This window comes from Cynocephalus volans, chromosome 7 (assembly GCF_027409185.1).
Source record: "Cynocephalus volans isolate mCynVol1 chromosome 7, mCynVol1.pri, whole genome shotgun sequence".
NCBI classification, from domain to species: domain Eukaryota; kingdom Metazoa; phylum Chordata; class Mammalia; order Dermoptera; family Cynocephalidae; genus Cynocephalus; species Cynocephalus volans.
The window spans coordinates 149120442-149179510 of NC_084466.1; the positions used below are offsets into that span (position 1 = coordinate 149120442).

The 59069-nt window shown below is 45.7% G+C and overlaps 1 protein-coding gene across 1 annotated transcript; it reads right to left on the reverse strand.

Moving 5' to 3' along the window:
* Positions 1-459: 459 nt before the first annotated feature.
* On the reverse strand, positions 460-43472 carry RGS10 (regulator of G protein signaling 10). Its single transcript, XM_063103433.1, has 5 exons — positions 43423-43472; positions 32656-32774; positions 31430-31516; positions 20024-20167; positions 460-656 (listed from the first exon to the last, which is right to left on the reverse strand). Exons 1-5 carry the CDS (start codon positions 43469-43471, stop codon positions 510-512), a joined length of 546 nt encoding a protein of 181 aa, XP_062959503.1. The 5' UTR covers position 43472; the 3' UTR covers positions 460-509.
* Positions 43473-59069: the final 15597 nt, after the last annotated feature.

Consider the following 59069-nt stretch of genomic DNA (forward strand, 5'->3'; position numbering starts at 1 on the left):
TTTTCCTTTTCCAGCACTGAACTTGCTCTCAAGAAGTATTTAACCCAAAAGGCGACTACAGATAATACACCCAGTAGTCTGAGTTTGTCAGATCAATTCATGCTTGCATTAATGTGCCAAGTCAATCTGTGGACGTGTATGACCCCTCACCAGACAGGCAGGGAAAAGACTTAAAAGATAGAAGGTGGCTATATCTTTCACCTTGTGGCCTGGCATGAAGTTTAATCAAGCTATAAAATGCTCAAAGTGTCCAGGGTTGAAGAAATCTCTGTATGTTTGTTTGTTTGTTTGTTTTGTGAACTGAAACTTCAAAGCTATTTGTTTTTTATGTAAGATTAGCCATCATGCAAAACTTACTGGTCAAGCAGTTAATAAAATACACATATCCCATTGAAGGGTTTTGTATGTTTCAGTCTTTGCAAATAACAAAGCAATTTATAAACCCTGCAACAGTCCTGAGAGTAAGTTCCTTTGCTTCTTAAAGCTGCCAGTCCTGGCTCTTTGGAGGCTCATGTGTTATAAATTCTGGAAGCTCTTTTAGCTGCAGTCTGAGCATCAGGCGGATCGTCTTCCTCTTCCTCGGTACGCTTGTGTTTTAAAAACAAGTCAGACTTTAAGAAGCGGCTGTAGCTGTCATACTTCATGAGATTGAAGATCTAAGGAGGAAAAGCAAAAGAATCTGAAGGCTGAAGCTAATCCAGTCGTGAATCATCCTATCAAATATTTATTAAATACCTACCACATGCCAAAGATTACAAATATGAGTACCCAGAAACACACAAGGAAAGCTGAAGTCGGTCATGTGCTAGACAAGGCAGATCTCCTGGATGTTTTTGGTCCTTATGCAATAATCCCAGTGGAATATATAGCTTAGAGGGTCACACAAACGAATGCATCTTTTCCAAAGAAGTATAGGTTCACACAGCACTGATTCATACCCTCAGATCAAGAGGTCCTTTAAGAATCTCCACTTAATTTGGATAGATTACACAGGGACGTATTTCTCCAACAGCTTGAGATAGCAGTATAGAAACCATTTCTGTGGAAGCAGTGGTGGTAAAAGTCACTGTCATATCAGATGATGCCAATATTGTTAAGAGCCCCCAGTAACTCTGGCATCCAAGATCTCAAACAAACCTGTTATCATGCCAAGAAACAAAACAAGGTTTATTCAGTACAGGGCAGGGGAGTAAAACTACAGTCTCAGCAGGTAGAGGTTTGGAAACAAGTCCCAGTGAAAGAAAACAGCTGTCGGCTGCAGAATGCGAACACCTGAGCAATCAGACAGGCGGGAAGCACGTCTCTAGAAAGCAACTAAGGTGTGCTAAGTGGGTGAGGAAGACCCTGACAGAACCTAAGTCCTCCAGGTTAGAGGTGCTCAAAGGGCTGTCCCCAGGCACAGGAGCCTCTTCTGGATTCCACTGGACCTCTCTTCTGGCCACGGTCCCTATACCCAGCACCCATTCTCCCCAACCCCTGCCCAATCCTAGGCCATCCTTCTTCTTCCCTTGCCCTACAAAAAGGACAGGGGAAGGAGAAGCAAAAAGGAAAGCATTTTCCAGCTGTCGAGGGGTATGATTTCTTTTCGAGAAATCTCTCACCTTTTCTCTCTCTCTCATACCTTTCGACTCAACTCGCTGGACATTCTACAGACTAAAACCCCACGTGGGGCACCCTGGTACCTTCAGTTAAGGCACTAACACAGGCTCAACCAAGTGGAAAGTTCCAGAGGTGTCTAGAATGTTGCTCACTGGCAGGTGGTGTTATCAAGTGGGTGGTAAAACCCTGACATCTTTTAAACTCGCCCTCTCCCAACACACGCATAAACTATTTTGTAAATTAAATGTCTGATGGATTCTAAGGACTCAGAACATCGCTTGGGGGATGAGAGGTGAGGATTGAAACCTTAAGCCTTTACACCTTCGTTTTCCCAAGATGACTTCAACCACAGGAGAACCGCCTAAGTCATTTTGCAATACGCAGAGTCCACAACCCGGGGAAAGATTCAGGACTTTAGGTTTTCTTTAAGCTGTTAAACTAGTGCCTGCCCTCGCCCTGGTGCCTTCTGGTCTTGCCCCAGCTCCCGCCGCTCAGAAAGGCCGAGACTCCTTGAGCGCCCATCCTATCCCTCTCTAGAGCAGTGATTTATTGTGTAGCAATCTTGTAATCCTAGATGGGATGCAATTTGTTAAGGTTTGGGGAAAAAAATCCCAGAAAATACAAAAACGACAGCCAGGGGTGAGGTGGGGGATGAAGAATGTCACTTTCCTTTCGTGGCCTCCACAGATGTGCTAAGCGAGTGTCACCATCCCTCCCCATCTGGGTTATTCAACCCTTCCAGCCACAGGAGCCACCAAAGGGCACTCTCTGATGCCCACCTAATTCCAAGTCTGGAACGGATGCCCCAAGTGTGACTAATGAACCCAGCTGCACCTATCCCTGCACGCCCCCCACCCCCACACACACCAGGTCCACAGCAGATGGGACCCACCACTCTGAGCAGGATGCGGTGCGACCCAGTGTCTCGTCTGAAGGCTTCCCGTGTGGGAGAGGAACATCCTGTTTGCCTGCAGTGGCTCTGAGGCTCAAACTTCAAAGGAGAGAAGAAAAAAGGCCGGGCTGGGGGCACCCAGGCCCAAGCGGAGGGGGCAGGGCAGGCAGCTGCTTCGGCTCGGGAGGAGCCCTCAGGAGTGCAGAGGGACTGGCAGGACTCGCTCTGGGAGACCCCCAGGAGCTGCAGGGTCTTCTCCCCACAGCCCTCCACTGGTGCCAGCAAGCTTGAGGGGAGGGGGCTGTGGCCTATTTAGTAAAGGCATAAGGGCTACTCCCTGCTGGGGACAGGTGCAAAATGCTCCATGGGTGCAGAAGTCCTTCAGGCTGCTGTAGTCACCCAGAGACAGCTGTGGCCATCAGACCCAGAAAGATCTGAGCTCTACAAGGGGTGCACAGGGCAGGCTTCCCACTGCCCCCGGCAAAGGGTCCCCTGGGCACTCAGGAGCACATGGCAACAGGCGCTCCCATTACAGAGCTCCTCATGGAGGGTGCTCAGCAAAGATGACTTGAAGGATAGAGAACACTCACTAAAATCTCTTCCAACAAAGCAGCCAGAGGTAGCGCACCCAGTTACTGACCACAGTCTTATTTATCACAAGGCAATGTCCATGACTGCGGTCCAACGTTTACCAACCGAGTGACTAGAAACCACCCCATGTGCAGCAGCAGCAGGCTGGTGATGTGAACCAGGTAGTTCCCACGCTGCCAAGAGCTCCTCTAAACACGTGCCAGGCTGTGAACATTAATCCCCACTGCAGCCCTGTGAGGATGCTGATTTTACAGAGGAGGAAACAGGAACTTAGAGGCTCCGTGCTTTGCCCCGATGGTGAGTGTATAAGTCAGCTCCGGCTGCTATAACAAGGAGCACAGAAATGTACCTTCTCAGTCCTGGAGGCTGGAAATCCAAGAGCAAGGTGGTGGCAGGGTTGGTTTCTTCTGAAGCCTCTCTCCTTGGATGTAGATGGCCATCTTCTCCCTGTGTCTTCACGTGGTTGTCCCTTCCTTATAATCTCCTCTTTTTATAGGGTACCACTCATGTTGGATTAGTGACCATGACCTCATTTAAAATTAATTCCCCCTTGAAAGACCCTACTTCCAAATATAGTAACATTCTGAGGCATTAGGGGTTAGGAGTTCAACGTATGAATTTGGAAGGGAGGATGATTGAGCCCATAACAGTGACCAAGAGACAGGCGGGATGCAAACCCTCGCAGGCTAGCTCTCCAGCCCACGCCGCCTAACCGCTAGACTACACTGCCACTCGTGTGGCAGAACAATTTGCAGTCCTTAAAAATGAGATCTGCAAAGAAAGTTTAACACAAAAACTGTCCATGAATGTTAAATGATTAACCACTAAGTTTTTAAGGTGCACTAAATTTAAAAACAATGATCCCAAATATGTTCTTTAAGAGTGTGTTTGTGTGTATAAATGGGAAATAAACATCCCTAAAGGTCAGTAGTGGGTTGAATAGTGTCCCCCGCAAAACTTATGTTCACTTGGAACCTCAAAATGCCCCCTTATTTGGAAATAGGGTTGGTTAAGGATCTCAAGATGGAATCATCTTGCATTTAGGGTGGGCCCTAAATCCAAGGACTGGTGTCCTTATTAGAAGAGGAGAGGACACACAGAGAGGCACACAGAGGGAAGAAGTCCATGTGAAGACAGAGGCAGAGATTGGAGTGATACAGCCGCAAGCCAGGGAACACCAAGGAGCACCAGGAACCACCAGCAATCTGGAAGCTGGAAGAGGCAGGGAAGGGTCCTTCCCCCGAGCCTTCAGAAGGAGCCCAGCCCTGCCCCGCCTTGATTTCAGATTTCTAGCCTGCTGAACTATGAGAGAGTACATTTCTGCTGTTGCTTGGGCTGTGGTAATTTGCTACGACAGCTCTAGAAGACTAATAGTTTATTGATTTCACCTCACTGTGCTCAAGCACAGAAAATGAGCTCCCAGATGGTTTTAAAAACCAGGACTCCCTGATGGGGAGAACCAGCCTCACCAGGGCTGGACTGGACCATCACTTCAACAGCATGGTCAGACTCAAGTGTCTGCACAAAGAGAAAGAAGAAAGTGGAGACGCATCTGGCATAAGGCGGCAGCTGGGGTGAGCAGAGGCACCGGAGCACAGCGAAGGCAGATATGAGTCGGAGACGGCAGCAGCCAAGCAGAAAACTCAAGTTGGCAGCTGAGTTGCACTCTGTAGCTCTTTTGTTCTTTTTGGGCCAAGACAGCTGTGGCTTAGCACGGTTTTGGGTTGGGGCATTCCCCACATCTGTGAGCTGCATGGCTGGACTGCAGACCGTCTAGCATCGCTGCCTTGGGATCCAGTCCCTTAGGTTGCTAGAGGAGGACTCAGGACAAAACGAGCAGGGAGGCTTCCTGCAGCCCTGCGGCTCTGTGCCAGGTCCCACAGCACGAGGTCGTTATGCCACCAGTGTGCCACGCCCTCCCACACAGCGTAGCGACTGACCAGGATTTGCCTTTCTGCAAGGCAGAACATCCATGCGGCACCCCAACTTCCGACTGTTCAAAATGTGCTGCTCCGGGAGGGGATGCCCTCACTGAAGCAAACTTATCCATGTAGGGAATGTGCGAGAATGTGAAGCTTAGCCAGCCTTGAAGGCCCCTCCATGAACCTCTTGTCACTGTCTCAAGTTACTACGTTTCAATCCTAACAAGTATTTTAACACTTCCCTGAAGACAAGTACATTAGATGACCTCTTTCCAAACATGCCTCTTTCCAAAGCCTCTGCCATGTTATCTCAACCAGTACAAGAAGCAAAAATAACCCTTTAGTGCAACAGAAAGTTTTCTGAATGGGATTTCATATTTACTTCAAGAACTTGGTTTAGTTTTTACATGAAAACTGCTGAAAGAAGGCAGTAAGTGCTGCCTTCTCTGGATTGCAGTTCTAGAATGTGCTCTCTCCCCACATACCTAGGCTACAGACCCACATGAACAGACAGTGACTGCAAAAGAAGCTCTGTCCCTCCAGCCCTCACAGGAGACGATGACACAATCGGCTGGGCATCACAGAGGGTCCACGGGCAAGGCACAAACAGGGATGTGCCCACCCCCAAGATGAAGACCACCTCTTCCTTCTGAAGCGGGCAGGGATGCACCCAGGAGGTCTAAGAGCAGCCAGCAGAGAGGAGGTGAGAAGACAACACAGATCAAGTCAGCCCTCACCCCAAAGCACCAGGGTGGCCCACACAGAAGGTTTTGTCATCCAGGACAGTGCTCCTGGTTCCTGGACAGGCCAGCCAGAGATGGATGACACGCCAGGGGTGAAATCAGAACTCCAGAAACAGCATGGACATGGTCAGAGCCAGAAAGACCCCCCAGCTTGGGGCAAAGTCCCCTCGCAGGCTCATGGGTCCAGGGCTGCTGTGCATGTGGGGTGATTTGTCCATTTTTTTCCTGGAGTCCATATTGCTTATTTCAAAGCCCAAATGATATGACATGCTTTCTACTTAGAAGACATCTTGTTTTTGCCTTTTGCCATCAGAAGGAGAGTTAAGTTTCCCTCCTCTTCCCCCAGACACCATTTTAAAGTTGTAAAAAAAATCTCAAAGTATTTCCAGTGCTGTCCCTCATACCCCACCCGTCATGAGGCAAACGGCTGTGGTAGAGGCAGGGAACCAACTTTTCTTCCATTTCACTGAAAAACCACGACCCACCCTTTCTGGCTTAGCATTCTGGAAAATACCGACTTCTGGACTGGGTTTGATCCTGGGGAGTGAATGTCAACTGGCACCCTAAGACTGAGACATCCTGAATCCCCGGCTCTGGCACCCCTGCAGCCCAGGAGAGGGGACTGTGGTCATGCAGGAGCTGAGGGCGAAGTCCCATTTGGAGAAATAAGGGGCTGGGGAAGGGAGCAGACCCCCCAAGTGGCCCCTGTAGGCCGGGGAGCCCCTCTCCGCACCCCTGGGTCCTCACCAGCTGGTCCAACCCTTCCTATTTATGTTGAAAAAGGAAGCATTTCTCACCTTTTGGGTTCTGAGAAAATTCAAAGAAACTATACTTCTACAAAGGGGCCCGATTCATGGTTCCTTTCTCGGTCAAGGATGTGGCTGGGAGCACTGACATCTACTCATTTCTTTTTAAAGTCTTTTGAGCATCAGAGGTTCGAGGACTTCCTTTTGAGTGGAGAAGGCCGCCTCTAGTCCACCTTCCCAGACTAGACCTCAGCACCAGCCCCAAAGACCTGTGAGGGCGTCCCGGAAGCCTCAAACATCTGCTTGTAAGGGTAGATATTGGGATCCCTAAAACTTATGGAAGAATGAGCAGCGCACTCCCCCAGACTTGTGACTTTCTCTTACACAGACTGAGAAAGCAATGATCTCAAGTTGCCCTTTTCAATGACCTTGACCATATTATCTTCACAAATGTCACTGCTGCTACAGATCATGCCCTGTTGTGGAATTCATACCAGAGGCTTCACAGCAAAGAAGGTGCATACATCGGTGATGAGAAACTTGTTGGAGCAGAATTTTGTTTTCAATTTTTCACATGGCATAAGTTTGAGGCACAAAGCAGACTTCAAGGTGTTCCATTCTTAAACATTCAGAGTAGGTCTGGAAGGACAGACAGCCTAATGGACTTCCTGCTAAGGAGGGAGGGAGAGAAGGCAAGGCCTGGAGGATTGTAACATCTCACTTCATACGCTCCTGGATGACATGAATTTTCCTTTCTTTATCATAACAGGGAACATGTACTCATTCAATCATCAAAATTAATTTTAAAAATTAATACATCCAGAATCCTGAGCAACACAGTGAGAGGATGACCCAGGCATGTGCCCCTGGCTAGGCTGGCTCAGCTGGCTCCTGTGCTGGCTTCATCCATGGAGATCCTGGACATGTGGGTGAGAGGGACACATGTCCAGCCGCTATGCTGACAGGGGCAGCACAGACTGTCATCGTCATTTCTTTCACAAAGAAAAGTGTGTCAGGCTGCTGCACCTAATTCGATGCCTTGTGTTAGACACTGACCATCAGTGCGTGGGTGGCAGCAGGTGGAAATGCTCGAGACTCGGCCAGGGCTGGAGGTAGAGGACAGCATGGCTGGGCAAGAGAGACGGGTGTGGGCAAGGACAAGAAGGCGACGGTGTAGGTCGTTAACTGGGCGCAGGTCGTTAACTGCCAGAGATGGTGCTGCCCATTCTGGCATCCATGAACGGAACACAGTAGCACAGACTGAAGAAAAAAGTAACTCCAGGTGGGAAAACCGCATTTCCAAGCACCATTGCTTCCCTGGGCAGTGGTGTGGTGGGCAGAGTCCGACCAAACCAGAACCCCAGGCTCAAGCTCTGCTCCCTGCCTCCCAGCCCCGTGACCTTGGGCTCGTCCCGGTGCCTCCTCACCAGTGGACTTTCTCACTTGCACGCCGAGGTGCCAGGTCCCACCTTGCGCAGACGACTTGAGAGTCAAATGCGAGGCACACGCACAAGCATCACGTCGCTTGTGAAGGGGCTGAGTCTGAATGGTTCCCCAGAGCTCGCCGAGGTGTAGGAAACGGACGTGTGCACCCTTTGCTGCTTTTCAGGTGGGGACCTGAGGCTTACCTGAGGGTAAGTCACGTGAACTTGGCCACGATTTTGGAAATCAAAAATGACATTATTTTTGAAAATTTTGGGGAAATCAAAAATAATTAATGAGCCAGGGCTTTTCCACCTCGGCATTACTGACATTTTGGACCAGATAATTCTACGTCGTGGGAGGCTGTCCCGTGCATTGTAGGATGTTTAGCAGTGTCCCTGCCCTCTACCCACTAAGTTCCAGTAGCACCCCTACCCCAGTTGTAACAACAAATAATGCCTCCAGACATGGCCCAATGTTTCCTGGGGGGCAAAATCGCCCCGTTAAGAACCACTGGCAGGGGGTGGGGGAGGTGCGGGGGGCCAGGCCATCCGGGCACAAAGGATGCACCTCGGTCAGGAGGCCATGGGTTCATGGTTGACTTTCTAGTAATGGAGGTGGCCCTGCACTGAGTCATCTGTAGTCCCTTGCCCAGCTGGTTACCACAGCCTCAGGACCTGACCCCTGCCAGTCCCTCTCAACCTGGCTCACAGCACCCCCATCACTTCCTGCACTCCAGCCGCACTGACTTCCCAGCACAGGGCTAACTCCTGCCGCAGGGCGTTTGCACTCACTTCCCCAGAGGGTCCTGCCTCCCAGGCTTTCTCATCCAGCTCCCTCTTGTCATAGAAGGCTCAGTCATCTCTCCAGGGAGCCCTCCTTGACCATTAGACCAAACATGCGCCCCTCCCAGTCACTCCTAGCCCATCACCTCATGTATTTCCTTCTTAGCAGTTATGTTTTTCTGTCCTTGTGGGTAGACAAGCGCTGATTTCCTCTCTGCACACATAGTTCCTAGCCCAGTCCCTGGTACCTAGCAGGACCTCAATTAATATTTGTAGCGTAAAGGAATGAATGAAACAACAAATCCACAAACCAGCAAACCAACCAGAATTGAAACAGATCTCCCAGTACAGTAGTGGATTTTTAAAAGAAAAAAAAAATCCCCAGACACTATAGGGAATTGCAATTAACTGAAGAAACCAACTCTTTGTAAGGTAGCCTCCTTCCTTCCTGCTCCCTGAAACTTAAATTTGCCCTAACAGGAGGCTTTGACTCTAGGCTAAAGTACCAAAGGGATGCCCATGTACCACCTCTCGCCTCTCCCGGCTTTGCCAGCAAGGTGCTGGGCACACAATAGGGCCAAGTTTACAGGACTTAATTAAATCAGAGCATGATCTCTCCCCTTATAGGAATTTTCCAAGGAACAAAGTTTTAAGCCTCCAAGCTTCTCTTAAGATTTTTTAAATGAAATGCTTATTAAAACGAGTAACATGTTCTTCACATAGTAAGCTGACAACAATTTAATTTGCTCAGTGGTTTGGGGTGATTAGGTTCACTAATCATGTCTCCATCCTACAGCAAAGGGATGCCACAGTGTGGTGTGTGGCAACGTGGGCTCCCATGCTCAGTGGCTCCAGATCACTGTGCTGTGGTTTTGCGCTTAGTATCGTTTTGTGTCTCCCCAGCTGTTAGTTATCACTTCTTGCCGCCCATCACTCCACAATCTCTACCAGCACTTCAGACGTGCCGTGACCTGGAAAACCAGACCCGTCAGAACTGTGTGTAAACCAAGAATAAACAGGCCCTGAATGAAAACCCACGAGCTCTCCTTTAAATAGGAGGCGTGGATGTCGGGTCATCTAATCTGAGGCTCAGGGAGCATTTTCCATCCTTCTAGGTCCAGCTGTGCCCCACAAGGTCAATGCTGGCTTGTCGGCAGCCTCCAGAGCAGCAGAGCACTGCCACGCCATGAGGAAGAGCTGAGACTACCTGAAGCCTCCCTGGTGCGGAGATGCCGAAAGCGCAGAACGCAGCCCTGCTCAAAGGGCTCCACCACAACGCCAAGTGGTGCTCGGTGAAGCCACGCCGCTGAGCAGGGCTTTTACAGTTAGGTGAGATCTTGTGGTTCCAAACATGCTTCCCTCAGCTTCAATCTCCTTCATTTAGGAAAACAGGGCTCTCAAGGGCGCCTTTTGGGAGCAAAGAACCACAGTGCATGCTGAGCACACGTTTTGACGGTTACCAGAAAGGCCCCCGAGAGGCAGAGTTTTCCAAAGCGAAACAGAACCCAGAGGCCCTGCACAGGGACTCACTGTGAAATCAGCTCAGATTCCAAATGCCTTGTTTTCACCCGGTTATGCCTTGGAAGGATAGTTAGTGCCTCTTTCTCCCTCTCAGATAAATGATTTTTAAACAACAGGGCATAAAAGGGCTTTCTTTATATTCAATAGTTTGAACTGCATTATAACACATCTACTATGTTTGTGCATATGCATATTTATACGGAAAAAAAAGATGGAAAGTCTAGAAATCAAATGTTATTTAGTGGTTATCTCCAGGCATAGAAACATGAGGGGTTTTTTTCCCTCTTTACATTTTGGTTTTCCAATTTTCTTTTGTTGAGCATGCATGACTTTTATAGTTAGGTAACAACTTTTTCTTTGTCATGCAAAAAATAAAGCATCCTCTTTACTCTGTGTTTCCTCCTTTCAGTGTCAGCTGCACCTCCCAATGTACAGCTCTAGTGGGGTATGCTCAGGTCACAGAGGCCTGGCTCTGTTTTGAGATGTTCTGCAGGAAAGCTGGATCTTTGGGAGCCTGTGGTGCTACCACACGGAGTCATAGCCTGTCTCGTGTCTTCTGCAGTCCCGGGAAATGGGATTGCCTGTATTCACATAGCCTTTCTAATCCCTCTGCTCCAGGGGTCTCATGGCACTTTGAGGAACAGTGAGAGGCTGCCTTGGAGATCTGTTGAGGGTTGCAAAGGGGGCATGGTGTCTGAAGGCCGGTGGACAGAGTGAATCTGGCATCCAGTAGTTTCTACTACCTGTGTGACTTTAGGTTAACAATCACTTCGTCTCCCTGATCCATTAGCAAAATGGGAATAATAATACTCATTGGAGATTAAATGAGACAATACATGCTCAGTGTGGCATTGGGCTCACTTAGATACTGATGCTCGATGGTAGATACTACTGTTATTACTGAGAATACCTAGAACACAGAGGTCAGAACAGATTCTCAACCCTGGCTGTACTTGAAAGTACCCTAGCGAGCAGATCCTAAGATGGCGGTGGATGCAGTGGTTGGCATGGAGTAGCTGAGGTGGAAAAGGCGGCCACTGGGCTTTAGGCAGCTGGGAAACTTGTGGACCTTCCTCTTGCCATCTCTTAAGGGAGGACCGCTGCTGGTGGCCGGTCGTGGGGGCTGACCGTCACCTTGCCCTTGGCAGGAGAGGCTGCCTCATTTACAGGCAACAGCTTTGAAGTGTGGAGCAGGAAAAGAACTGTTTCTTACCTGCAAAAGCAAGTCTCTAAACAGGGAACATGGCGCCGGGCCGCTGTTGACACTGCCAGGACCCCGGAGGCCAGGGCCGCGCTGAAGGCAGCCAGCTGCCCTATTCAGGATTCGAGGTTTCAGGCCGGCATAAAAGAAAATTCCTGGGAGCACCCGAGCCGCACCGCGGGACCGAGTGAGCAGCCCGAGGCGGCAGCGGCTGAGAATGGGGACGGCGACGACGCAGAGGCAGAGAGGGAGCTGCCCGGCCTGGCATGGCCCTGTGAGTGACCCCCAGCCCAGCCCTGATCGGGGGGTGGATGCCTGCCCAGCTTCCGCCTGCCCCACCGGGCCACTCACCGGCACCGGGGCTGCCTCCATTTTCTCAGGTGGTGGCGGCTCCGGCCCGGCTCGGCCAAGCCTGTCCTCCTTGCCCGGCTCGGCTCCTCACTGAGCCTTCCCACTTGCTTGCCCCGGCACGGGGCTTCCCGGGGCCTGCGGGCTGGCCTCCCCTCCCACTCCCTCCGCGGTTCACTGGCGGGGCTGGTGGAATGGGGTGTCCCTGGCCAACGTCAGGAGGGCAAGAAAGTACGGGCTGGGCCGACTGTCACTCCACCGCACCCTAGGCTCCAGCCCCCGGTAAACTTCCTGTTACCGGGAGGCAGATACCATCTCAGTGGCCACCGGTTCAGAAAAACGCCTAACCGATTTCTGGTTAGGAATAGTGTGGTCAGAGAGTTCCTGAGTTTGCTTGAACCTGCCGGAGAGCTGACTGCGGGCAGGCACCAGAGTTGGTCCACGCCAGGGGGATTCAAAGGTGAACCGTGTGCTACGGGCTCCTCCCCCGAGGAGCTCACGCTCTGGTGTGGGAGATAAGACGAGTACACAAATAACCGTGATACCAGGAGGAAGGTGATAAGTCCTGAGAAAGATCTACACAGTGCTACAAAGGCACCCAGAGCAACCGGTTGTCTGTGCCTAGCAGAAACCTGGTAGACTTCCTGGGCGAGGCGGTGCCAAGCAAGGTCTTGAAGGCCCAGCTGATAGACGAGGGTTGCAGAAGACACGTCCCAGCCCAGCCCAGTGCGCACAGAGCGGGGAGACGTCCAGCTAGGGAGGCGGAGACTCGACATAAACCACACAACCTGTGGGGCCGCCACTGCGTGATCCAGCAGCCCGGGCCAGAGCACACGGAACAGGGAGAAGTCCTACACGGGAAGTGGAAGCTCAGCAGAGACCACACACCCTGCGGTACTGCCCCGTGATCCAGCAGCCCAGCAGAGTCCAAGCTGACCAGAGAGGTGGCTCCCTGGAGAGGCCCAAGACCCGAGGCAACCACACACACAAGGCACTAGAGGCCAACTGAGCAGTCACGGAGGTAGCCATACCAAATTGGCAACCACAGCAACATCTTAGTTAGTCAATAGTCTCAAACCGGTGGATTGTGAAACCCCCTGCCACAATGAATAAACATCAAAAAAAAGATACCAGAAATACAAAAAATCATGAAAGTACACCACCAAAAGTTAATAAACCTCAAACTCTAGATCCTATAGAACAAGAAGCCCTTGAAATGACTGACAAGGAATTTCGAGTGATAATTCTAAGGAAACTGAATGAGATACAAGAAAACTCAGCTAGACATCATGATGAAACGAGGAAAAGTATACAGGACCTGAAAGAGGAAATGTACAAGGAAATCAATGTCCTGAAAAAAAATGTAGCAGAACTTGCCGAGCTGAAGAAGTTACTCAGCAAAATAAAAAACACAACAGAGAGTTTAACCAGCAGGCTTGTCGAAGTTGAAGAGAGAACCTCTGAACTTGAAGATGGGCTGCTTGAAATAACACAAGCAGACAAAAAAAAAAAAGGAAAAAGAATCAAAGACACTGAAGAAAATCTGAGAGAGATATCAGACAACCTTAAGCGCTCAAATATCCGAGTCATGGGTATTCCAGAAAGGGAGGAAAATGGAGATTGCATTGAAAACGTATTCAACAGAATAGTGGCAGAAAACTTCCCAGGTATAGGAAAAATCACAGATCTTCAGATCCAGGAAGGTTAATGATTTCCAAACGTATTCAATCCAAAAAGGCCTTCTCCAAAAAGGCCTTCTCCAAGACACGTTATAGTCAAATTGGCAAAACTCAGAGAAAAAGAGAGAATCTTAAAAGCTGCAAGAGAGAAGCATCAAATCACCTATAAGGGAGCTCCAATCAGGCTAACATCAGACTTTTCATCACAAACCCTAAAAGCTAGAAAGGAATGGGATGATATATTCAAAATACTAAAAGACAAAGATTGCCAGCCAAGAATACTCTACCCTGCAAGGCTATCCTTCCGAAATGAAGGGCAAATAGTATATTTCTCAGACAAACAAAAACTGCGGGAGTTCACTACCACACGACCACCCTTACAAGAAATCCTCAAGGGAGTACTGGGTTTGGTTCCTGAAAAATAACTACCACTGCCATAAAAACCCAAGAAAAATCAAAACCCACTAGTATGATAAAAATGGCATTCATGAAGAGAAAACAAACAAACAAAAATGCTATCTACAACCTAAGGAACCAACAAACACAGAAACCAAACAGTAAATCAGAAAGCAAGGAACAAAAGACACCTAAGACAACCAAACAACCAATAAAATGCTAGGAATAAATCAACACCTTTCAATAACAACTCTTAATGTAAAAGGCTTAAATTCCCCAATCAAAAGACACAGACTGGCTGACTGTATTAAAAAGCAGGACCCAACTATATGCTGCCTACAAGAGACACACCTCACCCATAAAGATTCACATAGACTAAGAGTGAAAGGATGGAAAAAGATTTACCATGCAAACAGAAAAGGAAAACGAGCTGGAGTAGCTATTCTTATAGCTGACAAAATAGACTTTAAACTAAAAACCATAAAAAGAGACAATGAGGGACACTACTTAATGATAAAAGGACTGATCCATCAAGAAGACATAACAATCATAAATATGTACGCACCCAATGTTGGAGCAGCCAGATTTATAAAACAAACGCTATTAGACCTAAAGAAGGAAATAGACACTAATACCATAATAGCAGGGGACCTGAACACCCCACTGTCAATATTAGACAGATCATCTAGGCAAAGAATCAGTAGAGAAACACAAGATCTAAACAAGACTCTAGACCAATTGGAATTGGCAGATATCTACAGAACATTCCATCCAACAACCTCAGAGTAGTCATTCTTGTCATCAGCACATGAATCATTCTCCAGGATAGATCGCATATTAGGTCACAAATCAAGTCTCAATAAATTCAAAAAATTGGAATTATCCCATGTATTTTCTCAGACCACAATGGATTAAAACTAGAAATTAATAACAAACAAAACTCTGGAAACTATACAAACACATGGAAATTAAACAGCATTCTACTTGATGACATATGGGTCCAAGAAGAAATCAAGCAGGAAATCAAAAAATTTATTGAAACTAATGAAAATAATGATACATCATACCAAAACCTGTGGGATACTGCAAAAGCAGTATTAAGGGGGAAATTTATTGCATTAAATGCTCACCTCAGAAGAATGGAAAGATGGCAAGTGAACAACCTAACACTTCACCTTAAAGAACTAGAAAAACAACAATCCAAACCTAAAGTTAGCAGACGGAAAGAAATCATTAAGATCAGAGCAGAACTGAATGAAATTGAAAACCAAAAAACAATACAAAAGATCAATGAATCAAAAAGTTGGTTTTTTGAAAAGATAAATAAAATTGACAAACCATTAGCATGGCTAACAAAAAAAAGAAGAGAGAAGATTCAAATAACAAAAATTAGAAATGAAAAAGGCGATATTACAACTGATTCATCTGAAATACAAGGAATCATTCGAGACTACTATAAACAACTATACACCAACAAATTTGAAAATCTGGAGGAAATGGATAAATTTCTGGACACACACAAGCTCCCAAAACTGAACCATGAAGACGTAGAAAATTTGAACAGACCAATAACAATAAAGGAGATTGAAGCTGTTATCAGAAGGCTCCCAACAAAGAAAAGCCCAGGACGAGATGGATTCACAGCAGAATTTTACCAAACATTCAAACGGGAATTGACACCGATTCTTTAAAAACTATTCCAAAAGATTGAAACAGATGCAAATCTCCCAAACTCATTCTATGAAGCAAACATCATCCTGATACCAAAACCAGGTAAAGATATAACCAAAAAAGAAAACTACAGGCCGATATCCTTGATGAATATAGATGCAAAAATCCTCACTAAAATACTAGCAAACAGAATACAGCAACACATACATAAAATTATTCACCACGATAAAGTGGGATTCATCCCAGGGATGCAAGGTTGGTTCAACATATGCAAATCAATAAATGTGATACACCATATTAATAAAGTCAAACACAAGGACCATATGATCATCTCTACAGATGCTGAAAAAGCATTTGATAAAATTCAGCACTCATTCATGACAAAGACCCTCTATAAGTTAGGTATAGAGGGAGAGTATCTCAACATAATTAAAGCCATATATGACAAACCCACTGCCAATATCATCCTGAATGGGGAAAAGCTGAATGCTTTTCCTTTAAGAACAGGAACTAGACAAGGATGCCCACTCTCACCACTCCTATTCAACATAGTGCTGGAAGTACTAGCCAGAGCAATCAGAGAAGAGAAGGAAATAAAGGGCATCCACATTGGAAAAGATGAAGTCAAATGTCCCTGTTTGCCGATGACATGATCCTATATATCAAACAGCCTAAAACCTCTACAAAAAAACTCTTGGAATTGATAAATGATTTCAGCACAGTAGCAGGATACAAAATCAACACACAAAAATCAGTAGCATTTCTTTTCTCCAATAGTGAACATGCAGAACGAGAAATCAAGAAAGCCTGCCCATTTACAATAGCCACCAAAAAAATAAAATACTTAGGAATTGAGTTAACCAAGGAGGTGAAAAATCTCTATCATGAGAACTACAAACCACTGCTGAGAGAAATTAGAGAGGATACAAGAAGATGGAAATATATCCCATGCTCTTGGATTGGAAGAATCAACATAGTGAAAATGTCCATACTACCCAAAGTGATATACAAATTCAATGCAATCCCCATCAAAATTCCAAAGACATTTTTCTCAGAAATGGAAAGAACTATCCAGACATTTATATGGAATAATAAAAGACCACATGTAGCCAAAGCAATGCTGAGCAAAAAATATAAAGCTGGAGGCATAACACTACCTGACTTTAAGCTATACTACAAAGCTATAATAACCAAAACAGTATGGTACAGGCATAAAAACAGACACACTGATCAATAGAATAGAATAGAGAATCCAGAAATCAACCCACACACTTATTGCCATCTGATCTTTGACAAAGGCACCAAGCCTATTCACTGGGGAAGGGACTGCCTCTTCAGCAAATGGTGCTGGGATAACTGGATATCCATATGCAGGAGAATGAAACTAGATCCATACCTCTCACCATATACTAAAATCAACTCAAAATGGATTAAGGATTTAAACATACACCCTGAAACAATAAAACTTCTTAAAGAAAACATAGGAGAAACACTTCAGGAAATAGGACTGGACACAGACTTCATGAATACGACCCCAAAAGCATGGACAACCAAAGGAAAAATAAACAAATGGGATTATATCAAACTAAAAAGCTTCTGCACAGCAAAAGAAACAATTAACAGAGTTAAAAGACAACCAACAGAGTGGGAGAAAATATTTGCAAAATATACATCTGACAAAGGATTAATTTCCAGAATATATAAGGAACTCAAACAACTTTACAAGAAAAAGACAAGGAACCCTATTAAAAAATGGGCAAAAGAGCTAAGTAGGCATTTCTCTAAGGAAGATATACAAATGGCCAACAAACATATGAAAAAATGCTCAACATCACTCAGCATCCGGGAAATGCAAATGAAAACTACACTGAGATGCCATCTAACTCCAGTTAGGATGGCTAAAATCCAAAAGACTCTGAACGATAAATGCTGACGAGGTTGCGGAGAAAAAGGAACTCTCATACATTGTTGGTGGAACTGCAAAATGGTGCAGCCTCTATGGAAAATGGTATGGAGGTTCCTCAAACAACTGCAGATAGATCAACCATATGACCCAGCTATCCCACTGCTGGGAATATACCCAGAGGAATGGAAATCATCAAGTCGAAGGTATACCTATTCCCCAATGTTCATCGCAGCACTCTTTACAATAGCCAAGAGTTGGAACCAGCCCAAATGTCCATCATCGGATGAGTGGATACGGAAAATGTGGTATATCTACACAATGGAATACTACTCAGCTATAAAAACGAATGAAATACTGCCATTTGCAACAACATGGATGGACCTTGAGAGAATTATATTAAGTGAAACGAGTCAGGCACAGAAAGAGAAATACCACATGTTCTCACTTATTAGTGGGAGCTAAAAATTAATATATAAATTCACACACACGCACACACACACACAAAAACGGGGGGGGAGAAGATATAAGAACCACCATTACTTGAAGTTGATACGCCAAGCAAACAGAAAGGACATTGTTGGGGGGGAGGGAGGAGAGGGAGGAGGGAGGGAGGTTTTGGTAAGGGGCAACAATAATCAACCACAATGTATATCGACAAAATAAAATTTAAAAAAATATATATATACATATACTGAAAGCAATATGTGTGAATAATCCATATAAATGCATGTGTATTGGAACTGTATCTAAAAATTTTTTTAATAATAAAGATGTACAATTTAAAAAAAAAAAAAAAGAAAAGAAAGTACCCTAGTGAGCTTTTAAAAGATTCTGAGGTCTGGGGTGGGAGTGGGGTATCCCCATGTGGTTACAGCCACAAAAATTGCCTTTTCACCATACATTCCACTTCCTTTCCTTCCACAAATCCATTCCACAGCATCCTCCCCATTGCCTCAAAATCACCACCTCCAGGAGGCCCTCAAGTCTCCCATGACAACTGGAGTTCCTCCAGCACCCAAATTTGATTAGGAATTCATGTGCAATTTGCACTTGTTGCCGTGTCACTTGGAAAGTGTACTGGATTGAATTATGTCCCCCCAAAACTCACAGAGGCTTGAATTGTCTCCCAAGTTTTGTGTATTAGAAACTTGGACCCCACTGTGACTGTTAAGAGGGTGGGAAATCCTATTATGGTAATTGAAAGGTGGAGCCTTGAAGAGGTGATTGGATTGTAGGACTGTGCAGTAGTGAATGGATTAAAAATGGTGGTCAGGGGCATGGTTCTGAGGGCTTTAAAAGAAGACAGAGTCTGTCTTTCTCTCTGCTGTCTCTGCTTCCACCATCTTGCAACGTGAGACCCCTGGGTCACTGTTGCCACCACCAGATGGACTTTGGAGTTCCCAACCTCAGAAACTGTAAGCAATAAATTTCATTTTTCTTTATAAATCACCCAGTTTGAGGTATTTTGTTATAAGCAACAAAAACAGACTAATACAGAAAGCATTCACAAATTACTTCTGTTTGTATCTTCCACCTGTATATTGGTTTTCTATCAGATGATGAGTCAAGATGAGGCCTCCTGGATGCTGGGATGGGCTCTGAGCTCTGTGCATGCACCAGGTGACCAAAAAAGGCCAAGCCTTGACAGAGCCAGCTGTTCTCAGAGCACAGACCCAGACCCGCAGCCTCAGCACCCCTGGGAGCTACCAGGAAGGCGGCTGCAGCCCACTTGGGAACCCCTGAATTGAATGGGTAACTCAGAGGTGGGCCACAGCCATCTGTCTTAGCACTTCCTCTGGTGACTCTGGGCTTCCTCAAGTTTGGGAATGACTGAATTACATTAAAAGCTCATCTCCACCTGTATTGCCAAGCAAGACCTTTGCTTCCTCAATAAGGATAAGGCCAGCACAAGTGTGAAATTTGTCTGTGGTCCACTGCTTACGAGAGTGTCTACCACATTTTATAATAAGGGAGGGTACCATGAACAGCCACATCTGCAAATTCATGTCTAAAACATCACATTCCCTTTGTCTATTACCTCTGGAATTCCTCATAAGAAAATTTGCCGGAAAACTAAAGTTTACCCCTCATAGGACCATTTCTACCACCTAATTACTCCTGCTTTCTGTGGCATATGCTGCCAAATGTTGACTTTTTCATTATGACTCAGGGGCCCCACGATGAACTAGCTTATAGTCCTGGGCCACCAGAAGTGGGGGAGGTCTCCTGCTACTTTGAGGCCTCGTGCTTGCCTGCTAGTTTTTTCTATCTGTTCCCAACTTCCGCAGTTACCACATGTGGCTTCCTCACTGTGGGTTCCTCACATAGCCCCAAGGTCCCTTCTAACCTGGATCAAGAAGGTAGATAACCCTGCTGGTTGGAACTGTGTGTAGACCAAGAGTAAACAGGCCTGAGGGAGACTACTAGGGGTCAAATCCTGTCCCCACTCTTTCACCAACCAAGGCCCCTCCATGTGCCTCAGCTGGGCCATCTGCAAGAGATGGTTTCTGGGGAGTCTAACATTTGGTGTTTTACTGAATTCTTCCAGGTCCGGAATAAATGTAGGTGTTTAATCAAGGTGTAGGCAGGGAAGTCGGTTACCTGGTCCTGGAGTTTCTGGAACATCAGAGGGTGTGGTTCTTCCAGGATCTTTTCATTGAGCCGAGACTGTCCCTCCACGTTGACTTGTGATGAGGCCTTACTGGACAGAAAAGTCATGTAGATCTCCTTTGCCTTTTCCTGCATCTGAAGGAGACAGAGCAGGCCTGTTTGTTATCTGCGAGCACAGCCTTCCCAGCCTGAGTCCAGCTCTCCCTTCTGGCCAGGCCCAGAAGGAGCTGCTGGCAAGAGAAACAGCCCCACTTGCAGCCTGGGGGCTCTTGCTGCTGCTGCAGAGCTGAGCTCTATCCGGGATGGCTCCTGACAGCTTAGCCCCCACCCACCTCCCTCTCATGCATCTGTGGCCACATGTCCTGTAACAAAATTGCTACACTAACCACTTAGAAATGATGACAGGAAGAATCCTGGCCCAGGGTGGGCATTCGATACCATTCAAGACCATCCTGTGAATTCTCCAAATTTAAGGGCTCATGGGAATACTGTTCAGTCATAACAAGGAATGAAGCACTGATACATACAACAACCTGGATGAACCTTGAAAACTTTACGCTAAGTGAAAGAAACCAGAAACAAAAGGCCACATGTGGTATGATTTCTTTCATATGAAATATCCAGAATAGGCAAATCCATAGAGACAGAAAGATTAGTGGTTGCCAGGGGCTGGGGGGTGGAGAAATAGCAAGTGACTGCTTAATGGGTATGGGCTTTCTGTTTGGGGTGATGAAAAAGTTTTGGAACTAGATAGTGGGGATGGCTATACAACATTGTGAATATACTTAATGCCACTAGATGCCATTTTAAAATGGTTAAAATGAGAGCACTATACAATTGTTAAAATGGTAAATTTTACATTATGTATATTTTTACCACAATGAGAAAAACCAGTTAAGGCCAGTTAGCTCAGCTGGTTAGAGCGTGGTGTTGATAACATCAAGGTCTATGGTTTCATCCCAGTACCAGCCAGCAAAAAAAAAAAAAAAAGCAAGTAAAGACATGCACACATATCCCTACCAGTTATCAAGCACCTCCCATGCGGTAGACACATGCTAGGTATGGTCCCATTTCCTTAACCCCCTTGAACATCCAGCAAAGGCCATTTTCCTCTATCAGTGCCACTTTCCTGATGAGGACACAGAGGCCAGGAGAGGTGATGTGGCTTATCCAAGGAGCCTGCAGGAATACCCAGGACTGTTTGGCTCCAAACCTTTCAGTTCTGCTCAGTTCCACACCTGAGAGACACACTATCACCTCCAGGTTGTAGGGTTTGTCAGCCTTCCAGGGCAGGGTGTTTTGTTTGTTTTCCAGGTAACGAGATACTGAGTCTGTGCAATGGAGAGAAACACCCACTGCCCACCCTGAGGTCCCAAGTGCAGTCCTGCTGGGAAGAACAAGCCCTAAGTAGGTACCAGCTGCCTGGAAAGTCTTAGAGGCAGAGTTGGAAAGATGCTGGCCATCTGCACTCATCCTTGCACCCAAAACCAACCGTGGATGGCACAGGAACACTCTCTGTTGGTGAGGAGCCAGACTTCTCGGTGAGTACTTTGTCTTCAAAACAGTATGCCTCATGGCAAAGCTGCAGCGGCAGAGCCTGCTTCTCCAGGACTTCCCCTGAGGGTTCTATTTTCTTTTAGAGAAAGGAGACTTCCTGCGCACCTATCTCTCCAGCAGCAAGGATGGGGCCTGTTTCTCTAAACGTTAGATCTAATCTTACCTTACGCTACAGAGTAAGGCAGATGATAAATGCCTCTGAAATGCAGCCATGCAGCTATGATGGGGGGCGGTGGGTAGATGAGGGGGCTTAGGAGGGGTCTGGAAAACTGCCTTTCTCTCCAGAGAGCCCACCTGGGCCTCCGCGCAGGCTGCAGAGCTTGCTTAGGAAATCTCAGGTTCTGAAAACCTCCTGTCCTTATGGAAACCACCAGAAGTCTTTGAAAACTGGTGCTTGAAGGTAGCAAAAAAGCAGTCCTTTTTTGGTTCCGGGGGCTAGATGACAAGAGACCCTCTGAGGCTGAGGCCCGACCATCTCCTGTTCCTCCGGGAAAGCGAGCCTCGCCAGTGCTTGCAGAAAGACTGCCCAGCCCTGGTGTCTGTTCTTTCTTGATAATCAGTATGAACAGTTACTTGATGCCAGACTCCAAGACACAAGGAGCCTGTCACAATAAACATGGGCATTCCGAGGGACAGGTCTGGGGACATCAGTGAGACCTGGAGGAGCTTGCCTCTCCAAGACCCACCCGCTACATGAAGCCATACGCCTCCCTCCCACCACCTCCGTTCTGTTAGGAAGGAACATTTTCGGAAAACCACTTCCTGTTTTAAAGCTACTTCATAAAAGTGGAATTTCAGCCAGTCAGATTAGCAAACTGCATGCAGAGATCTGGAAGCAGAAATCACTTTGGGCCTCCCCTCCCCTTGAACACTCACACACACGTACGTGCACATGCATGCACACACGCACACACACACATGTACATGCACATGCATGCACACACGTACATGCATGCACATGTGCACACACATGTTGACCAGGTGAGTCCAGGCTATACTGAGGGATCCCGAAAAAGAGAAGCATAATGAGGCTTAGGGGTGGGGGCGGAAGGGGCAGGGAGAGGAAGCAGGTTCCCGGGGACTGCGCGTAGCAGCCTCAGCAGACGGTGTCTCTGCCCTGCCCTCTCCCACCAGCCGCCCCCTGAGTCTCTGATGCCTAGGTCCCCAGGGCACACAGGGACTGAGCATGCATGGGGAACAGCTGCGCCAGCACAGCTTATCTGGGCTGGGGTGGAAGCGTGACAAGAGAAGGGAAACCCTGAGACAGCCGACCGCAAGCCAGTCACGGGAAGGCTGGGTGTCCAGGCGAGAACAATTCACAAAAAAGAAGAACCAGTCTCTTGAGCTATTTTAGTAGATTTTTCCAGAGCTTTGTTAACCCTATTCTCACTATTGTCAGGACAGGAACAGGACAGCCACCAGCTGGTGGAGTCGATTGTGGGTCTGTGACTTGCAAGGATGGCAGCTTCTCTTCCATGGCCTAACGGAGGTGCCAGCCACAGCCTGGACCAGAGAGCCCCTCCCTCCCTACGGAGACCAGACGCACCCAGCACCAATCCTGCCTAGAAAGTGCTGGAAGATGCTCCACCTGGGCCCATCAGCTCAGGCACTGCTTATAGGAGCACGTGCACCCAGGTGAGCTCCTTCCAGACACCCCATGAGTCTGGGCCTTTCTTCCAGACCTGGCAACGTCTCGGCCATGCCAACACTTGTTCAGAAGTCAGCTCTCGAACCCTGCTCCCAACTAATGTGTGTTTAGGAGAAGCAAACTCTTTCTTGTCAGCCCCAGAAACACACATGTACTCAGAACAGCAGTGACCAGTAGCCCGAAGCTCAGAAGAGTGCTGCTCTGTGCATCGCTTCTGTCTTGCATCCAACAGCAAGCTCAAACTTTTCCTACCGGGAAAAGAAAACAAAACCTCCTCCGACTCCACACGGCCCTATAGCTAATGGCCTCCCCACCCTCCATGTCTTACTGAACCCTCTCGAAAGAAAGGCGTGTGCCTCTTGTCTCCACTGCCTCCATTTGCTCCCCTACCCAGCCAGGCAGGCGTCCACCCGCCCTGCACCTCGGCCTCCCCCAGCTCACTGATGTCCTCCCTGATGCTAAGTCCCTTGGACAGGTCTCTGGACCTCTCCAGCCTGTGGCTCCGCTCACCACTCCTACCTTCCTCCTCCTCCCGGTCCCTTGCCATAGGATCCTGCCCTCTCAGGATTCCCCAACACCTGTGTCTGCCTGTCTCCTTTGCAGGCTCCTGTCCCTGTCCCCTCCATAAATCCTGGGGTTTCCCAGAGCTCCGCCCTGGCTGACTTCTCTAACTACACACTCTCCCAAGATTTCAGCCCAACCCTCTCCCCCAAGCTGCCGACCCATGCAGCCAACTGATTTCTAGAAATATGGGCACGGATGTGCCACAGACACCTCAAATTCAACATGAAGGAAAGAAGTGGTCCTCTCCTGGCCAGCTGGGCCTGCAGCCTCTACTCCAGGAAGCTGGAAACCGCAGTCCCCTTTAACAGCTCTTCACCCAACTTCCTGTCTGCCACCCCGCGCCCCCCACGAACAAATCTCTATCAGCCTGTTCCTCTCCATTCCTGCCGCTCTGCCAGAGATGGGCAGCAGGAGGGAACACATAAGAAAATTAAAGGGACAAACCACTAGCTTTATTAATACCAGTTTCAGAAAGGGAATGAGGCAAAGAAACGATCAAAGAAATAACAGAATATTCCCGAGAACTGGCTCAGGAGTGGAAAGCAGCTGCAGGAGCAGCAGATGCCTCTGCAGAGGGCACGAGGAACAAAGCTAAGCACCTGCAAGACTGGGGACAGGGAACCCGCCAGAAGCATGTCCAAAGATGGCAGGGACTCAGGGACATTGGGTGACCCAGACAACAGGATGAGGAGGGAGGCAGGAAGGAGCCATAGACCCCACCCCCATCCCCGAGCAGTCAGGTGACTATGCCCTCCCAGGAGACTGGAGTTTTCTAAAGAAATTGACTCAGCGAGGCCCCAAAACAGAGGCAGGAAAGAAGCGAAGGAGAAGACTGAATACTGACTACGAGGGGTTAAGTGAAATCCCAAATACAGACCCCCAGCAAACGTCTCTCAGGCCAGTCGACTGGAGGTGTGTTTAGTTTATGAACATACCAGGTTTGTGGCCCCCCAACAAGAGACTAGAGGATCCATGTCTGGAAAAAACAAAAGCAGAAAAAAATCAATAGGATTTGAAGAAAAAGTTGAAATCTCAAAAAAAAAAAAAAAAAAAAAGTGGAAACCAAAAGCCAAAACGATGAAAAAATAGGAAAGAAAGATAAAATTAAGGGCTTGATCCAAGGGTAAGGAGCCATCATTGGAAAAGAGACCAGAGAAAATGGAAGGAAAGAAGGTACTAAAATAACAAAGACATAAGAACATTACCCAGAACTATGACATTCCACATGATAAGGACCCACAAAGTGTCCACACAACGAATGAACCTCCAAAGACCTCGACTGTACAGTTTTAGAATACTGGTGACGAAAAGATCCTATGCTATTCCATAGAGAAAAATGCAAAAGAAAACAAAACAGTTTACGTATAAAATACCAATTCTTAATCACCGTGGAAGACAGTAGGACAATGTCTTTGAAACTCTGAGTGTCTACCTAGAATTCTATGCTCCATCACATTACCAGTGAAGTGGGAGAGGAGGAGAAAAGTAACATTTTCACTTCAAAGATCTTTACGCGCACCTGCCTGCCAAGTCCCCTTTCTCAGGAAGCTATCGCCGGCTGTGCTGCACCAAACGGAGGAATGACTCAGGACAGAGGAGCATCTGCATCCAGGAAATGGACTGTCCCTCTCCTGGTGGCAGCCAAAGAAGACTCGGGGACGCCCTGGTGGAAGCCGGGGTCAGAGGGCTGCAGGAGGACAGTCCCCAGGGGAAGCCGACTGCAGAGATGACCTCACAGGCCTGGGCCCTGCAACGCTGTGCCAAGTGGCATTTTAAAGGGCCAGTGGGGAGCGTGAAAACTGGGAGAGCAAAAAATAGTCCAAGAAGGAACATGTAATGGTAGCATTCTCTGTGGCTCAGCAGCCAACTATAAACAATAAAGTCGTAATAATGAAATTACACTGGACAGGGATGTGAATAAGCCAAACCTCAGTTATAGCAAGAGGAAGTCGGTAGGTAACATCTGAAAAGGACGAAGGGGCTATCACCGGCTGTGCATTTTGTTTAGAAACACGATGCTAATGCGAGGAGACGCAGGTAAAGAGTTAAAGGGCTTCTTGCTGGGTGGCAACACAGCACCGGGGCTGAAACCCTGATTCTGCATCTGCGCATTTTAACCTTAACCAACCTGGGTCTTAGTTTTCACATCTATAAAATGGGTATGATGATAATATCATTACCTATCTCATAGGTTTGTTGAGGATTAAAAAAAATAATCCGTGTAAAAGCACTTAGAACAGTGCCTAGGACAAAACAAGCATAAAATTTACATCAGCCCCTGTTATTGCTGGTGTTGCTGTTATTTTGATAGATTTTTAAAATTTTTCTTTCCTCCCTTCAGAAGGGAAAACCAAATCATTGTCAAGGGCAAAAATCATTTTTATAAATGTCAAATTTTAAAGGGACAAGGGAACATCTGAGACAAGAAATATTGCTCTTGCACTGTGTTGTTTTCGAATTTTTAAAAAGGGTTTTAAAAAGAAAGAATAATATGTTGCTGGTGCTTTATTAAAGCACCAGCGAACGAAATATGACCCCCTTCCCCACCCCAAGTGTGGCCCACAGACCAGCAATGGCCACTGTGAGACGTTGTCTGGGCTGAGGTCCCTGGAACAGGACAAGACCGATCAGCCAGACTTCCACCCTCCAGTTCCATCCTGCATTTTACAGAGGAAGGAACCAAGGCCCAGGGCAGGCGAGTGCCAGGCCCAAGGCCACAGTGTGAGCAGCTGAGCCTCTCTGGTCCAGCCTGGACCCAGTCAAGTCCATGTTGAAAGGTAACATCCTTAAGACTCCACACCACAGGCTGGAAGGACAGCACCCAAGCCAGAGGGACAGTGAGCTCTGGAGCACAGGGAGGGAGCCCTTATAAGGGGTGTGTGTCACTTCGGGAATTTTTAAATATTTTTCAAAAAAATAAAACTCTAAAAACAGACCCAGCTCTGAGATCAAGTTTTAGAGTAAACAAAATAAATAAAAATAATAAATACCATAGACCCCTCTCCCCCAAAACGATGTAAACCCTAAAACACTATAAAAACACAAGGTACCATTATACTTACGTACCAATGCAAGTAGCTCTCAGCGTTATGATCATCAGAAACCTTGCACCACCCCACCACTTCCCCGCCCCCACTCTCAGTTTGGTTTTTACAAATCTGTACAAGCTGACATGTCTACTTCTATCCTTGCCATATAGTAAACAGGATCTATATACGTGTGCTGAGGAATGAATGAATGAATGATTCAGGGATAGCCGAGAATGAATACCCTGTTGTAGCTTTTTCTGAGGTTTCGTAAGATATAAAAGTTGGTTTTAGAAGACTGATTTATCTCACATGCTAATTCATGGGGAAGAGGCACTTTCTAGAAAAACTGTAAACCGTAAAGAAATTGCAAAGGGAGAGAACTGCTTTGAAAGCTGACTGCTAAATACAGACACCTGGAAGGTATGACAACCGCAGGGACTCCAGGATGGGGGGTGTCACCCTCCCAATTTCCTAAGTCCCCAGCATCCCCTGCCATAAATGCAGAGTGTCAAGACCCCCCCCCCAACCTAAGGGGCTGCTTTTCCTGCCCACCAGGAGGCAAAGCACAGACAGGGGAAAACGGAGGACACAGCATCGTGCCACTGTTTGGTGCTTCTGAGAATAAAAGCCCCAACGGAACAGAAGGCAGGTTCATCTCAAGGTCATTGTGACACTGCAGCCCAAGTGGAGAGTCCAGCCTGGTGAGTCCTCAGGTGTTGCTGGTCTGAGTGGAGAGAATGCCTTCGCCCCGCAAACAGCAGGTGGAAGTACACTGTGTGCCAGGCACGGTCTGGGCACTCGGGTACCGTGGAGAGGAAGACAGAAAAAGATGCCTCACCTCACGGAGCCCACGCGACAGGGGAAAGACAACACAGAAGATGAATAAGTAAATGACATGAGATACTCGAAGTCGGTGAGTGCTGTGAACACAGCCAGCTGGATGTTCCAAGTAAAGGAATGGAAAAACAAACCAACACAGGTTCTGTTTAAAATAACAGAGGCAGAGCAGGATTTGCATCGGCCCCACGACTGCCTTAGCTGACCGTAGAGAGAGATAAACCTCCCCGGCTTCCCCGCTGGACCAGATGTAATGCTTGATTGTGAAACTCGGTTAGACGACTTCTCCCAGTGCCTGCGTCCTCCTCCGCTCTAGAAACGCGTAGCTCACTCCCTGGTTTTACTTTCCATGCAGCAGGACCCACGAGAGGCCGCGGGGCCTGGGGTCAGCCACCTGGGTCTGCATCCTGGCTCTGCCTGCACTGAGCCGGGCAGCCTTGGGCGAGCTGCTGCTGCACCTGTCAGACCATGTCCCTGCCTCTGCGAGTCATGAGGCTCACCGTGGTGAGCCAGACTGAGGCCCGGACACCCCAGCATCACCAGTGCCCCTCCCTTCCTGGCACCGACTGCCTTCTCAGGCGGCTGACAGATGCGAGAGACCCTCCTTGCCCTGAAGCAATCGCCAAGCACAGTCCAGGCTTAAGGACACAAACCTTCTAGAAGTTCTATGCTGGGTGTCAAGGTGGGGGTGTGGAAAGAGGCTGCCTGACTCTGGAAGCTCTCTCTGTGGGATGTAGACAGGGCACAGCAACCCAACCCCAGAGCTGCCTGACCTGAAAGTTTCCCCCTTCCCCACTGCCCCCACTGCACACACCATTAGAGTCCTACAGGGGCTTTCCCGGGTCCTGGCACAAGGTCTCCTCCTTGCTTTGGCAGCCAGGTTTCCCAGGTGTGGCCTCACTTGCCCCCAGCCTCAAGCCCTCCAACAGAAGCCTCCCACCATCTGGTCTTCCAGTCGCTGATCTCCCCAGGCCTGCCCACCCACAGACTGTCCCCTCTCCCAGGAACACTCTTCCTGGCCCCCAACCCCCACTTCAGGTCTCAGCCTAAAAGTCACTTCCCCTGGGGGGCCTCCACTGACCACCCACTGCCTGTGCTCCCATGGACCTCACACTTCCCATTTCTATTCTCGTCACCCTTGTTCCCCTTGAAACACTGGTTCCCCAAAGCAGTTCGTATGGCTTTTCACCACGCCTGCTGCAGATGCCCCCAAAGACTCCGCCGACTGAAGCACACAGCAGCGCAGTGTGCAAGGGGATGATGGAGCCACTTCCAAGTGCTGGTCCATGTCCCAGCTCGGCCGCAGGATGGGGGGACCTAACTTCCTTGTCTCATTGCAGGGGTGGGCTAGCCCACCCACAGGCCCTTCCCACCTCTGACACTCAAAAGAATACAGCAAATGAGTGAACATCTGTTCACCTGCCTGACTCTGAGCTAGGATTTTAGGGTGAAGCTGGCCGCATCAGTTGCATGGTCCAGCATTTATCAATGGCGTCCCCTGGCCCTGTCCTGCGTACTGGGGACAAAGAAGAAAAATGAGCATGCCTGCCCTGAAGGACCTCAGCCCGAATCCTAGCTTACCAAGGCAGGCCCTCCCATCTGCTTTCTCACTGTCCTCTGAGGCTTTTCTCCACCCAGGAGGCCCTGGCCAAAGTCATCCGGGGGGAGAAGAAGCCAGAGGAAGCAACATGGTCATGCCCAGTAACGTCTTGAAGGCCAGACTGGGAAACTCAAGCCAAAGGGAACCTGTCTGAGAATCCATCCTCGCCACCTCCAGAGAGGGAAGGCCACGCTGCTCCATCTTGGGGGAAGCGTGTCTGAGCCCAAAACAGCCTCTGAATGAAGCAGGGATGTGCATTTTCCAAGCTGTTGTCTGCAAGCACTTGATGGCTGCTGGCCCTGTGGATTCTGCCTTTTGGAGGTGGAGGCTCAGAAACTGGCAGCCCGTGAGCCACATCTGCCCAGGGATCTGTTTTGTTTGGCAGGCAGGGTTTTAAATTTTTTTTAAATTAGTTCCAACATTTAAAAATCGAATAGTTTAACATAAGAATCCAAATGTCCAGCTTCTCTAGAAAAACAGGCAGCACTGGGCTGAGAATGGGAGAACACACCCTGGGAAGGAAGGCCCCTCAGCCTCGGGGCCCGCCTGGGGACCTGAGGCATGGAGATGGGGACCGGACCCCCCTCTCATAACCAGCGCCAGCACCTTGGGGCCCACCTGGTAACCTGAGGTATGGAGCCAAGGAGTGGACCCCCCTCCCACAACCAGGCACACCATGCCAGGGCCTGGGGCCTGCCCAGGGACCAGAGGCATGGAGAAGGGGACCAGACATACCCCACAACCAGGCACACCACCAGCACCAAGGAGCATGCCAAAAACATCTCCTCCATGTGGGAGGCCCACCACAGCCACCACAATAACCATGGCAGCCACAAAAGCGGCTAGACACCACAATCACCACGCAGGTGGTCCACCAGCCACTGGAGTGCAATGACACAAGAAGAGTCACCAGCAAAGATAAAGAAAAGAAGAAGATGTCTCTCTCCATAAAGCCCATTTCAGAGTGACAGAAGAAGCATCTGCTCTATAGTAATATTGGGGGACTGATCACACCTCTCAGCATTGGACAGATTTAGGCAACAAATCAACAGAGTAACCATTATTGTTTCAGAAGGAGAGAAGAAATCTAGGGTAATTGGTGGCGGGGGAGAGGTTGGACAAGGGGCATAAAGAATAAGTACAATTTATAACAATATATATGCTAATAATATTGATTTGATCAACATATCTCAATGTTGAACCCCCAAAATACGTATAATCAATTTTGATTCAATAAATAAAATTAATTAAAAAAAAAAAAAAAGAAAGAAAGACCCCTCAGGGTCCTGGGGGTGAAGGTGGGCAAGTGAAGACCTAGAAGATTCCCACAGTGAGCTGGTGAGGACAGAATTCAAAGCAGGGGAAACATAGACCCTAAACAACCAGCCGCAGCCCTTGTAGGCAGGCAGGCTGTCCTCTGAGCACCCCAAGCCCCACCACTCCCTGCAGCTTCACACCAGAAGCCTCACCTATTTTCATGACTCACCAGCCCCCATCAGCAGTTAGCTGGTAGCCTCTTGGAAATACACAGGCACAGATGTCACAACCCCACCCGATCTGCAGGCCTCCTTCCCCATAACTTCATCCACCTCCCTGACACCCATCATTCAGCAGCAGAAAATCCAGCTGACATCAGAAATGAAAAGCCACCTCCTGCAAAAAGCACACATCTACCCAGGAGAACAGTCAGAAACTTTCTATGTAGGATGCCTGCCAACTCCAGGATGCTTTGTAAAGATAAATTGAATAATGGACGGTCCATCTGATGCACGTTGTTCTTTTATTGCTACACATCTGCTTATCATGTTACTGCATCCAAAAATGCCATCACGCCAAACTCTGGGGGAAACAGCCTCATAACTTATTCATAAAGAAAAAAGTCATACACAGTGATGAACGCTAAATGACATAAATCATTATTTTTACTTTAAATATTGGTCCATTTGAACAGCTCCATTTGAAAATGGATTAACTCACTCTTTTTCAATATTAATGTTTGATCCATACAAGATACTTAATCTGAAGCTCACATCTTCCCCCAAATCTAATATAAATCAGGTTTCTTTAGGCAATTTCAAAATCTATTGGAAGGGCAGCTGTAACTTTATAAATGGAGGGGGGGGGGAACTATCAAGAAAGTAATTGCCGAGTAGAAGAAATACCTGCTTCTTATCTTGTGTTTTCTTAAAATCTTCACATGCTAGCCAAAACAAAACATTTTCTTCACTGAATTCCTTTTTTAAAAATTCCTACAGATAAAAAGAAAAAGAAATCATACAGTGTTCTACTGAAAAAAAAAAAAAAAGATGCATTTCCTTTCAAGGACTGATACAGCAAAATTCAACAAATGAGCACAGTTCAATCACCTTTGAAAACTCCAGCCTGAAAAACAAAGAGTATGTTTAATGTTAAAGCTAGAACTCCATATACATTTGACCTTAATGGCTTTGACATTGTAAGGAAGAGTAAAAAATGAAGCAGGAATCTACTCACATTTCTAAGCTGACAATAAATTACCAAAAAGTAAATTAATGTGGAAGATACATTAGTTCCTTCCAGACAGAGTTTAAACAAAGTACATTCCTCTAAAATCAGGCCTTTTTTTTTTAAACAAAAGGAAAGAAAACATTTTAAGCATGTCTAAAAATGCCACGATGAAAACTATTTTAAGTTGGAGGTGAGTTTTCTTTTGCCAGATGTTGGGGAGTTAGAGGTGTGGTCAGCCATTCTGCTATGCAGAGACCTTCCTTAGAGACAGACAGTCTCACAGTGGCTGGTGACCAGGAACTAGTGGCCCAAGCACAACCTGCCACTTCCTCCCTGGGAGCCATGACGGGGGCCAACAGCATGAGGGCTCACTCCACCTGACCCAAGACTTAAAGACACCAGTTGCTGGGACTCATTCTTGAAATTCACATGTGGTCCTCCAACTGACACCTGGGGTTCTGCTGGCCAAAAAGGTTACTTCCAGGTGGCACTGACACTTCCACATCCATCAGCCCTCTTCTTTGAGGTCCCTTTGCCAAGTTCACAAGGCCACCCTCTCTCACTCTGTTCACAGTGCATCCTGAGAATCCCTCAGGCACAAGACAACAAACCTTCACATCAGAGAGAGCCAGACCACCCCCTCCCACGCGTCACAAAGCTGGAAATTCTTCATATAAACAGACTCCACCAATACATCTTCCCCATCAACCCTCACCCCTCCCACCCACCTACACAAAATCAGAAACAAACTGTGCATGCCCCTCGGTGCTAGTCCAGGGCTATCCTTGAGAGCATTGCCCATGTGGTCATGACAGATGAGAAGGTCTTACTGTCAAGTTGGGTAAACAGGCTCAAGCCTGGCCTGTGACACAAATCCCCATTAGCAACAAAAAAGGCAAACCCTAAATCTTTTCACGCCTTCTGGGTCTTCCAGCAGATTCTCCAGGGAAGCTGCCCATTTGGCTGTGCTCTTGAGGCTCTGGTGGCTGCTGCTGGAACTACCATCACTGTCGTGGATGTCTGCAAAACAAAGTTCAAACTGTATATATGACCCAAGGATACTGTCATTTTAAAAAATCTGCATTCAGTGGTCCTCATCACCATCACCATTGTGGCTGACATGTATGAAGTGGTGTGCCAGGCTCTATTCCGGGTGTGTAACACAATGGACTTATTCTAGTCACAATAGCCCTGCAAGACAGGTGCTACTATTTCCCCCATTTTACAGATGAGGAAGACTGAGGCTCAGAGTGATAAAGGGGCTTGCCATTTCCCAACACATCCTTCCCCCACCCCGGTGTCCAGTGGCCAACGTGCAGGCAGCCCTCAAGTCTCACGCAAACCCTCCTCCCAGGGAATCTAGACTCAACAGCAACTGCCTCCTCATCACGCTTTCTGCACAGACCTATAATTATCTTGCTGTGTTGTGACTAGTTGCACGACTGACTCCACTAGTCTGAAAGCGCCTATGTATCTTCTTCTTGTAGCTCCAGCACTTAGCTCATTGCCTGGCACATAAAGAAAGGTAGCAGGACAGGACCGGGGTAACGGTGCAAAATTTAAGGGGATTGCCAAAATCCTCAGGGATCAAGATAAACGATATTTTTCATGCAATATCTTTTAAAAGATCAAAATTCAGGCGAAAACATCCATGACAAACAAATAGCAAAAGTTTACATGAAGACAGAATAGTTTCCTTTTACCTCGGGTTCCAATGTGTCTCGACATCACACTGTCACTTAGCCTGGCTTTATTCAAACTTTTGCTATTTTTTTTCACCGTGGATGTTTTTGCATGAATCTTGATTTTTTAAACCACTGCAATAAATATCATTTATCTTGATCCCTGAGGATTTTGGCAACTCCCCTACATTTTGGTGCACAGAGTGAATGCTAATGACTCTGTGTATCCACACATCTTCCGCCACATTCTCTGACTCAACACACATCAAAGGAAAGGGGACCAAAGGAAAGGGGACGGGGATCTCCAGCTAACACACTCTTTTTTACACTTGTCTGAAGGAGGAAGTGACAACACAAACATGCCTTATTCTACAGAATTTGACCCCTTTCTGGAGTCAAGGAAGAACCATAGAGTGTCACTTCAGGTGGGCCCAGGTTCAAAATCCAGTTCAGCCAATTCAAACTATAGGACCTTGGGCAAAATTCTTGTGTAACCTGGAAGATAACCCTCCAGCCCCTCAGGTTTTCCTAAGGACTCAGCAGCACACTCGGTTCACAGCTGACGCTCCACAAATGTGAATTCCTTTCTCCCTGTCCCCAAAATAATGATCTATCAAGTTTTATAGCTTTTTCTCCATTGACATTTTCTTCAAAGCTAGAGAGATGTTTCTATAAAAAGAAGTTTCCATCTAGTAGAAAATACACTTTTAATTAAGAAATTAGCAAAGCAAATCGCTTTTAAAGGAGAAATGAAAGTCTTCTACACATTAATCACTGAAAATAGCTAGGGGACCGTATCGCTAGAAATGTTTTTTGGAGGAAATTCATATCAGAACACACTGGACTTTATAGCAAAAGCTTCTATCATCTGTGATTTTCTACTGGGGATCAAAATACACATTAATCTCTTAATCAGCTGAGACTCCATATCCCAGCGCCTGGGAAAACTACCTGAATTTTCGACATTTACTGGCTGACTTGGGCTAAATAAAATAAAGCGGAACCCAGAAACCCAGCAGGGACTGCATTTCAGTACTCATTGGTGATAGAGCACCTAAGAGAATTGCTTGGGACAAATCCATTCCTCTAATCAAGAAGCAAACTCACTCAAACACATCACCAAATGGACCCGATACTTCTCTAAAGTGACTCTTCAGCTTGTGGATATTAAATTAGTTCCCTGCTCTCTTCGTAAATGCTAGCTCGGCAAGCTCCTGGACACTGAGTTTCTTTCCAATGAAGTAAAAATCAAATTAAAAGATCATTATTATAAGAAATTTCTGCAGCAGGGTTCATTCTGCCAAGCATTCCACTAATTTACTCTTCCGTTCTTTACCCGGAGAATGCAGTCTGACAGTTTACTCCATCTCCCCAGCAGATCTTTTCTTAAGTAAATAAATGCAGAGACACAAGTTTGCTATTCCAGGAACAATCTTAGGCAGCCACAAATTTCTCTTGCCATCGCAGAACAGCTACTTTGGCTAGCTGTTTCAACCTTGGCCTGAAAGGATTCCAAAACTCTTGACATTCTTTTTAATAATAAACCAAACCACGTTTGGATTTTCACTGCCACACTGTCTTGCAAATAAATACACATGGTGGATTCCCACTTGGCTAACAGAGTGCTCTGAGAGTTAAGATAGCTGGCCCTGCGATTGCTAACTCCCCCTCTTTATTACATACTCAAATCATTTTTGCATTTTAGGTTTCTGCACCGGATTTCATTTGAACAAAAAGTTTTATAACTCAAAACCCACTAATCTGGTCTAGGGCCCCTGTGCACCCCCTTATTTTATAGACGGGGAAACAAAAGTCCAGAAGATAAAACAACCTATCCAAGGTGATCCAGCTAAGGAATCACTGGATGGAACCGATATTGGGACCTGCGGGGGAGGGCAACCGTCCCCACCAGGACCACATCTATAGAACCCTGGGTTCCTCAGAACACGGAAAACTGATGGGTCCTTCCATTCCATTCTCTCCTGGGCTACCATCTCCCTTGCATCAAATGTAATGAAATGCACTGATGGCTGACACTATTATGGAAGAGTGTGGAATTTCAAGGAAAGTAGACCAAGATGAAGCTACTCTCAATAGCTATGGTTATTGGTTTTCTGTCTTTGGCACCCTGGATAAAGAGAAATTCCTTCTTGGCTTTTCACCTACCTTCTGCCCCTGTAAGTGGCATATAGGATTCTTCTATCCATTCCCTATCTGTCATGTTTTCATTTTCCCCAGAAATATTGGTCTCAATTTTTCTAAGACTTCCTGATTATCTTTCAAGTTTGATTTAGGCTTTAGCTATGCTCCTTTTTTAAAAAATACGTCTTGATTGTTATCAGTATAGCTAGAAAGATCTTGACAGAGCAGCATTTGCAAACTCCATCACTTAATAGTGTCTCTCTTTTCCAAGTTATTATCTCCAACCTCCAGTGAGACTGTGCAGAGGTCCACTCCATGTGGCACTGTGCTAGAGATTGCCTTTTAAACTGGGGCATTTCTGTTACTCAGAGTCTCCTGCTCAGGAGACTTCTGCTATTTTCTGATGCCGAGTAAGGGATTCCTAAGCCATCTCAGTTACAATCAGCCCGGTAATGTATAGGAGAAATAAATAATCTTCCTCAATAGCAAGAGGTTTACTTCTGAACTTAATAATAAAGCCAAACCAAGATTTCACAGCTGCCCAACTCCTGACACTTGAATTTACAAAGTTCTAATACTCTTCTATCCATTTTCATTCATAAAAGTTACCATTTTAGAGGGATTACACAAGAAAGCAGGTTTGGAATGCATAGGTGGGAAAAAAAAACAAAAACATTAAACATGTTTTCCTAGCATCTTTATGATCTGTCAAGCTAGTCAGGAGCTGTTTATGACATGTTTTTGTTTCAATTTTGTCCTGCTTGGCTTATTTTTTGTTGTTTAGTTCAACTGTAAAACATTTTTGCAATGAATGAAAGTTTTTTGTTTTTTGGGTTTTTTTAGCACCTGGGCTCCTTAAAGCATTTTATTTATTTATTTATTTATTTTTGTCTTTTTCGTGACCGGCACTCAGCCAGTGAGCGCACCAGCCATTCCTATATAGGATCCGAACCCGCGGCGGGAGCGTCGCTGCGCTCCCAGCTCCTTAAAGCATTTTAGATCTTCAAAGTTTTGCATGCACAACACTTATTTTTCAGTAAATTTATCTTCAGATTAATCTGTCATTAGCTAATGATAATAGTAATACTTGTAAATTGTTTACAATGTTCCCGGTATTGTTCTGAGCTTTTTACATGGGTTAAATCATTCAGTTCTCAGAATAACCCTCTGATTTGGTTAATATTATCCCGGCTTTACGGATAAGGAAATCAAGACACAGTAACTTGCAAGGGTCACCAGCTAGGAAATAAGGAATCATGATTCAAACCCAGGCAGTCTGGCCCCAGAATACATACCCTTTACCAGGAGGCTCTACTGCCATTTTTGCTTTTGATATCTGCTGATCTTCACACTCAGAGGCCAGAACATAACAGCCTTGAAGAGACTGATAACAATCAGACCATCGGGAAAAGACTGAGAAAATTGGGTTAGAGTCCAATTCCACGCAGAGAAAAAGTCATATGAAACTGGGGTGGAATCATCTAGCTCACAAACACAATGTACATACGTTTTCCATTTACATTTATGCCGCTCTGTGTGGTTTCTGAGTCAGTAAAAACCATTTTTTCAAAGATGGGCGCAGCATTGCAGTGCAGATGTCTGGGGCTGCAGCATAGCTTATAATGCATTATTTATAGATGCTATGATGTCATATCTAAGAGAGACCTCTCCAGACATTAATTCCTTGGAAATCCATACTCACAAAGCATCAGTAATGCTCATCAGAACTGAATGCTCACAGCATGGATCTCTGCTATTAGTCTGCAGGAAGGTCTGTGTAAAAATTCTGCATGGACAATTTCCCCAGGTCGAACAATATTTTAGTAATATCTCAATATCCAGCTTCCTCAACAGAAGAGTCAATTTACATCCTGAAAGAGTTTGTTCTTAGAACCCCAAAAACTCACAACATATTAAAGAAAACAAAGTAAGTATTTACATCCAGGAAAAGACAGAGATGTTAACCCTAAATTCTGAAGAGGTTTGGTACAACACACACTATAATCCTTTAAAATACTCTACTTTGCAATGAGGTTTTTAAGGAAAGTACACACCCCACAAAACTTATTTAAAACCTCCTATCACCTACACCACATCAAGTGTATCACATTTACAAAAAAAAAAAAAAAAAGTCAACCCAACTAAGAATAGAGAGCCAGTTTGTTACAACTGGTGATCTGTGTAAGGCTCCCCAGAAACTGGGTCACAGATACACTGTATCTAAATATCCCTTCAGTGTTTATCCCTCCAGGATCTAGCTTCTGAGAGTAACTACCCTGCCCTGCAGGCATGCAATTCCCCTGCTGGGGAGATTTGCGTGAACCACCCTTAGCAGAAACTAGTAATAAAAGGGAAAAAGCTCTAAAATAATCATAATAGCCAGCATCCAAGACAGGAGCAGGAAGACAGGTTGCAGAGCTCGGCTCAGAAAGGGCATCCTGGCAGAGAGTCAAATGCTCACGACAGCCCTTCAGAGGTCACCTGTACCCCTCTGTGTCTGCACGCACACTCTCCCCAGCCCCAGCCCTGCCTTGGGCTAGGGCCAAGGCCATGGGCGAGCTGAGGACACCTCCTGAAGGGCGTGGGATCCACTCCTTACACTCCATGCTCTGGGGTCCACCTGAGGAGTTTCACGCAGATCACAAATCCGCTGCCTTCTCAGAGTCGCTGTGTGCGAGAAAGGCAGGGGGCTGCAGGGCTCCCAAGCACCCTTGGGTCCAAAGGAAAAACAAGTCTCAACATCCTCTTTTGAGTGGACTAAACAACAGATGGCCATGGGTTTCCAGTTTCTACCAGAGGGAAGGAAATAAGAACCCAAACTGATATTTGCAGCCTCCCTAGAATCACCACTTTCTAGGCAGGAGCTCAGAAAAAAGAAAATGACCCAGAAGCCCTATCCTGGGGGTGAAAATGAAGACCCTGTCATTGATTTTCTTCCCTTCCCAGAAGCCCCTGTGCTTCCTGCGGGGCCTGACATTTATGCACAAACGTGCCCTGGTGCCCTTCCCCTCCCCACCTCAAGGCAAACTACTTGTCTTTTTGCTCCATCACCAGTCAGGCAGACCGTGCATTTCTTGAGAGCAATGTCTTCCTCAGGGTCAGCACGATGTCTGGCACTCATGTATATATTTTATAATGGTAAATATTTTCTGAGGAATGAGCAAAGTTGAGCACTGCGCTGGGGGACAGAAGGCACAGAAAGGAGGGTGACAGCTAATAAAAAATAGCTAACACTACTGAGCACTTACTATATCCCATCTAAACTCCACAACCATCTTTGGAGGGTGGTCCTGTCATTGGCCGCATTAGACAGATGAGAAATCAGGCACAGAGATGTTAAATAACTGGCTACAAAGAAACAATCAAGGAAGTGGATGAACTGGGATCTGACCCCAGGTGGTTGGGCTGCAGAGCCTGGAAAGGAGAGTGCACAGTGAAATATGCAAGAAATGAAAGGCCCCTTCTCTCATGGAGCCTAAAATGCATCAGGCAGATGAGACCAGGAGTTCCCAGGTGGACACCTGCCCCCCATGCCACAGGCTAGCGGGAAGTTGTCTCCACTGGTCCATGAAAAAATGACAATGGAGATACGGAAATAACAAGTGAGCTGTGCCCATAGAGTAATGACAGACTTGGGCTGTTCGTTCTGTTTTTGTTTTGTTTTGTTTTCTAAATAGATCATTGTATTTATTTACATGGTACAAAATTCAAGTTACAACAGGGAGCACAATAAAGTGGTCTCCGTCTCCCCCTTATCCCTCTGCTAGCCAGTGCCTCTCCCTCAAGCGACAATCTCTAGAAGATTCTGTGTATCAGGAGAGTTCTCTACCTGAGATGATATCTTTCCTACTATTTGAGGTGTTAAAATGTCCTTTCCTTTATGAAATGATAAAAATGGTTGGTCATGGCTTTGTTTGTTTTTAATGTCCTGACTGGAGAAAGGAAGAAAGAGAAGGAGGTACGGAGAGAGAGAGAGAAGTTTGCAGCTCCATATTTATCCTCTAAATATGTTTTAACAAGGTGGCTGAACGGATGACATACACTCGTAGCCCTGGACCTGGGTCCAAGACTCAAATTCTCTAGTCTGCCCCTTCTGAAGTGGGTGGCTCTGGACCAGTCCCTGCCCCTGTAGTGGCCTCTGCAGCTCTCCAGGGAGAGACTAAACGGTTCCCTCCTGCTCAGACAGGCTGCAACATCAGGTGCAGGGACAGAGGCAGCCAGGCCGGGAAGGGCAGGCCTGTGGAAGCAAGGAGACCCAGGCTTTGGGACAGGATGGAGGTGTCCCTCGGGGAGCAAAGGCACAGAAGGGAATGTCCAGCCCCCTAGGGGCAGAGTGGGGAGGGGGAAAATGGGACTGGGAGGGAAGGCAGGCCAGACTATGGGTCCCTGGGCACCAGGCAGAGGAACAGCAAGACTGACCCATGGGTGCTTGGCAGGGCCCTCAAGAGATGCGAGCTGGCTTGGAAGGGAAATTTGTTTCCGGAAGTCTGCAGGGGATTGTTTCACTCCAGCAGACACCTCCTGACAGCTCTTATCGAGGGGCTGCTGCTGTCGCCTGCCTGGGCCCCCTCTGCTGCCACTGCCACCCCCACGCTGCTGCAGCGGAGAGCTATCTGGGGGAAGCAGAAGAAACTCAGGAGAGTAAATTTAGTTCAGTTTAAACAGCAGCTTCCCAGAGCCCAGCATCAGGGGGCCCAGGAGATTACTCAACCTGGGAGGGAAGTGACTCAGTTCACCCAGGAAGCCCTAGGAAATGACCCAGCCAGGCACCTGCCCAGGAGCCCAAATTTGCTAACAGTGAGGAAAGGAGACATCGGATCCTACGAATCAGGGGAGACAAAGCACCATGAGCACCGCACACAGCCCAGTCTGCAGGCTGCTCTTGGCGGTAGTCAGAGTTGGTTCCATACGGCTGGCTCATGGGCTGACCCCACCTGCATAAAATGATGTCCCTCAGCCCAGCCCAGCCTCTCTGTCCCTGCAGGCCCGCCCCGCTTCACTTTCCCTGAACCCGCAGGCCTGGGCCAGCGATGTTCTGCAGAGAAAGTTTTCGCAGCTGCCAAGACTGCCCGGCTGCTGGGTTGTTAAAACAAAGACATTAAACTGCTATGTTGACTGTCATCTTTAAATAAAACTTAAGCCCAGCAATAAATCTGAGACTGTTCCCAAGGGTTTAATGGGATAATGCATAACAGGCCTGGGTGGAGGGCTGAGGCCTGCCTGGCAGGGTGGGAATTCCCCAGGCAGGTCACCCCTGGGTCTGGCTGCAGGGGCGGGGGTGGGGAGGATGTGGCTTTGCTTTTTTGCTTTTCAGGTGGGCGAATCCCAGTTATCATCAACAGTGCAAGTGTTTGTAGGGGGCAGGGTGAGTGGAGAGAGTCCTGTGAGGGGTTCTCACACTTCATTGGCACAAGCACCAACTGGGCACTTGTTAAAAATGCAGCCTACACTCCCTGCCCACCTCCCGTCTCCAAGATGGAATCGGTGGGGCTGGGGTGAGGCCTGGGAAGCTGCATCGTATCGAGCCCCTCTTCACCCCCACGTGGTTGGTGGAACACACTTCGAGAAACCTGGGAAAGGAGAATAAGGGATTCTCACTTTGAACCCTGGAAGTAGGAGTTAGGACCTCAAAACCCTCAGCTTGAAGACATCATCTCCAATACAGTTTTGCTGAAAAGGAGGAAAGGACCAAGGCAGAAGGTGCTTGGGGAGGCAGGACTACAGCCAGGTCCAAAGCAGGGGTCCTGCAAGGGCAGATCCAGCTTTTGTGGGGCTTGAAGCTTAAACTATTTGGGGAGCTTCTTTAAGAAAAATAATTCAAATTTACCCCCAAAAAAGAAAAAAAAATCAGTACATGGTCTGAAGATCACTTGGTTTCCCATTCCTTCTTCCTCTGGGCCCGCATTCCCCCTCTCACTGGGCTCCTGCTTTTCCCACTGCTGAGAGGTGATGACCAAAGGTGCCACGGTTCAGGTCTTTTCCCATGGGGGGAGGGCAGACTTTGAACCTAAAATTCCCAGGGAAATCGGGTTCTTGGAATCCAGGCAACCAATATTAATCCATGATGTTTAGTTGCTGACCTCTGTAGCAGCAAAATAACCACATTTCATCAGGCTTAAAATCTGTTGCCCTGAAACAGGTACATTCCACCAATGTCCCTAAAAACTACCCTCAGTCTTTTTTGGGGCGTAACCTCGTCACATGTAAAATCACCCCAAATCCATGTATCTCCCATGATTCAATGGCTCTGTTTACGAGCCTTCAACCCCAAAATGGTGTAAAGCAGTAAGTAACCTGTGCAGAGACATTCACAGCAGCTCTATTTATATTACAAAAAGTGAGAAAGATAAAAGTTAATAACTATTACAAATTTATTATGTGTCAGACATTATACTAGGGGTTTCATATGTCTTAGTGTATTTAATCCCACAACTCTATGAAACCCACTTTACAGATGGGAAAACCGACACAGAGGAGTGCTGTTACATCTGCTCTCCTAGCGGGGGGGAAAAAGCCTTGATTTTTAGCATTTGCTAATTTTCCATGATGTGAATATCCCACCAACTGTTAATTTCAAGCTACCTATGGTTTAGCAACCAGTTCCCAAATTTCCTGACTATTTAGCAATTGCCTCTTGCAAGCCAGTTTGAACCAGCTCCAGCACATCATTGAAACTGAGGCACAAAGAGGTAGTCTCTTGCCCAATGTTGCTGAATGACAGTCGAGGTTAGAACCAGGAGTTTAACTCCAGTCTAGCCTCTGACCACCGCTCCCTAGGCCTGTGTCAACAACAGGGAAGGGCTAACATTAACAACCACAAGGGACTTCTTTGACTTACATGCAACACAGAACGGTTTACAGAACCACTGATACTAATAGAGCTCCTAATATGTGCTGGGCAACAATATGAGATCTTTGCAATAACCCTCTGATGTCCTACTTTATTAGGGTTGCCCTAAGTATTAAATGCAATTATTTGCATAATTTGGTGGGTGGGGGACAGGCGCCAATTAAGTACTTAAACAGATTGGGTAGCTATTATTATTCCCATTTAGCAGTGGGGGAGGTGGGATGCAGCCCCGGCCAGTCTGGTTCCAGTCTCTTAACCACACTGGCTCTCATAAAATATGATGTTAGGTGGGGAAAGGACCAGTAGGTACAGCCTCTTAGTACCACACAGAAGTGAATATTGGGACTGGTGATGTAGGAAAAGCCTCTGAGCTCCAGATTCAGGCAAACCTGGCTCTGAAAGATCCTCCTCGCCCACTAAGTGCGACTGGGGACCAGTCAGCTGGCAGTCCCGGCTCCGGCTCCCTGCTGTCCCACCGGGCCGTCCTGAGGGTGAGGACAGAATTCACGGAGCGAGGTGACCGCAGCCCGTGCGGTAGCAGCTGCCCAGTATCGCCAGCTAAAGGGCGCGAGGATGGGCGTCAAGGGCACGGCCTCGTCTGCACCGCGGGCTCTTCGTCCTACCCAGTGGCCCCAACTTGTGGCTCGGGCTGGTCCAGAGCCACAGCCAAGGCGACCCCTGCGTGTCGGAACTTGGCCGGCGCGAACCGCCCGTGCGCCTGCTCCGTCCCGGCGTCCTGCCCCCTTCGCGGCCCCGCTCTGCTTTCGGAGTCTGGGTCCCACGGTCCCCCCAAAGTTTGGGGGTGTCTGGGGTCTCCTTTTTCCTCCCAGGCCGTCACTAAAAAGGAAACCGCTCTTTGTTCCCCTTTCAGCCAAACTTCCTTCCCGGGGCTCCCGTCGGGCGGCATCGCCCGGCCGCGCCCGAGCCCAGGACGGACGGACGGACGGACGGACGGACGGAGGGCGCCCGCGGGCCCCGCCCGGGAGCCGCTTACCTGACGGCGGCCGCTTCCTGCTCAGCCGGCTCACGGCGCGGTTGAACATCGCCGCGGCCCGGGGACGAAGGACGAGCAGCCGGCGGCGCGGCGGCCGGGCCGAGGGCGGCGGGGAGGAGGAGCCCGCGCGGCGCCGCCCCGTCCCCCGCCCCTGTCCCCCCGTCCCCCGCCCCTGTCGCCCGCCCCCGCCCCCGCGAGGCGCCGCGTGGCGCGCTCCGTGCGCCCTGCCCGCCCGCCCCGGGCCCTCGGTCCCGCCCCGGGTGCCGCCCGGGAATCGGGAGCCCCGCCGAGGCGCTGAGCGCGTCCCCGAGCCCCGGAGCCGGGCCCCGCCCCGCCGGCCCCCGAGCGCCACGTCCATCGCGGTCGCCCGCCCTCTCTGCAGCCCCCCGCGACACTGGCACGGCGCCCCGGCGCGCCTCCGCGTGGCGGCAGGCGAGGGGTCAGCCCCCGCCCGGGTCACAGGCCGGGAAGCCGGAGCCTCCGGGAGCTGCAAAGTCCGTGCGCGGCCCGGCGCGTGGCCGCTGCCTCGTCACCCCCGGGTCCCCGGGGCCCGCCACGGTGCAAGTGCGCGGAGCGAGCGGAGCGGCCGCGGGTGGGCGCCATGACTCCAGCGCCTCGTCGCCTTGGCCTCGAGGCTCCGGGGCCACCTCCCCGGGGAACTCCGCAGGGCCCCTCGGGTTCCCGCGCGCAGCTGCTCTGCCCCGCACAGCGGCGCGCCCGGGGCGCTTCCCGAACTCTGGGGACACGGGGGTGCAGCCTGCGGCAGGGCGTTTGCGTTCAAGGACCGGAATCGCTCAGGTCCCCACTGCGCTCTCCTGTCCCACTGCCTGTCACCTGCTCGGCCGGTCCGCACGCTCAACGCTCTTATCTCGTTTCTTCTAAACAGCCCAAGAGGGGGTGTCGTTAGCCCCGTTTTCTTGAACATTCGTTTGCGAAGAATTGTCTTTCTGACGAGTTTTATTTCTCTCCTTGTGTGTCTGGCTTTGTCTCTAAATTGTTCTTTATTTTTAGCTGTACTAATTGCTATTTTTCTAAACCGTTTTTCAGTGTGTCCCCCCCCCCCCCCCGCCTTTTGCAGTATTTTCACTAACTGGCACTTTTTTTTATATCTTCTATTCTGAGCTGCTCGTTGTGCCCACTTTTCCTCTCTCCCTCTCCCCGCCGCACAGTCCCAGTTCCACCGTCTCTGGCCTCCTGTGGCATCTTCTCATTTCTGTCCCCACTGTCTCTCTCTCTCTCAAAGGCATTTGCTCAGAGTCTCTCTGAGCACTCTCCACGCTCTGCTGCCGGGAGGGGACTCAGAGGCTCCTGAAGGTTACATTGGAAGACACCGCAGTGACCATGAACAGGGTTCAAACCCAGCCCTTTAAAAACTTGTTGGCTCACTCCTCGGGGGACAAACTTCCACTCCGTTGTGAAGGGATTAAGCTGTGAAATTTCAACGATAGGCAGGAGTTTAAATGCTGGCAGAGTTCTGGATCCAAATGGGGTCACAGAATTCTCCTAACAGCAACAAGGGAACTGGTGCAGCGCACCTCCCCAGAATACTTCCCCGACACCCAGTTACAAGTAACCCTAACACGGGAAGTAAGGACACTGGCACAAAAGGGGTGAAGGTTAGGCACAGCCAGCTAAATGTTATGCTAGTTGCCGGGTTCACCCTACCATGTCCTGAATAAGCCTGGGGTGGCTTGGGTCCTGCTTATGAATGCCTTCTGAGCTAACAGCCCCTGGCCTTTCTTAAACAAAGGAAAATATAACAGCTTCAAATCACTTTTACTGTCCTGTTAGCACATCAGCTAGTAAGTACAAAACTAAAGACCCATGGTCAAAGTTTAATATACACAGTTTAAACTTTTTGTTCTGGGACATTGAATGACTGTTCTTATGAAATTGCTATAAATACTTGTTTTAAGCGTCTGAAGATCCAAAAGCTGGTTTTCAGTGCACACTGTGCAGGAGACCATGTATAAAAGCACGAAGGCTCATAGCTCCTAAAGCTTGCCAAACATACGCACATGCACACGCACACACATGCACATTTGAGTTCTGCCTCTGGTTTGCACTTGAATTAAATGTACTCACCATCCAAATACCATCACTATTCTAAGTCCATCACCCACTTTCTGCAGCTCATCTCAAGCCTTCGCAAACAAACAACAGTAGCCAATTTGGGCAAGAAGAGAACAGACAATTTGGTCCCTTTTTCCACCAGCTGGTCCCACATCTGGTTTAACAACCTTTATATCAGGCAAGAAGCTAGAGCCCTGGATGTCTTCTGGTAAAGCAGAATTTCAGAGGGATCGTTGACTTTAGAATACAGTAGTTTTTATTCTGCTCAGTGGGAGGTAGGAGAAGGATATATAGGATATTTATGTATAAAAAGCTAGCAGTTAACTACACCAAAATATTATTAGAATTGATCTTTGCAAAATCTCTGCAGTGTGTATGCTATTAAATCGGGGGGGGGGGAATCAGTAATCGGAAACTGGTCGAAATCTCTACTGGGTTTAATGCTGCAAATATGTAAGCCTTCATTTTTACAAGATTAGTTTTGCTTTCTTAAAACTCTTAATTTCCCATGGAGGAGCAAGTAGATACTGACTGCCTTTTCCATCTTTGATCTCTTTTGCATTTCAAGTCACACTTTCCTGGCATATCACAGCTGGAGGGACCTTGGAGATCAGCACATGGTGCTGCAGATCAGGAAACTGAGGCTCAGATAGCACCTACACTTGCATTCAGCTAGGACGTGATGCCAGGTTTCCTGACTCCTGAGCAAGTGGTCTTCCTGGACAGCACTCTCTCCCTTGTGCCATGCTGCATGCATGAGGGTGCACCTAGAAAAGAAGACCTTTATGTAAGTTTAAGAATCTAATTAGGACTTTCACTTCAATAGGGAAGATTAATGGTATCAGCTTGCAGTCATGCTTGTATTTCTCCAACCTCAGAACAAAATTGGCCATTAAAAAAAAAAAGGACAGTTACTCACTGGTTAGAGCGTGATGTGGTGTTGATAACACCAAGGTCCAGGGTTCAATCCCTGTAGTGCCTGCTGCCAAAAACAGGACAAAAAAACACCACCACAAAACAAACAGAAAAAAATAAAATATATCCTGCCATTTGTGACAACATGGGTGAACCTGGAGGACATTATCCTAAGTGAAATAAGACAAATACGTATGATTCCACTTATATGTGGTATCTAAAATAGTCAAATTCATAGAAACAAAGTACAACACTGGTTGCCAGGGGCTGGGGGTTGGGGAAGTGGGGAGATGCTGATCAAGGGATGCAAACTTTCAATAAGATGAACAAGCTCTGGGGACCTATGTATAGCATGGGTGGTGATGGATGTGTTCATTAGTTTGTGATAATCATTAGACAAAATGTATGTATACATCAAATCATCACGTTGTATACCTTGAATACATACGATTTTGTCAATCAAATATTTTAAATGAAATAAATAATAAAAATAAATTTAAAAACAAAACTCCTCTATTGCCCATTCCACTTTCCAGCGAAGGGCCTCAAATGAGTCACCCCTGCTCGCTGTCTCCTGTCCCTCTCGCCCCCTCTCCTACACCTTCTCGGACTGACTGCCTTCTCCACCGCCCACCGCCGGCGAAACTGCACTTGTCAGTGTCATCAGGGACTACTGCCTTGGGAGACCTGTCAGTTCTCAGCCCCTGTCTTCCGTAACCCATTACCAGCATTTGACTCTGTGGATGGCTCCCTCCCACTTGACCCACGTTCTTCTTTTGGCTTCCAGAACAGCACACCCTCCTGGTTTTCCTGCTGCCATGCGTGCTGTTCCCACCACCTACCCTCCTCCTCATGAGGTGCACCGCCACCTTAGTCTTTGGGCTCCCCTCTTTTCTTGCACACTTGCTCCCTTGACGACTTCATCAAGTCTCCCCACTTTAAATGCCCCTTAAACAACTAGACTTTAACTTTAAGAAAAGGTTTAGGTTCACAAAAAAATTGGACAGAAAGTATAGTTCCCACATACCTCCCCCGCTTCGCACGGCCTCCCCCATGATGGACCTCCCCCAACCGGAGCGAGACATTTGTTACTACTGATGAACCTACTCTGACACACCGTTATCACCCAGAGTTCATATCAAATACCCTCTTATGCCCCAGGACTCCCACATTTATCTCTTCAACCTGGACTGCCTGAAGGACATCCCTTCTTTGCTGTCTAATAGGACATCTAAAAGGAAATGTGTCCAAAACAGAACTCTTCCTGCCCATGCCTGCCGCATCTCAGTTAAAGGCAATTCCGCCCTTCCAGTTTCTCAGACCAATTATTTTGGAATCATTTCTCACAGCTCACATCTAGTCCATCCAGTAATCCTTCCAAATAAACCCAGAATCCCACACTTCTCACCATCTCCATGTCCACTACGATCATCCTCGTCTCAGCCACTGTCCCCTGCTGGATCACTGCAGTAGCCTCCTAGCAGGTCTCCCTGCTTTCACCTGCTGTAGCCTATTCTAAACCCAGCAACCGGAGGGATCCTTTCAGCCCCAGGGAAGCCTCACCATGTCAACCCTCTGGTGGAAACTCTGTAGTGGCTCCCCGTGCTGCCCAGAGAAGCTAAGACCACATAAAGATCTGCAAGGCAACATGGTTGGGCCTCGGCTCCCCTCCAACCTCCTTTCCTAGCCCTCCCCCTCACTCACATTCTGCTGCCAGAGGACCCCCCTCTTTATCCCTCAAATGCCTCCACATGCTCCCACGTTGGGACCCGTGCACTGTGCCTCCTGTCTGGACCCCTCTTCACTGGTATGCACATGGCATGCTCCCCCAGTTTCTTCAGGTCTTTATTCAAATGTTGCCTTCTCAGTGAGGCCCCGCAGCCCTCCTGTTTAAAATAGCAACTCCTACCCCACACTGTCACACCTCTTTCTTCTCCATGCCTGTCATGCTTCTCGTAGCATGTGTGCCCTTCTGACATACTATAATTGACTTACGACGTCTGCTGTCTGCCTTCCCCCAAACTCCCCTCCATCACATGCTCCCTCGAATGTGGAATCGGTGGAGGATTTTTCACTGTTTTGCTCACTGTTGTCCCACACAGTAAACACTCCACAGAAATGTGTGGATGAAACAAGAGACGAAATACTTATCTCCTCTCTCCCAAAACTCCACGAAGATGACAGAAAAGGCATTAAAAGTGAGGTGTAAATCCACCTGGACAAGGTGGCAACAATGGAGAAAGGAGGCAGTAATGGAAGAGAGATCTGAACCAACCTGAAAGCAGAGGGAGAAGCAGAAACCGATTTAACAAGAGGAAGGAGTCACAACCTAAATCCAGGCAGACGGTGCCAGTGAGAACAAGCCAGTTTCCCCTGCAGAGCCTCAGAAGAGCTCCTGACCCTAAGGCACAGCCCATGGAAAGCAGGTCAGGCAAAGACTGAAAAGAGGGATTGCATAAAACTCTGTAGAAGGAGGTCCCTTCCCACCCCACACCAGGAAACAGAAATTATTTGGGGAAATATTGAGGCACAACGTCTCTGGACTTGGGGACCGCCAGCCAAGCTGAGGGTGCAGATGAGCTCTGGGCTTCAGATCGAGAGTTAAGGCAAGGTCTACACATGGAATTGTGAGACCCCTTCCTCTCAAGCCCCTTCCACAGCAACCAGGTGTGCTAGAAAAATTTAATGTCTCCCTCTAAGAAGATAAACAAGAGAAATGTAAAAGATATGAACAATTAGGGTTCCCCAAAGTTAGCACTGTCCAGTCACAGAGAAACACAGTCCAGAAGCCTCTTTCACACACACATAGCTTCCAAAGATCTTTTGATAACTCCCTCTCAAATGTGAGGACCATGTGAGTATCATGCAAGGAACACCTCTAATGGGAATTCCAGGAAAAGACAATAGAGTAGAAATAAATCTTTTTTAAAACTATAATTACCTGAGAAAGAGAGAGAGAGAGAAGCTATTTCATCCATAAAAGAAATAGAAATTGAAATATAAAAATAAAATGAAAACAAAACATTTCAATAAAAGGGTCAGAAGATAAAGGCAAGGAAATCTCCTAAAAATTAGAACAGATGAAGAAATGTAGAATAGAAAAGAAAGAAAAAGGATTAGAGAATCAACTCAAATAATAGGAGTTCCAGAAAGACACTGGAGAAAATGTTGGAAAGGAAATTAAAGATACGATTCAAGAAAATTTCCCAGACAGAAGAAAATTCATCACCAGTTTGAGAGTTAATAAAGTGGGCACAATGACAGACCTACAACAGGTACACCAGCATAAAATTTCAAAACATAAAGACAATTTCCAAAAAAACCCCAACATACAGAGAGCATACTGCTGGTGGGAATATAAAATGGGACAACTGCTTTGGAAAGCAGTTTGAAAGTTTCTTAAAAAGTCGAACATATACCTACCATATAATCCAAACATTCCACTCCTAGGTAAATACACCAACGAAAAATGAAAGCATATGCTCAAAGACTTGTGCATGAATGTTTACAGTAGCTTTATTTGTAATCGCCCTAAATTGGAAACACCCAGTGTCCAACAACAGCTGAATTAATAAATCATGGTATATACGTACAATGGAATACTACTCATCAATAAAAAAGAATGAATTATTGATACATTCAACAACTTAGATCAATCTCAAAATAACTACTGTCAGTGAAAAAAGCCAGATGAAAAGGAGTACATACTATATGAATCCCATTTATGTAAAATTCTAGAGAATGCAAACTAAAACATAGTGACAGAAACAGATCAGTGGTGCTTGGGAATAGTAGGGAGTGGGGGTGGGGGAAATGGTGGGAAGAATGGATTTCAAAGGGGTGTGAGGAATGTTCTGGGGTGATGGATATGTTCATTATCTTGATTCTAGTGATGGTTTCATAGGTGTATACATATATCAAAACAAATCATATACTTTATATATGTGCATTTCATTGAATGTCAATTATAACTCAGTAAACCAGTTTGGGGCCGAGCCCGTGGCGCACTCGGTAGAGTGCTGCGCTGGGAGCGCGGCGACGCTCCCGCCGCGGGTTCGGATCCTATATAGGAGTGACCAGTGCACTCACTGGCTGAGTGCCGGTCACGAAAAAACGACAAAAAAAAAAAAAAAAAACCAGTTTGTAAAATTACATATGTGTTGAGAATGTAAAATGGTGCAGCCCCTTTGGAAAACAGTTGGGCATTTCCTCAAAAAGTTAAACATGAAATTATCGTATAACTCAGCAATTATACTTCTATGTATCTACCAAAGAGAAATGAAAACATGTTCACACTAAAACTTGTACAAGAATGTCCATAGCAAAAAGTGGAAACAACCCAATGTCCATCAACTGATGAACAGATAAACAAATGTGGCATATCCATACAATGGAATATTATTTGGCCATGAAAAGGAATGAAATACTGATACATGCTACAACATTAATGAACCTCAAAAATGTTATGCTGAGTGGAAGAACATCACAGAGAACATCACATATGGTGTGATTCCATTTATAAATAAGTCAAGAATAGGTACATCCGTAGAGATGGAAGTAGATTAGAGTCGCCTAAGCCTAGGACAAGGGGAGAATGGGAAGTGATTCTTAATAGGTACAGGCTTTCTTTTGCAGATGATGAAAAAACTCTAAAATTAGATTTTGGTGATGGGTGCACAAATCTAAATATACTAAAGACCATTTAATTGTATGCTTTAAACAGGTAAACTTTATGGCATATACCATCTATCTCAAAACTGTTAAAAAATTTTTTTAATTTACAAAGAGCAAAAACAGGTCACATACAAAGGGTCAGAAATCAAAATATCACTGGACTTCCTGGAAAGCTACTTGAGGATATCCTGCAAAAAAACTGAGTAAATGCCGGCAGAGAGGAAAGCACAGGCTCCAGAGAACAGGGGACCTGACATAAGAGAGTGGCAAAGTCCCAGTTAGTATGACAGGAGTGTGGCTGGACTAGGGTAGTCAGTGCAGATGGAAGCGTGAGGGTGAAGGCTTTGGGAGCCTCATCTGATGACTTTGCAGGGTCAGAAATTATATTGAAAAGCATTTGGTAAATCTGTTGCTGCATGCTGTATTTGGTAAAGATTAGTGACAAGTATATAGAAAACTAAGCAAAAAAAAAAAAAAAATCAATTATTAATTCCAGGAAGAACCCAAAAAAGTATACAAGAAAGAAAACAATCAAAATACTACTACTTGTGATCGGAATTTATTTGTGTACTACTTGTGACCAGAATTTATATAGTCATAATTCACTAAACACCATTAACTGAAAACTTTGATATACTTGGAAGAGGGAAACTAAGGAGAGTAGGAAGTAAGAGCTAAATCCTCATCTATATCTACCATAATGGGAAATCAACGGAAAAATTCTAAAATTATTACTTTAAGAATCGGCAGTAAGTGCATATTGTTCAGATACATGAAGGTAAATATCAGAAGAAACAGCTAAAAATGAATGACGGTAGCCTTGGAGGAGTAAGCCTGGGAGAGGATGGTGAAGGGGCACACTATTTTTCATTAAGACTTTTAGTACTATTTGACTTTTCAAATTATCATACATATATACCATTCTAATGAAAATAAAAATTAATTTTAAAAAAGTCTAGTAATCACCACTTACCTAGTCCGTAACAAAAGAGGGAAGACTTGGTGATATCAACAATAATAGTAACAGCTAAATCTCACCAAGTACTTACTTTGTGTTTGGCACTGTTCTAAGAACTATTTTAAATATTGTTGTTAATAAACAGCTCCTTGGTGGAGTCTCAGTCACTTCCCCAGCCTGCCTCTGATGGTGGCCGGAACACCAACTGCAAGTAAAATGGTGGTTCTTCATGAACCGAAAAGCACAATTCACACATATGTTCTTTTGATCTCCTTTAAACCTCACGATACAGGAATCTGTAGATGTAGAGACCAAGTTTCAGAGAGACTTGAAGAACTGCTCAACGTCACAGGTGCAAGTGAAAAAGCAGGTCTAGAATTCAGGTCTCTTGGCTCCCAGTGCCAACTCTTTATACAACTGCCCCCACACCCATGAAAACAATTATTCTTAAAAAATCAATGTTTCAGATGTCTACTTTGTAATATAGTTTCCTCATGCTATTTTTAAATGTTAAAGGAAAAAAAGGCTTTGGGATTTCCAAGAATCTTAACCCAGTCCTTTCCTCAAATCTAGATACAAAAATATCCTCTGAAAAGCAACAAAGAAAAAAAAAAAAGATGCATTTGTGTATGCATACCCACACAAACACACACACGTATAAGGTATGACACACCAGAATTAACACTCTTCTAGGGTTTGTTTTTAATAATCATACTGCAACAAACATCTCACAAAAAGTATTGTCCCATTCAGTGTAATCTAAGACACTCCACTGAGTCTACTGGGCAGTCATCACAGCTCAGGACTTAACAAAAAATTCTCCTTTGGAATGTCATTCGCATTCTCTTGGGTATTTCTAGAACAATATTTTGTGGACTTAACTGGTTTTTGGAAAGTGCCAAAAGCTATTTGGTGAAAATCAGCAAATGAAGTGGGTGGTATAACTGCTAATGGGGGGAAATGGTGGGAAGCTAGAAAATAGTTGTGCCAATTTACTGGACTGCTTTATAAACCACGCTCGAAAGTGACTTCCAAAGAGTCAGCATTTGGGAAGAGGACTACAGATGACTACTTGTAGAGACAAACACACATTTCCACTTTGGATATATACCTGGCATGATTAAGAAAGATTCACTTTATAAAAGCGGTAAGTTACATTACTAAAGTTTGTGACCATCATATAATACACCTACAAATGTTCCTTACTACTTAATAAAAACAATGGACAATAAACCTCACAAGACAGAATTCAATTTTTTAAAAATTATTTTAAAAACTGTTTGTAAACTAAGTCTATTCAATTACACTTCTCTGACGTTGAAAAATAAAAAAATTCTTCAATGATTTTTATTAAGTCTATTGGTTATTCACCCATGCGTATAAACTAATCTCTCAAACTCTTTAAAAGCTATTTTTTTAAAAAATCATAAAACCCAAGTTAGAAAGCAATCTTCAAAAGACAGACCATTTGTCAAAATGTTCTCATTTATGATTTCCAAGTACCATTTGATCAGCCATCAGATTTCAACTAAAGGCTATTTTACACTTGTTTTACATGTGGTTATAGAAAACATAGCAAAAAAGGTAGTAGACATAATAAAATCATCTGACAAAAAATTCAGGGACTTCTTATCATATTTTTCTTCTTTAAATTTTAGCCAGCTGAAAATTTTCTGGAATCACTAATTCCTAGATATACATTAGCCAAGTTCTGAGGAAATGTACTTTGGCTCACAAGTTTGATAATTTTAACAGGTGCTAAAGGAACATTGTGATATTATTAGTGACTCAAGACAATTTTGCACCCTAAAGAAAAAAAGAAGGTGAAATAATGTATAAAGCCATAATCCAGATTTTGAAGATACTTAGGCGTGGAAAAATATATGTATGTGTGTATGTGTATATGTGTGTATATGCACATATGCATACATATGTATATATGCACACACATATATACATATGCATGTGTGTATATATACATATTTAAATGAGGTTGGAAGCAAGCTGAAAAGCAGTGAGGGTTGTTTGCAAAGCAGCTAAATAAATGCATTTTAGAGGCATAGTCTGCACAGCTTACATCTTTCAAGAGTAGACATTAATTTCACACAGAGATCTGGCAACTATCAGATCCAAATTTTTAAGCCCAAAGACCTTTGCATAAAGAAGTTACCATTATGAGGAGGAAAATATCACAAATTTCTGTTTTCCAGGATCATCAGATAATCTCTACCAATAAAGACAGGAAAATCCATTAATGGAATTTAGTCTTATATGCTTCCAATCATAGATATCAAAATACTTTAATAACTGTTAAGTCCTACACATTCACATAATAGGCTAATATATATAGAGTGCCATTTTGGATCCAGTTCATATTCTGAAGGGATTTATAGATACAGGTAAAATACGTTGCCAGGCAGGCACTATTTACCACCTCAAACAATCTTTCCTGCTGAGGCCTAGTCTGTTCTCAGCCACCACTACCCTGAACCTTTTTTAGTCAGGGTCACCAGCAAGTTTTTTCACCCTTAACATAAACAGCAGTAAATTCTCCAAGTGCTCACATACCATTCTTGACTTTATAGGCTAAATGGATATGTGCAGTTAAGAAATAAAGATCGGTATCTGCTACACTTTGTAGGCATTTAGAACCTAATACTAATGCTGAAGTTGCTGACCCACTTAATTTCTTCATGTCTAATATTTTTATGCCATTAGATTAAAAATGCCAGTAGATTAAAATTACCTTAAAGCAATTTGAGTCAAGAGGAAATCCATTAACAAGCTGCTGATTAGCTGAGATCTTAACTCACCTATTTTCTTAGATAACTAGGTTCTGTCAAACAGAATGAACACTTGATAAGGCACAGATGTGAGAGAGTGCTGCTTCTCAGAAAGAAAAAACTGAGTAAATTTACACTGAGACTCTAATTCTGCCAGAGGGAAAATACAAAGACTTTGGAAGGCAGTGACATATCTGAAAGAAAGACAGTAACTAGGCCCAAGTAGTAATGGATCTTCTGTTTATTATTATTTTAAATGTGATCTATAAAATTTAAAGATTATATACTTTATTGTGGTAAACAAACAACATAAAACTTACCATCTGAACCATTTTTAAGTGTACCGTTCAGTAGCGTTAAGTATATTCACGTTGTTGGTGAAATGGATCTCCAGAAACTTTTCATCTTGCAAATCTGAAACTCTCTACACACTAGACAATTCCCCTTTTCCCACTCTTTCAGCCTCTGGCAACCACCACTCAAATTTCAGTTTCTATGAATTTGATTACATTATAAGTCAAAAAAGTGGAATCAGTGTTTGTCTTTTTGTGACTAGCTTATTTCACTTAACATAATGTCCTCAAGGTTCATCCATATTGTAGCATGTACCAGAATTCAATTTTTAAGGCTGAATAACAGTCTGCTGTATACCGCATTTTGTTTATTCATTGATGGACATTTGGGTTCCTTCTACCTATTGGCTATTGTGAACAGTGCTGCTATAAACATGGATGTGCAAGTGTCTCTTTGAGAACCTGCTTTCAATTCTTTTCGACATATACCCAGAAGTGGTTTTGCTGGATCGTATGGTAATCCTATTTTTAATTTTTTGAGGAAACACCATTCTGTTTTCCACAGAGGTTGCACCATGTTACATTCTGCCAACAGCGTACAAGCGTTCCATTTTTCTACATCCTTACCAACACCTTATTTTGTTTTGATTAAAACAATTATATTCTTTTTACATCCATCCACAGTAAAGTGTTCAGTTTAAGGTTATTGAAAATTGAAAAAAAATTTGGAAGAAATTGTCTAAAATTTTTTCAAATATTTGAAAATGTATATAGGTGACTAGAAAGTTGTTCCCAGAAGTTAAAAACATATTTAAGTTCAAGATTTTTAAATTAATTTTAATCTCTTATTCTTTTGAACACCCTGTACTTATTCCAGTCACTAATAACCCGAGCTAGAATATTCCTAATGAAAAGTCCAGCAGGGAGCAGATGAGTAAGGGTCCATTCAACAGTGAACATGGTAGCAGTTTGAAGTAAACTTCTCTACTACTTGACAGTGGTAGAGAAGGGGCAGAGGGGGACATGCATAACAGGGCAGGAGAAGGGAAGATTCTGCACCTACTGGCTTCTCTTGGAGATTTCTTTTCCAACCTCTGCCACAAGCATCTTCAGGAACCTCAAAGAAGTTCCTTGAAGTAGACCCGCCTGTTCCCCAAACAGCTGAAAACTGAAGACACACCTCCCAGCAGCAGTAGCAACCCTAAGCTGCAAGGGGGCGCTCTCAATGAACTTGACTTTGGGAGATACCCAAGCCACAACGTGAAAGGTGCAGCAACTCTGCCTTAGAAAACATATCAACCTGATACCGCTTCCTAATCAATGCAATTACCTTACTTTCACACATGTAACCAGCCTGCTGCTTGAATTTTGAATACATCTACTTCCCTTATGGCTTCAGGCATACTTATTTATTTTTTGCTATTTGTACAAGTAATAGTTTGCAAACTTATCTCATATAAACTCATGCCTTCACTCAACTATTAGGAATCTAATACATAAGCACAACAACTAGGGCATTAGTGATAAACAAAATAGACAAAATCCCTACAGCCCTGTGAGGTTTATACTCTGGTAGAACATCATTAAGCTAATAATCACATAAATACATAGAGCTGTCTATTGCTTCCAGGACCATAAAGAAAAAAAATGAAGAAGCAATGAAACTATAACTGGGGAATTCTTAATTTAGATGTGGAGAAGAGGCAGAGTCAGGGAAGAGAGTTCTGAAAAAAATGACAAGCTGATGAGAATAGCCAGGTAGACGACGGGAGAAGAGCTTTCTTGGTTAAGAGGAAAGCATATGCTAGGGCCCTGAGGTGGGAAAGCACAGTGAATAGAAGGAAATGAAATGAAAGACAGCCAGGGTGGCTGGAGCTTACCACAAAGGAGAGGGGGGGAAAGATAGACGCACAGGTAGGTGCCCAGTTGTGCAGGGTTGCAAAGCCATGACAAGTACCCTAAAATGTTATGCTGGGGCAATGGAAAGTCACTAAGCCATTTTTGGGCTAGAGATGCTAACATCTACTAGATTTTAGTATTATGATGTTTTTCTTTTAAGTTAATGCAACTACTGTACAATAATCTCTAAGACTTATTAAGAGAATAAAGAAAGGTGTTGTAACACGCTGTCATTTCTGGGAAAAAGGAAGGGAGTGTAAACGTTCATATATAAGTAAATTTCTAAACACAGGACACTGGTAATACTGTACCTCTTTATTTTAGATGGAAACTAGATGGCTAGGAGAGATGAGTAGGAGGAACAAGATTTCACTGTATATCGTTTTTGTGCCTTTTGAGTTGTGTATCATACTTAAGAATTACTTGTATAAAAGTAAATTAAATTCAAATTAAAAAGTCACTCTGGCTGTTGTGTAGAAAAGACTGGAAGGGTTAAAAGCTTAGATATAATCCCAGAAGTTAAAATTTTAAAAACCTGATAATATCTAGTGTTGGCAATGTAGGGAGAAACTGGAATTTTCATATACTGCATTCAAGTATAAACTGATGCAACTACTTTGGAAAATTGTTGGGCAACATCTACTAAAACTCATTACACACATATCCTATAACCCAGAACTCCATTCTTATGTGTATACTCAACAGAAATGTGTATATATGTTCCCCAAGACATTTATAAAAATTCCTAACAGCACAATACATGAAATGGTCTCTAAATGGAAAACCAAATGTTTAATGAAGAGCAGAATGGGTAAATTGTAGCCCATTCACATAATGGAATACTATAGCACTGAAAGAGTCAGCTACATCAAGCACAAGAATGAAATTTATAGTATTAAGTAAGCCAGATACAAAAGAGTATATACTGCTTGATTTTATTTATATAGTTAAAAAATAAGCAAACTAATCTGTGGTCATATTAGTCAGGCTAGCAGTTACGTTAGGGGAAGAGTAGAGTTTGGAGAGTAGGAGATACATAAGGAGGCTTCTGGGGTACTAGAAACGTCATATTTCCTATCTGGATGCCATTTACATGAATGTGTTCATTCTGTGAAAATTCAGAGCTGTACAAATATGGTGTAACTTTCTGTGTAATATTTTAATCTTTAAAGCATAGATATGTTGGAGGCCAGGTAGGAAGATACTGCAGTAGTCCAGATGAAAGATGTTGGTTTAGACTAGGGTAAGAATAGAGAGTAGACAAAGATAAGATCTACACAGAAATATGTTTTTGTTTCTAATTTTGCATTTTTGTCACCAGTAAGTACAATAAAACCATCAGCAAATCTAATGTCAAAACAATAATCTGCTTGAAAGAGGTAGTAAATTTGAGTAAGGCTATAAATATCTGTGAGTAAATCCAAGTAATTTCCAGATATATTAAAATATAAAACCTTTGCATTTGACAGCACTAGATTCAGGGCACATATTTAAGAACCAACCAAATTAAAAATATAGAATATAAGGCCTTCACTAAACATTAATCCTTCATGATAGAAGGGCAAGCCAAATTTTAAATAACACTTTTAATTGTGCCTTCATATGGGGGATTATCAGGCAGTAAAAGATCAACACCATTAACCAGTTTTCCTAGGATTGTTACAAGTCTTTTATAACTTGTCTTATTCTCACAAAACAATTAAGAAATTTGCTTTTATATATATATATATATATATATATATATATATATATACATTTTTTTTTTTTTTTGTCTTTTTTGTAACCGGTAAGGGGATCGCAACCCTTGGCTTGGTGTCGCCCGCACCGCGCTCAGCCAGTGAGCGCACCAGCCATCCCTATGTAGGATCCGAACCTGCGCGGGGGGAGCACGGCTGCGCTCCCAGCGCCGCACTCTCCCGAGTGCACCACGTGGTCGGCCCAGAAATTTGCTTATATTTTAATCAGTTTATCAGTATATACACTGAAGCACATGATGACTTTAGATGTCTGTACTATATATAATAGCCATTTCAAGAATCTCGACTGTGTCAC

Coding starts and splice junctions, on each gene's coding strand:
- RGS10 (XM_063103433.1), bottom strand. CDS start 43,471: ATGTTCAACCGCGCCGTGAGCCGGCTGAGCAGGAAGCGGCCGCCGTCA. Junction 32,775..43,422: donor CAGGAAGCGGCCGCCGTCAG/GTAAGCGGCTCC, acceptor TTTGTTTTGCAG/ACATCCACGACAGTGATGGT. Junction 657..20,023: donor TCCAGAAACTCCAGGACCAG/GTAACCGACTTC, acceptor TTTCCTCCTTAG/ATCTTCAATCTCATGAAGTA.